Below are 53,337 nucleotides of genomic sequence, written 5' to 3'. Positions count from 1 at the left end.
TTGGAGAATTCTGCAGCCACATCTTTATTTATGGCTTATTTTGTTGCCTTCCAGTGTAGTTACTTTAAAGGACCCCATTAGAAAATGTACAACAACAGTGAGGATATTGTTACTCATTGTCCTAATATCTCAGTTTACGCTGTCTTTTCCTGTTGTTACCGCTGTTATCAGGTCTTTTCTGAATGAAATACATTCTAATCAGGAAAAAATCTAGCTGTTTATGATGTGATTGCAGTGTGACGTTACAAACTTTAAGGTCGTTACCATCTTTTTCAGCCATTCCTCATGAATTTCCCTCCTTATCTGCTATTTCCTCCTGCCCATGGCAATGTGCTCACAGAGATTTGTCCATAGCTCTGTTTTCCTTTGCTGTCCTGCAAAGGCTTCCCCTGATCTGATAGCAGCTCTCTCGATATATACTGCAGCATACTAATGAATAGCGCTGGTGATATTGCCTTCTGCCTGCAATGCTACTACACAAATCACTTGCTCATGTGGCCCAGCTATGACACAAACAAACACAAATACTGACAAGCTGACAGCTCCGTGGCAAGAGATCCATCACAATATTGAACCTCTGGGGAACGCACCTAAATGAATCACCAGCAGGGCTGACTGCACTGGTAATAAGGAGGTTTTTGCTTAGCCAACTAGATTGGTGTTGTTAAGCTACACTCCTGCTGAGCTAATGGAGGAGCAGTTTTACATTGGACTTTAACACAGACAGCGGAAACACTTACAGTTATGGGACCATTTGGGGCTGACAAACGTTATGGAGAACAGAGTGTCCCACACCCATCACATACTGACAACCTCAGTGTGTATCTGGAGGTACAAGCATAATCAGAGTGACACTTTATGAAAACACTATGGTTCAAAAAGCTTTGGACGGAGTGCTTTTTGACAGTTGACCCTAAAACCGGACTTGAGTTTCAAGTTTTCAGTATTCACTATTACCACTAATGATGGAAGTTACACTCAGTGGGATGCTTGTTACTGTTCCATATGAAACTTAACATCCATCCATCCATTATCTATACACCGCTTAATCCTCACTAGGGTTGTGGGGGGGGGCTGGAGTCTATCCCAGCTGGCTTTGGGCGAAGGCCAGGGACACCCTGGACAGGTCACCAGTCTATCACAGGGCTACACTTAGAGACAGACAACCAAGCACACTCGCATTCACACCTACGGACAATTTAGAATCACCAATTAACCTCAACATGTTTCTGAACTGTGTGGGAGAAAGCTGGAGAACCTGGAGAGAACCCACGCTGCACGGGCAGAACATGCAAACTCCGAAACTTAACATAAACCAAGTAAATCTAATGAAAACATATGGCCTACTTTGTAAAGTAATGTAAAGTCTGCCTAGAGACTAAGTTTAAACATCCTGGAACTTTCAGTAAATGTCTAAATTCGCTACAGCAACACACCACTTCCAACAGGCTGATGAACCATCCGTCCAGTTTATTTCACTTTGCAGAAGTGAATTAGATTCAATTCATTCAATTCAAGAAGTGAGTCATCATGAGAAAAGAAACACTGATCTGAAGTTGCAACCAGATGCAACAGCTGGGAAAATGCAAAATATTATTTACAGCACAGGACTAATTTTCCTCCTGATCTTCTTTAAACACTTTGCATGCAACCACTTGCCAGAACTTTGCAGGTCTCACAAATTCAATCATTAGTGAAAAGTGTCATCACCACCATTAGAGAATAGTACGTAAACAATGTGTAGAAACTGTTTAGAGAAACAGGCCTCTGGAGTTTTCCAATCATGTTACATGATCTTTACTAATACATGAAGTTTGTCCAGTTGTCATGAAATTGTAGACGTTAAAAACGTCATTTTTTCTGAGGATGTGGCATAAAAGTACGGTTGATACAACAAACAAAGATTACGTGATACGACTGGCAGCTCTAATTGTTTCACAAACGAAATCAGGATTAAAGTTCGTGGTCAGACTTTAAATAGGAGCACTGTGGTGAGACTCTGTTATTAACATGCGGTAATCTATGATGAAGTAATTACAATACACATTATCTGTTAGAAGAGCAGCTCAAATATGCAAAACCACTGGAATGAATCCTAAAACCCACATACAGTACAAGCTGGTTTTGTGTGTTCCTGAGTGCACCCAGTGTAGAAAGACTAGTCCCCGGGGTGGTCCTGCCTGGGACACAAAGGGACAGGTTGTGTGGACCTTGGGGGGAGAGAGAAACACACAGCTACTGCCCAAGCTTTCTTCAGTGTGACGGCCAGCACCCGCCAGCACATTAACTGCTCCACTGCTCCTCTAAAAACAGTGGACGGGACACGACAGAGCCACACACAGACGCACACTCACCATCACACAAACTCACCACAGCGAAAAGAAGCAGGAGAGGCAGCCTTATTCAACTCATGGAGGCATACTGTACGCAACCTCGCCACGCAACGCAGACAGCCAGTCATGTAACCGATGAAGTGTGGTCAGATTCAGTGACACGGCTCCACTTGATACTCAAACAGAAAACGGTTTGCTGGAAGCAGGTGGACAGTAAAGAGCAGGTCAAGACTGTGTCAACAAGTGAGAAACCACAGTATTTGAGCTGGACTTTCTCGCCAGTCATTCTTAAAAGTCAATGTCAGTGTTAGACTAATTTACACCCACTGCACAGGTGAAACTCTCGGGACAACACTCTCATTTCCTGCTCTAATTTAGTCCTCATCGGGAACAGGTCGCGGGGACATAAAGGTCTGGAGAATATTTCTCAAACAAACACTTCATTAGATCAGAGTTAGTCATAATGACAGGAAAGATAATAACGCTGTTTATTGCTTTGCATTAGTCATATTCTCACATCATCATCATCCGCAGCTGCAGCTCATGCACAGAGACGAAGCCAACTGTGCTGCTGGGTTGTTGGTTTTTTTTTTTTTTTTTTAACCGTGCTGCTTATGTCGAATCCACCTCAACGTTTCTAATACAGAGAGTCTCCAGTGTGTTTGCTGGCAGAGATCCACAGCCTACAGTGAGTTACAGTATCCTGCAAGCCTGTGCCATCCTCTGCACCATCAACTGTGGCTTATGGGAGAGTTATTTTAGAAGCAGCGTTAGTCACTATCAGCCAAAATGAGATGAGGGGATGAACAAAAAGCCTTGCTGTATTTGGGCGACTACAATATGGATGAACACGATTTTGTGATTTCCAGTGGATCAAAGCATCATAATTCTGCCCCTTTAACCACGTGAAAGAGATTATGGCTGGTCGTCAAAGAAGATCAATTGAAAAGGAAAGAAACATCCAGCAGCTAAGAACAGAAATCAGACAGCACCCTCTATTGATCAACAGGAGGAACTGCAACAAAGAGGCATTCGCTTCATGGGTCTATAGCAAAAAAAAAAAATGAAGGAGCTTGGTAATTACCCTGGTGCTGAAATTGCAAACAACCTAGTGTGCCATGATTAACACTCACAAGAATCAGCTTTGGTTAATCTTACAGGACACAAATGGAACCACTGCTGAGGCAGAGACAACAAGTGAGGCAGAATCCAGAGTAATCCATAAAACTGATTACACCAGAGCGCCCCCTGTAGGCGACTCTGATAATATTGTGAGGAAGCGTACACACACACACACACACACACACACACACACAGAGGAGAGCCCAACACTGCACTGCAGCACACAGCCAACTCAGAGCAACAGCACCGGACTGTACAGCTCGCTGCTGCTCAGAGAGAGAACACATCATTCAGATACAGTCACACACAGACACATGAACAACATGGACTCAGTCCATCTCAACATGAGCAGGAATGTTGTATTTAATTAGTGTAAAACTGCAACTGACCTTAATTGATCATTTTGAAAAGCAACTCATCACATGAGCGATTAATGAAAGAAAACATCTATTGATTATTTTACAATTTCATTTTCATTTAGCGGACGCTTTTATCCAAAGCGACGTACATCTGAGAGTAGATCACATTCATAGACCAGTGGTGGTGACAAGGTGCCTGCCTGCCACCAGGAGCAACTTCAGGTTCAGTCTTGCCCAAGGACACTTCGACTGTGGAGGGGCGGGGGATCAAACCACCAACCTTGTGATCAGAGGACAAACCGCTCTACCACCTGAGCCACAGCCGCCATATTTGTTTGTTGCCTTTATCTGGTTTGCATCATTATAAATGGAACAATATGAACAATAAGGGCTGTAGGAAACAGTTGTTTTTACTATCTAACATATTGGATTTTTGTAGATGTCTAATATGCTGATATTTTCCAACAGTTTTTGCCTGATTGTTTATGCCGTTACTAATGTATCCACAGATTTTCTTTCCGCTTAGCTGCAGAGAACATCAGGTCTCTTCTGTAGCGGAATGAACATATAATTATTAAATCAACTCTTATTATATTGGAGACATTAAGTGCTTACAATGCTTTTCAAACATCCACATTCACAAATTCGACAAAATAAGAAAACCACTTGCAACAGTTTCAGATAGAATTGTAAACTTCATCCTACTTTAACAGGCTTGAATGATGCTCCCTCTCAGGAAATCCTTACAAATTTGACTTCTTTCACAAGTTGCAACGCAAGTAAATAAACATAATCTCTCTCCAAATGCATCCTCTTGCCTCGTAGTCAGGGTCATCTTATCTGCCTGCGAATGCTTATTTCATTTTAAAGTGGGGATCGTGCTGATACTGCTCACAAACATCCTGACTAAAAATGACTGAACCAAAACATGACTCAATAATGAAAATGAATCATATGTGCTGTATAGGTAAAACATAGTATTAATGTTTATACTGTCAAGTGAGGTGACCAGTGTAGCAACAAACATCTATAAAGACAGTAATGTGTAAGCACCACCACAAACTAGGACATGAAGTTGAATCAACACATCTACCTAAATGCTAATGTGCTCATGTTCACTCAGCTATAATGTGTGGCTGGTCTACTTGATCATACTGTACGTCCAGGTTATTATGTTCCCCCCCAGTAAATGTAATGGCTGGTGGACATTTTGCTGTCCTCCTGACATTTGGCTAGTGGAGCATGAAGGGAAGATAGAGTCGGTTAATTCAGAGACCTGAAATGCTCCTTTAGTGAAAACACACACTACCGCACACACTAACGCACACACTCACACAGTGTATCTCTCCCCTTCTCTATTGGACCGGCACCAGCAGAGAGAGCACTGATTGGGAAAGCCATATGGCAGGTAACAAACCAAGGGCAGGCTTCATGTCCACACTGTGCCGTGGCTCGGGCATCCTGCCACCTCATCTAAAGGCCTCATCTGATTTGGCTCCGCATTCGAGGGAAGTATGTCGACCGGAGATCAGTGTAAATATGCCCTGAGTGTTGAGGCTGCGGCACCACTAGCTCGGCGGTGTGAACAGCAGTTCAGAGCAGTCTCAGAGCCGCACAGGCACAAGTGAATATCACCATCACACCAACTGGGAATGACAATGGCCTTAGGCAGATTGACAGTCACTACTGTTGTGTGCTGCGGCTCTATCAAAGCGCCGCGCAGCAGCGTGTAGGCAAACCAACGCTTTGTTCTGAATTGGTTGTTAGAAGGGGGCTTGTCTGGTGATTGTAACAATTACATAATGGACACTATCTTTTTACTGTGAGTGGAGAATTTCTTGATTGGAGAGTAAAAAAAAATAGCTTAAAGTGAAATCCTTTGTTTTTCTCAACCATTTAGGTGAGTTCCTGTCAAACAGCACAAATAGCAGAAGCTGTGTGAAGCGTAGTACAACTGCAGGATCAGCAAACCGTCACTGAAAGAACAGGCAAAACTCCCAAAGCAGTCAAACGGGACAGCAGAGGCCCTGTTTTATCTCTCATGATGTCTTATCAACCAAACTTCAGTCAGTGATTAAAATCTGTAAAGCACAGTTCTACAAAGGGGGAAAAAAATAAGAAGTGGCTCTGTGTGTAATACCCAAAACACTGACTCAAGCATTTTCCCACATATTTCTGGCAGGTGAATAAACACTAATAAGATAAAGACCCGGGGGAGGCTGTGTGAGGTACTTAGAAACATACAGCTACAACAGCAGAGGGACTTTATCCAGTTTACTTCTGCCATCTAGTGGTGTCATCGTGCACATGATCCAATATCAGTGAGGTTTTCTGAACATGAAGGTCAACCAGTGTTGCAGCACCGTAGCGTTTTCCTGTCAGTGGCTGTCAACCTCCTGTAGCTCTGAAGAAACACCTTCAGAGGCTTAATAATGGAATGTAAAGCTTTAAGTAGAATCGTACTATTTTTTAGAATCTTAATCAAACTCATCCAGTAATGAAATGTTCCAAATTTGTGCAGCACTGAACCTAAACATTTCCTGACTGAACCACCAAAGCTATGGGATGTGAGGATGGAGGAATGTTACGAGGAAGGTGGGAAGAAGACACAGGGGGAAAAGATTTACCACCTCAGCGCTTAGTTGGCAGACACAGGGAGAGACAACGTGAACTCTAAAGGTGTCTGATCGGAGAAGATGAATGCACATATGAGGAGGACGGTTTTATGTGTGCTGGAGGCGCTAAATCACTGTCAATCTCATCATTTTAGTAGGCTTTCTAAAAAATGCAAACAATAAGGCAGCTTTTTCTTTCCTGAATGAAGCAGTGGATGTTTTAATCCGGTTTCTGAAAATTATCTGTAATTGATTTCAAGCAGTCACTGTTTTAGTTCATGTCAGCATGGACTGTTAGTAGACGCTTGAGACGGGTAACTTGTGTTTAATGAACATAAAAAGATCCTAATTTGACACCGGATGTTAGACTTTCACAACCACTTCGATGCAGCAGGAGCAATGATGGAAATAAGTTCAGGATTTTATCATTCTATCACTGACTAAGTCTGATATGTTGTGCCTTTTTTTCAAAAACCTAACGCGTGTTGTCGATAAAACTAAACAAACTGCACTGCTACATGACTCAAATTCAAACTTCAACAATATAACAATCAGAACTCATTTTCCAAGACATTTTCTGTAACGTATGACTTGCACAATCGCGACGCATACTAACAAGTCCCGGTATGTGGAAGTTGCCTTTAAAACATTCATAAGGAACTGACTTCAGCCACAACAAGAACAAGGAGTCCTGCAGCATGAAGAGACAGAAGATACTGAGGCAGCCGGAATCCACAGAAGAATTCAACAACCTGCCTGTGAAGCACCTTGAAAAAGTGTGTTCTGTTTTAAAGGGACACAGAGATCAAACCAAATCCTGATTTGATTTAGGTTGTTTTTCTGTTTACTGCTCTTTGCATGAAGGTCCTGATAAATAACCACTTTTCATGACTACATTGTAAAAGCATTCTTACATTACTTTTAGTCCCTAAAACATTTGTATAGTACCGTAGCTGTAAATCTGTTTCCAGTAAGTGGACTTTGTTTTGAATCACTTTTACCTCTTTTATTATTGGAAAAACTAAACTATATGTAGCCCAATAAGTATAAATGTGAAGAGGATAGACACTTAAAAGACACTCCTAACAATAAGATACTGCAATTATGGTTCTGTTTTGTAGCCACCTTATTATATAAAAGTGCTTTAGGAAATTCCAGTGAGCCTGTTGAAAACTCACCTTCATATTTGTGACGTTATTTTGTTTATGCAAAATGTTTTTTTGAAGAGATGGCAGCAGGATGCACTTTGAGAAGATGCTCCTAATAATGTTCTGCTGGAAAACCTGGCATCCATGTAAATGTTAGTTAGACTTGTACCACCTATACTGCTGCAGACGACATACACCCCTTCATGTAAACAGTATTCGCTGATGACACTGGCATTTTAAAGCAGTATAATGCACTCTGTGACACTGCAAACACTGTGAGGGAAAGGTTTGAGGAGCATGTTAAAGAGTTCAAGGGGGGAACTTGGCCTCTAAATTCTCAGATTTCAATCTGATCAAGTATTTTTTCATTATGTTAACCTTTTGATGGTGTGCTGATTTTTATGCCACATTATATTTACTATGTTGTGTTTTCTATCTGTCCTTTAGATTCTGATGATTGTATAACATTTCTGTTTTTTGCTGCCTTGTGAGACACTTTGGAACTTAGGTTTTGAAAAGTGTTCAATAAATAAACATTATTATTATTATTATCATAAAGCATTTATCATGTTTGTAGCTAATAAACAAAATCTCCAATAACATCTGATCATATCCTGTCAGATACGACAGGACATAGTCAGAGGTCAGAGGTGAAAAACCAGGCCCTGACTACTTAGAGCTGTTTTGGCGACATGAGAGGGGACCGACATTGTACTTGACAGAGACTGACCAACTTATGACCACGTCTTTGATGTGACACTGATCTGTTATTGTGTGGATAGATCTTAGTTTTTTGCTTTCAAGAATAAAGTAACATCACCAAGACAAAAATGGGTCTAAACTAGAATAAGGCATCCTTTCACAATAATCAGTGAAAAAAATGGAAAATTTGTCACTTGTCATTTGAGTTTCCGTCAACCTTCTGTTAAAGAGCTTACACAGTAATAAATATTGTGACCGTTTTCTGCCAGTTACTCCTCTCAGACCTCCACTCACACCTCAAAACCAAAGGCAACAGGCTTTTGACACTTATTGTTTCCAGGCTCTTGAACAGTCCCCTGTTCCACAGTAAACCCTGTCCCACCACGGGACGTTTCAAATCAAACTTAAAGGCTTGCTTTTTTCCCCTCTCGCTTTTAGTTCGTCCTGAAGCTGCTCTTATCATGTCCACACTCAGATTGTTTTAGTCACTCCACTATTTTGTATTGATCAGTTGCCTGATTTCACTCAGGTTACTTTTTAACTATCTACTATTATAGTTACATCAGGTTTTGTTGTTGTTTTTTAATATAGCAATGCACTCTATCTTTGCTCCCCTATTTATGACTGTCTTCACATGTGACCATCCTTGTTACTTCCTCCATACATTTATGTACATCACTGTGTGTCATTGAATCTGTGTCTCTCTCCTTGTATCTCTCTGAAGGTTTCAGGTTCAGGAGCTGAACGGATCTGACCTGCAGCTACAAGGTCCCACCAATCTGTCCAGGGTTTATTTCCTCTACTGTTGTGTGTTTGTCTCTGATATCCTTTTCCTCTGTTTTTTGTGGAGGCAGATGGACGCCCTCCCTGAGCCTGGTTCTGCTTGAGGTCTAATTCTGTTAAAATGCAGTTCCTCACCTCCGCTGTCACTGATGTGCTGCTCATAGAGAATCTTTGGTTTGGTTTTTCCATGTGTAAGTTTGTAGTGTTTTAACTTCAGTCTTTTTTTTGTTAATTAATCAGGTAAATCTCCATGTGATTAATATCACTGTAGGGTCTTAACATTGGGCGACTGTTTAATTTAGTCAGGGAAAATTGTATTTTACATCATTTTGTACTATTTAAATTGTAATATTTAAATGACTCTGGTAACTGGTAACTGAAAACATGCTGATGCTCATATTCATTCACCTCCAACAGTAAAGCTCATCAGATTGTGTTGCCATAACTAAACTGACACATTTGCAGGAAAAACAGCCAGAAAAAAAATAATTCTAAGCAAACACAGAACTTAGTATTGTCGATGTTTTGCGTTTGTTTTCGCATTAGCACCGTGAAAGCGATAATCCTCAAAGTGGCGCAGCGTGAAATCAGCAACGTGTTTGAAAATGAAACTCGCTAAATGTCAGCATTTGAAGTTTTAGTTCACTTACATGTGTTGGTTGTCTGGTTTCTTTGCAGCATTGACTTTATCCCACTTTGTTTGGTTTGTTTTTTGTCCAGGAAGCGCGTCTTGTCTTCAACCTGATGGTTCATGGTGCGTTCAAAAGCCCACAACTTTGTGGTGCGTTCAAAGTCTTACTCTACAAACGGTGCTCTGCCCTTCTAACCTCACCTGCTCCATGAATGTATAGTTGTCCTGAAAGTTATTCATACTCTTCCATTTAAGAAAAGGCAAAATAGTCACTTAAATAACTACAAACTGGAAAAGTAATAATAAATTTTTTTTTTAAAAATCTAAATTATAATTTAGTGAAATAAGACATTGCTTGTGAATTGCGGTTAAAAATAAAAAAAATAAATAATAAAAATAAAAACTGTCCCGGACAAATCAGAGCACTTTGCTAATGAGCAGTGGGCCAAAAATAATAATATGTGTCAACAGGTCCAGAAGTCTGACTGAGAGTTACAGAAAACACTGGATTGTTGTGATTGACTCAAAGGGTTGTTCAACAAAATATTAGTTTATGGGTCCCATCATGCTTGTTTGCTTGTTTTTGTTTTTGTTGTTGTTTTTAAATATATATTTCTGTTGAACACAATTCAAAAGCAATGCCATGATTTTTATTATTATTTTTGTTTATTATTACTTTGGTCAATTTCAACTTATTTCAGTGACGGCTGTTTTTTTTCTTCTTTAATGGGAGGGTATGAACAGATTTGAGGACGACTGTAGTTTTAGCATCCAGCTGTTGTAGACATCTCATAATCATTTATTCTCTCAGCAAAAGAGGAAAATTCAGTAGTTTTCAGGACATTTTACTATGGGAATTTTAGGAGGACTGGACAACAGATCTTGGAAGGTCTCTAGAGAACCTGAACATGTTACTGCATTTTATTTATAACCTATAACCCGCTGGAAGATGAGAAATACCAACAAAACTTTAGTTAGGTTATGCTTTACAAAATGATCAGATGTTGTAGGAGGTTTTGTTTATTAGCTACAAACAGGATGAATGCTTTATGATAATAATAATAATAATAATAATAATAATAATAATAATAATAATAATAATAATGTTTATTTCTTGAACACTTTTCACAACCTAAGTTCCAAAGTGTTTCACAAGGCAGCAAAAAACAGAAATGTTATAAAATCATCAGAATCTAAAGGACAGATAAAAACATAGTAAATATAATGTGGCATAAAAATCAACACACCATGAAAAGGTGAACATAATAAAAAAAAAAAAAAAACAGTTCAGGATTTAAAACACACATAAAATCAGAAAAAGGCTGTTTGGTAAAAGTATGTTTTGAGAAGTAACTTTAAATGGTCACTGACTCAGTCGACCTTATTTCCTTGGGCAGGTCATTCCAAAACCTCGAGGCCCCGAATGAGAAGACTCAGTCCTGTTTAGTTTTCAGCCTCTGGAACAAAATAAAGACCTCTGCCCAAGTGAGTACTGGTGCATAAAAGAATAAGGTCAAAATCTCATTTGATCATCATCATCTTCAGTAAATTTAGATTATATTTCTCCAACTGTTTTTTTGTTTTTTTTCTTTTTTCCTCCATAGATAATCATCATCATTTAGCCATAATATTAAAATTACATAAGTCTGAAATAACACTGGAGGGTCTTGACCTCAATTTGTTGGATAAATTCACAACAGTCTCATTTCTCTACTAGAAAGCAACATGGGGTCTCCAGCTTTTGTTCTAAAAGTGCTGCAACAATAACTGTGGCTTGACTTGACTTTTGCTGTTTAATTCACTGAACCTGCCTGCCCAGGATTAAACACTGGTCTGGGAAATGTGCTGCCTCAGTGAGGGAAAAAAGCTCAGAAGAGTGAAAGGGGCAAAGAGGGAGACTCAAGAGAAGAAAGGAAATGGAACGGGAAGTACAGAGGAGGAGGAGGCCGGAGGCTGGTGTCACCCCAGCTGTAGAGATCTGTCCCCCTGAGTCCAATTCCCTTCCTCTCATTTCTCCCTCCTGTCATTCCTCATCTCCTCTCCTCGCCTATATCTTTACCTGTGTGTGTATTTTTCTTCCATAGATTCCTGACACATGGCTTCCTCCGAGCCCCTTCATTAAAAGCAATATTCCGCCCTCCTCTCAGCTCCACCCATCCATCTTCTGCTCATAGGTGACTTAGCCACAACACAAAACGCTCCCCCGCTTACATGCGCCTTCTGTGATCTCGTTTCTGGAACTTGTTGATATTAATCTGTCACTGTGACAAATATCAGACATATAAATGCTTTTAGTTTGATTTAGTGTAGCTACATTAAAGCCAGAACATCCGGTGAGATTGTTTTGAAGCCAGAAAATACAGGAACACCCTCTGAGGACCGTTGGAGTAATTACTGGTTATCTTTTACAAGGTGTAACCGGAGCCAAACTAGACAGCGACACCCCTCGTGACACCCAGCTAGTCCTCACTTTGTCCCAATCTGTTCCTTTAGATGTACAGCCCGCCTCCCTCCACCTGTCTGCTATTCTTCCTTTCTAATCAGGCGTCCCTGCCAATCAATTTGATCGCCATGACAACATTTCGAATGACAACCCCGCCACCACCCACCCCAATAAACAAAAACAAAACAAAACAAACAAAAAAAATAGAAGCTGGATTCCGACAGCTCAGGATTGATGAGGGGGAGTCCTGTCAAAGGCCAGAGATTAGATTAGGACTGAAGCAAACACACACACATCACACATCACAGCTCAGAGGCAGCAGGTGCTTTTGGTTAAACCTTAATTACATGATCTCTGATTTCTCTAATTGATATGGTAATGACTATGTAATTAATGCAAAAGCAGAAATACCAGCAGCTCCCTTAATGAATGGATTTATTTGATTAGATATCCTTCTGCATATTTATGCAAGCTGGTATACAGAGGACAGGAACACATATAAAATCCTTGTTTGTGGTTGTTGTCACAGTGTTGCTGCTGCTGCTGCTGGCACGCAGCGACTGCAACCGTGGAAGAATTTACAGATACAAATGTAAACACAAATGAAACTGCTTGCAACAAATCATACAGAGAGCAATTCTGTAACCAACAAGACGCTCTGCATTTGTTGCTTCATCCAGTGAAGAACATTTAAGATTAAAAGATAAGAAAAACCAGCCTGCTCTTTCACAGGTAGGTGGCGCTATGGGGCTGCTTCTTGCACACAGGAGCCACAGTTTGCATGCATGAGGACGGTGCTGAACGCTGCTTTGAAATCTCAAATTTAACCAAAAATAAGTTGCTTTCGTGTGTGTGATGGTGCATTGTGGTTTAAAGCAAAGTCACTGCTCTGTTCATAGCAGCACTCTCACTTACACACTCTGAACTATAACTTCATCACTGGCAAAGGGTCAACTGTGACAACTAGATGTGACCCAGCTGCAATTACTCTCTGCCTCTCCAGCACACCGGCAGGGAGGGAGGAGAGCGGATATTTGGGGAAAGACTCTCGCATGAAAAGTCACCTTCTGGGGATGAGAAATCATTTCTCCTGCGTACATCCAAACGCTGCTCGCTGACTTTAATGTATGTCTCCGTGCGTCTTCTCCTCTTCTCTGGTGAGATATCTGCAGGGCCGTTGCATTCGGGAAGTGAAAGCACATGTGGGCCCCGACCAGGTGTGAAGGGCAGAGACCTCACGGCTCTGCATCCAAACCACCCAGACGCTGATCTGACAGCTGATCTCGTGCCTGCCTCTGTTATGTACACTTTAAAAAGTTAGGTTTGGTTAATGCAACAGTCTGCATCTTTTCAAGTTACGATGACTTCTATTGAAATTATGTCTGACCTACAAACTACACTGAGAACTACTTTATCCTCTCCAATGGCATTTTTAATTATGAATCGTAACTGTCTGAAATTGTCCGGGCATGTTAAGGAGGTAGAGGAGGGGACTTTATTAAGCAAATTTTATTAATTTACATCAACCTGAATTTAGTTTTAAATCAACGACTGCTGAAATTTTTGTTCAAGCAACAGACTATATTAAATTGATGCAATTAAATACATTATTGTGTCAACCCAACTCAAAAATATATTATTTGCATCTTAAAATGTATTACTATGTCAGGTTTTCTTTTAGCACATATTTAATGAAGTGGAGAGAATTGGGTCCTTAAATTACTTTTTCAAGTGCAGTCTGTATTTTCATATCATTGTATTTAGTCATGCTTGTATTATTAGAATAGAATAAAAAATTAGAATAAAACTTTATTGATCCCTTCGGTACAAGACCTCAGGGAAATTGTTCATTTCTATTTTCTAGAAGCAGTTAAAGTATTTCCTTCAGAAGGTATGTTTTGTATTTTAAATACCTGCCTGAAGACTTTATGGTAAATAAAAAAGAAATAAATATTGCATTGACATCAAGACAAACCGATCTCCCTTGTTTGAAAAGGTGAAAATGATTTTCACTTTAAGTTATGTGGTGTCAACATGAGCTGCTCATTCTGGGCCTATCTGTCTTAGCTGTAGTGCTTTAAGGCCAAAGGGGTGCAAATTAAGAAAATATCAGTCAAAACAACAATGACACTCAAAAACAAGCTTGATTTGGGTTATACTGCCTTAAAACTCCATTTTTACAAAAACTGTACATTTCAGGGACGCAGCGGTTTGCAGAGAAAGACAGGAGAGGAGCTAATACCATTAATGAATGGTGGAGCACTAGTTGGTTAACTAACTTACCTCTGAATAATGTGTTTCTTACGGGGCCACTCGGGCCACGCTTGATGGATGGCCTTACAGAAGCCGGGTCAATTAGCCAGGCTGGGTTTCCCTCCATGTCGGCTGCAGACAGCACTGGGAGAGCTCCCACCTCTGTCACGCGGCCTGGCTGTAATTAATCACCAGCGTGGGGCCTTCTCACCTCACACAGCCGCGTGCACAAACAGCCAATACGTGCATTTGGCCCAAATTGCATCCCCAGTCCTCTAATCTGGCTAATTGTCAATATTATACCCAGAGGAGGAGAAAGATTGTGACATAAAAGGCCTTCCAACCAACAAACAGATCACAGTAGGCCGAAAGTCTGCTTGCTTCACATTTTACCAAGCTGATGCTAATCAACTAACTAACTAGGTCGACTTTAGAAAGATAGAAAAGGAGATCCAATAACAGACAGGTGAGCAAAAATTCTAAATGATAAATTAACAAGTGGGTGACACCAAATAGCTTCAGTTTGTGTATATTTGCACAACAGGGCACCGTAATCTAGATAAAGCCACAATCTGATGCAAATGTCAATGAAAGAATAGAGTGGGGGTTTAAAAAAACACACACACACAGATTTGGACACAGGTTTGGTGTGTTTAGTGTAAACATTTGCACAAACTAAGTTATGATTAGAACCACATGTCAGGCCTACAGAATTCCCATCTTTAACTGTCTGTATTAATAAATCTAATATCAATACGATGAAATGCCTCATGATTTATCAAAAATATAGAAGAATTCATGCAAACCTACTCGATTTGATACACATATACAGGATGTGAACACCTTAGGAGCTACACAAACACAGCACAGTGACATTTTAATATGTCATTTCTCTTGTCGGTGTCATTCCAGTTTAAACGTTTCGTGCCAGGAAGCTGTTTCTGTGCACTTCTGTCTGACACACAAAAACACAAACCCAGGTACACAGAGCACAGATTGAGAGGCAGGGACAGAGACGTCACTCTGTGTTCACAGAAAACACACTCCTGTGGTCTGGACAAAAGCAGCAGGCTGACAGATGAGGTTTGTGTCTGGGGGCAGGGGAGCTATGTGTTGCTGCTGTGCTCTGTGTGTGCGTGTTGTGCATATGCATTTGTGCATGTATGCATGTCTGAGCGCGTGTGTGTGCACCTATATGTGAATGCACGTGTGTGTGTGTGTGTGTGTTTTGTTGGAGGTGGGGGGGGGTGTCTCATGGGGCAGCTCTGTGTCTGTCCCATCTGCCACCCCACTCTACTGACACCCAAGGGAATGGCAGAAGGGGTGAGGGCGGGGAGGGGGGGATTCATTTTGGGAAAAAAGGAATCGGGGTCCAGTGGTCTAATGGGCAACAATGCAGGTTTTACTGATGGGCCAAAGGCAAAGGACACTGGCTGGGTGCGTGGAAGCCAATCTACCAATCTATCTGACAAATCAGCGGGCCTCCCCTGTCAAGCTTTGCCTCAGTCTGCCTAATAAGGCACGCACACCCCTGAAATTATGCCTCCAATGAGAAAGGGGTGCACTGTATTTTACACACATGCACACAGACGCTGCATACACCCGGGGCTAATGTCAGCCTAATGCATGGCCATGCTGTGGCCGGAGGGCTAATTGGGTATATAAACACAAACACATCCCCAGAGAGGGAAGCAGGGAAGGGTGTATTTTGTGCTCCCTCAGTTGTAAGGAAGACAATACTGTAACTTAAACATGAGGCTCATCAGCACTTCAGCAGTATGGATAATGAAAGATGACATGGTTGTGCTGCCACATACCCAGCAGCTAGATGCTCTTTTGAAGCTGTTGGTGCAGTGTGATGTGGAATGACTTGGTGGCAGGTGGCATCTCATCCTGTCTTTATCCAAAGTGTGATCAGAAAAACAGTGAATGGCGCCGCTACACTCGCGAAACAACAGCAGCAACAAAACAGTCATGTGGAAGAGGAGCATATGGCTCCTGCACCACTGGGCAGAAGGAGCACTCAGCAAGATGAATGCTGAGGTGCTGGCAACAAAGCTGACTTTAACTTGTCAAATTAACAGCATATCAAAGGAGGGAGAAAGAGAGAGGGAGAGATGATGAGGAAGAGCAGGTGCAAGTGCTGCTTGATGGCGACAAAGACTGCGCGGGGAGAAAGAGAGCCTCGCCGCCGAGGTCAGATCGCAGACAGTGTCGGATGTTTGAAGTCCACGTGTCTTTCACTGTCACCGGGACACAGTCGGTCCATATGTGGAGCACACAAACACACACACACAGCACCATGCAGACGTGCATCCACTGGGTGCTACCCTACCCCCTCACTGCTTTGAGGGCTATGTTAATGAAACAGTTGCTGTTTCCTGGCATAACATTAATTACCCGATCAAAATAGAGTGGGTAATTAACTGCCCTTCTTTACCAGTGCTAATTACATTAACAGAGAAGGGCCATTTCAAGGGAGCAAAAAAAAAAAAACAGAGGAGAGAAAGAAAGAAGGGATGAAGCAGTACCAAACAAAGACTGAAAAACAAGGCGGCAGTGAGGCACATGCCTATGCCTGTGTGTGTGTGTGTGTGTGTTTTAAGAGAGAGAACGAGACGAAGAGGAGGAGGAGGAGGAGGAGGCCGCGATGGAGGGAGACTCATGTGGTTCTCAGTTGGGCCCCCAGAGGCTTGGTCCTCGGAGAGAAGCAGGCTTATTGGAGAGGAGAGAGACGGGAGGGGGGTGTTGTTTATCTTGACATGCTCTACTCAGTCTTTAACGCTCGCATCACAATTAAGATGCTGCGGCTCATCAGCTATGTATACAAAACAGTGTAACAAGCTGCACGAGCACACAGGTGATGGGCACAGTCAAAAATAGATCCAGCACAACCCTGAGATGTGGAGAACTGTGGGGAAGTCTTAATGTCCAGGAAGCTGTCAGATGATACAGTGAGTGTGGAAATACTTGCTGTGCAATTCTGTTTGTGCTAACACATGGAAAAAAAAAAAAAAAGGAAACCACCAAGGCAGGTTACAATTTAATACAAGGTAAAGACTGAAACAACTGGATTGTGCATCTTTTTTTTTCTCATTTGTTTTATTTGGAGCACAAAATATAATTACACCTTGAAATATACAAATCACATTTGCACTTTTTTTTTTTTTCGTATTGTTTCAAAGGGAAAAAAAATGGCTTCAAAAAACATAATAATAAATTGCTAATAATTTTTAAATAAATAAAGTTAACCGAACTCTAAAAACAATCTTGCAAATGTCATCTACTCTTTGTGTTCTTTGTTTTCACGTCCTGAGAATGCAGTTTGTGTTGTGATGACAAAAAGTTAACAATAAGCAGTAAAAACAAGATGATGAGGGTAAATGAACACCTAATACGCCCGCTTCTTTTCTTTTGAGCAGTTGTGCTTTTATTTACTGTACTGCATAGTGACTAGAGACCTGTACTGGGCTGAGAAAATGAAACTGTAAAATCTATAAGTCATAGTTATATGAATTTAAATTTGCAATGTTGAATGAAAACAAAAAGTATGAGGGCATTGGTGTAACAAAGCATGCATTTTAAGTGAAATGAAAAAGGATAAGGCTAACTAATGTTTTCCTTTACACAAGGACAATATCCTTCTTCAACTGCAGGCATAACAGTAATATTTAGTTATGCAAGAACCTGCAAACTGGGGGTGTTTAATTCCAAAAAAAGTGAATTTATCCTCTCCAAAATTGAAAAATCCTTTTCCTGCGATCATTTACCAAATTATTTAGCAATTGCTGAGATAACTTCATTTCAGTAACAGCTGGAAAAAGGACCACTTTATAAAAACACGTTTATATTATTCCCTAAGCTAACTATAATAAGTTAAATTGCTTGTTCTTAAATAAATCAATATATGAATTCCTTTAGTAATAACCCTTGAGACAAAGAGTTCTCCCTTGAAAAACCGTAGACATCAGAACAAAAAATAAAGGGTCTATTTTTCTGGAATGTAAATTGTGTTCAAAAAGTCTACTACAAAAAAAAAACAAGAAAAAAAAAAACAACCTCTTGCTAACTCACAGACAGTGTACACACATGCCATTTAAGGTGTCCATACATCGACGAAATAGCACCCTGCTTTTTTAGAGCTGCAACGTTACGAGTCGTCTGTCATCCGTCAGTGCTCTCACAGTGCATCCTGGAAGTCTCTGGCCAAAGTTTTGGGCAGGTGTTGAAAAGAATTGAATACTGCATGTGATAGTAGGCCAGAGGTCAACACAGACGCTTTTGAAGCTTGAGGTGAAATTAGTTTTCCTCTGTTTCCTTTCAGATGCTTCATTACACGCGCACACACACACACACAGCGGCGTTCGGTCCAGTCTGGTGCCGTTAGCTAAGGAGCACGATCTGTCTTTAGTTGTGGGTGAAGTGCTCTCCTCTGCATCTGGAGTAGATGGCTGGTCTTTGGACATTTTCATACCCCATCCTGTTCATCCAACTGGATGAAAAAGGGACTAAGAAATGGCTGAGGTTAGGAGGGGGGGGCGGGGGGACGGGGGGGCGGTCAGGGAGGAAAGTTTTACACGGTCGCTAGTGATCAATTTTCCATTCTCCCTGCCCTCTCAGTGCCAAAAGAGGGGCTAAGTGAAGCAGTGGTCTGGGGTAGATTGGGGCGGGTGCTTTGCTACATCGGGGGAACAACCAGGCCCGTCATCGCTGGAGAGAAAAAAATATACAAAATCTATGATTCTAATCAATCAGGTCTTGCATTATTGTACATCCAGCAACTGTTCTCTGTCTTGTTCAGTCAAAGCTTTCGAGTTAGTTAGTATGAGGGGTTAGACTGCATTCGTAAGTTCAGACAGGGGGGTCAGATAGTGAGTTGGGTGACTACCTCTGAAGCTGTTCCCCCCTGAGGCGGGGCAGGCAGGGGAGGGGGAGCCCTGGGGCCTGAGGACGGGAGCAAAAGCACTCTTCTGTTTAGCAGCAGACGGGAAGGAGGAGAAAGGCAAGAGAGACGATGAGGAGCTGGAGCTTCCTGGTATAGTGGGGCTGGAGGGCATTACTGTGGAACGGAGAGCAACAGTCAACCTTGAGTCTGAAAATCACAGCAGAATCAGCATAGTGAACTTTATCAACAAGACACGGTGACATTTAGAGAGCAGGGGAGGTCTTACTGTATGGGGAGCCTGTGGGGGAGGCACTGCTGAAACCAGGAGATCCAGGGACTCCTAGACTAGTCATGGGAACTGTCCCATAGCCTCCGGTCATCCCCGCGCTGCTCCCGTAGCTGGACTGCTGGGGAGTGGAGGCTGACGGGTAGCCCCTTGGAGACAAACTGCTGGAGTTGCGGATGTAACCTGGAGGAAAAAATGAAAATGTTGGGTCAGACTTGAGCTTCATTAGTGGTAAAAACAGGAGAGGAGAGTAGCTTATAGGTCATTCTGCTCACCCTGGCTGCTCTGTCCCGGCTCTCCGATGCTAACGCCCAACTGAGAGGGGTAGGAGCCCAGGCCCATGACGCTGCCGTGGGCGGGCGAGCTGGGCAGTGCTTGGAGCTGACTGTGAGGACGAGGAACACTGTAGAGCGCCTCAGCAATGTCGGCTGCACGTTTCAGCAGCATGTCCTACAGGAGATCAAACAAAACGGCCAACAACGGGTCAGTCTCACAGTCACAGGAAGATAAAACGGTTTTGTTCGGCTGCCAACATGCTGTTAATTCATATATCTGTGGCCTGCCAGTAAACAGCGATGCACTAATTAGTGTCTAAAGCTGAGAATGTGTAAGCTACACCCAATTAGCACATTAACTACAAGTTACATAGACTAACGGTACCGCTGACAAGTTTTGGACTCATGCTGGTGCATTCGAGTGTTCTCATTTAATCTGCGAACACAAAATCACCTGCCACAAACTAAAAGTGCAGTGTGGCAGTTGCATATTGTTTTATCTTATGGGCTCAGCTCTGACAACGTAGCTTCTGTGCTCTGCACTTTTTGGTAGCCAAGTCAAACATTTTAAAATTCCTTGAAAGAGTCATTGCAAATCTTTTCAAAATGTTCCTTTCTCAGAATTGTATTATTATTCCATATAGTTGAGTAATGACTGGAAAACCGATGACCTTTTGAAAGAAGGAAATCAATCTTTCAACCAATGCTCTGGAAAATGGTCAGCAGTAATGTATAGTGTTCACTAATAATAGTTTATGGGCAAAACATACAAAGTAGCCGCTGTAATCGTTAAAATATGTTCATATTCAGTTTATATAGTATCTATTATTTTAGGTATTTGGGACATTGTATCACACAAAGCTCTGTTTACCTGATTACTATGTGGATTTCCATACAAGGCCTCCACAAGATCTGCAGCTCTTTTCAGGAGGATCTCCTGCAAAGAGCAGAATTTATGACATTAACATCCTAATAACATACATGTAATATGTACATAGCTTCTTGAAAAATAATCATGAGCATGCAAGCATAATTTATTTAGGAGCCTTGGCTAACCTTGGCTAGTTTCTCTGGATCACCAGGATGTCGAGGAATTACTTTCTGCAGACGCTGAAAACCGTAGTCTATAGTTGGCTCATTAAGGGCTGAAGAAAAAGAAACAGATAGTGAGCCACCATTCATCACAACCGAATGTTTAAAATTTCTCGGTATGTGGATAACACAGACAAAAAGAGCACAGTCATGTGTGTAAATACCTGTGTAGATGAAGCGTCCAGGTGCTCCCTTACAGAACTGCTTAGATTTATAAGACAGTGTGACCTCCACGACCCCGGGGATGTGTCGAGGAGGCGTCTGAACACGGATGGCGTGTGGTGTGATCAGCTGAGGATGAAGCACAGAAACTGTGTCACAAAACAGCAAGAAATGACTCCCACCCCGTGCCTTGTAAATATTTAGGCTAACACAACACGAAGGAAAGATTAATTTCCGTAGACGCCCATACATCATCCAAATACAAGCCATGTGCTTTTTATTTTATTTCAGAATCTGTTTTAGTCCATGGCCTCATTAGTGAGATGTTCTGAAGACAACTCTTACCTCACTCCACACCAGCATACTTCCAAACACCACCTGCAGCCCGTCAAAGAAGTTCTCCCCAATGACTATGACCATGGCCCCACCGGTGGTCCAGCCCTCGCTGGGACTGATGGCTTTAATACATGGGGTAGCTACACGGGAGAAAAAAGCATGACTTACTCCAAAGGTTTCGATGCAGGAAGTGAAATAGTTAAAAGAGATGATAGTTTAAAAAGATGCTTGCAGTAAATATCTGAAGAGGAACGTAAAGATGATGTTTCTTTGGGGGTATATAAAACAAAATGCAAGGGAAGCTAAAGTTAAGTAAAAATAAAATCTGCATAGTTTCATAGCTACGGTAGCCTAATTTAATTTGTGACGTGACTTTTCTCCATGAATAATTCTGACAAAAACGAAGAGTACATTATTGGAAAGAAAGAGGCCCATTCCAAATGTAGGTCAAGAAATCATCTGACCTTAATGTATTGCTGTCGTGTACAAAAAAAATTAAAATCTCAAAGACACTGGACCAGTGGTGGAAAAAAACAATCAGATCTTTAACTTGGGTAAAAGTAGCTACAGAACGGTGTAGAAACGCTCGATTACAAGTAACATCCCTGCATTTACTTCCTAAGTAAAAATCCAGGTGTATTACAAGTAAAATGTAAAAAGCACCAACATGCTGGAAAATGGTCCATGTCATTGGTCTGAAATGGAGTCAAGCACAGAACCTGGCTAAATGTTCCTGGTTCTGTTCCACGACCGCACAAGCAAACGTGATGTCTGTTTCTTGGTTTAGAGATCAATGTGATTTCAGGACCTAGAACTGGAACCTGACCTTAACTTGTGCTTGATTTTGTTCTTCATGCTTAAGTATGTTGATTTAAGATAAGATCATCCAGAGATGCTAGTGACATTTTATGATATAATACTCAATGACAAGTATTTAATTAATGCAATAATTAGCTCAGTTAATGACCTCAGTAGCATCACTGGTTCTGTTTGATCTATCATGGTGATTATGAATGGACATTAGGCAACTCAAGAACCTGCTGTTACAGTTTGCTCGACAACGTCTTGTGTCTCTGAGTGAGTGAGTACACATGAAATGCTTTTTTATTTTAAAGGTAAATGAGGTGTGACATTGTAGTGTCATTTTTTATTTCTTTTTTTTTATTTACCATATTCCATGGAATTCTCGACAGACTCGCCCGGCTCCAGCCTGCGAGCTCTCCGACCGTGCTTTGAGTTGTTGTGGACAAACATGTTGTCGGACACGGCCAGGACGTGGCCGTCTACGCTCACGGTGCTGGACAAGACCACCTGAAAGAGGGAAGAAGGGCCAAGAGGAAGATACATGAGTGTATGTGCACCGCTTGGACAGCACGCTGCGAGTCACAATCTCCGGTTACAGCACTAAAATCCCTGAGCAACAATTTGTTTCGGGATACAGGTGATAGCAATATTTCTCAATAGGTAATGTGACATCCCTGGGATCGCCATAATACGTCTGCATTCTGGGGATGACACAGCTCGCGCACCCCTCCACTCCTCCATCAGGTCTCCATATGGCCTCTCCGCTGCCTCTTGCCTAACTTTTTGATTCATACAGCATGCAGCAGGCCCATCGTTGTCTCCTCCTGATCCTTCAATGACACCAAACATATGGACCAAATCTCCCATTTTAGCCGGCCGTTAAAGCAGAGGATGATATATAGTGGCCTTAATTGGATTTTCTGGCCACAGCATGTGTGTGTCCCTTCTCACATCTGCCTCACATGGATGACGCACGTATAATTAATGAGAGGACACATGTAGGCTTTTCTCTTTGGATATTTATGAGGGTTGATGTGATGCTATTTCTAAAAGTGATAATGAGTTTGTACGTGCCCGTGTTTATGAGCGTGTTTGGATAGTCAAAGGGACGGGGTCAGTGGGAAAGAGGACGTTTTAAATTAAATGCTTAGCCGCAGATATTTTTATCAGATAGATAAAGAAAATCAGGCAGCAAAGATAAAACCTCCCTTCGATATAAACACATGGTAGTAACTTTGCAGGTGAGAGAACATAAGAAGAAGAAAAAAAAAGGAGAAAAAGCATATGTTCTATAGGTGGCGGAAAGGGAGGGAAAGCTAAAGGAAAATAACTGTAAATTATCGATCAAGCAGCAGACTCCTGTCCAGCTCTGAACACCTTTTAACCCAGAGATGAGAGTGTTGGAGCGCCTGCGTGCTCATAACTTCTCAGCATGTGTCACATCACAGGAGTTAAAGCAAACATGGTGGAAGACAGGGGGAGCACGAAAGAAGGAGAAGGGACCCAAGGTTTGCCGGGAGAAGGAGAATGCCAGACAGAGGCCGCTGGTGCTGAAAGACGGCGGAGGAAGTGAGGCGGGAGCGTCCCCTGTGACCACTTCCTGGGTCACGGAGCATGACCTCTTCCATCTGGAGCCAATCACTCAATTCTTGACAACTTCCTGAAACACCTCAACCTATTTCCTGCACCCCAGCACCCCCACGACCAAGTCTCCCACATATCTAACTTCTTTCGTTTGTCTTTCCGTCTCCCTGACTCCTTATTGATTTTTAACTTTCACCTTTAACTCCCTCCTCTCGGCCTTCCATTGGAAAACTTCTCCAGAGTTTAGAGAGTTTGTGGTGTGAATTCGGCGAGGAAGCAGACTGGATAAGAAATTGAATACTGTCATCCAGATTAAGGGGCATGAAGGGGACTTTTTTTTTTTTTTCCAGTCCCATATTATCACCGTCCCTCTCTCTGTTCTCACACAAGCTCACACTCACACACATGCTTTTTTCCCCCCATTTATTTGTACCTGAAATCTCCTCATATCCCTCGGGTTTCCTGCTGTCTTCAGACAATTCTGGTTGCATTTCAGGAAAAACTTCAAGAAAAACCTGCAAAGGTAAATAAAAGGACACGTGTTTGTACATCAGCAACTAAGAAAATCACATGAAAGAATCATGTACATGATTTTTTTTTTTTTTTTGCTGCCCTGTAGTCGGGTTGCAATAACGCATTGGCAGTCAAAGGAGACATTAATTATTTGTCAGACAGGCTTTGTGTGTGTGTGTGTGTACATCTGATTACAATTCTGACATCAATCCCAGCTGTTTAGTTTAATATTAAAGTCAATGTTATTACACTTTAAATCAAGTAATGAGATTCTGAAGCACAGTCCAGTGAAAAGCGCTACTCTGTTTCAAAGTAAACTAGAGACAGTGATGTATGCCAGCGGACTCTGGGGACTGTGGTATCCCGCAATGCCGTATTTGAACCCCCACATGGGAATGGAGAGGGAAACGAAGTAGAGACAACTAGACAACTACAGAGAAAGTGAAATGAGGAGGTGGAAAGAGGAAGGTAGTGATAGAGGCACAGGCGCTGGTATGGACATGAATTTTGTTTTCAAGTATATGTGTCTCATTACGTATGTGAGTTTACTTTAGAGTGTGATATGCTGTGAAGACACAGAGAGGGAGAGAGAGGTGCTGATAGCCTCTGCTGCACCAAAGAAAAACCTGAGAGAAAGGTGGAATAAATAGGAGAGAGGGAGACTACGGAGAGAGACTCCAAATCCCAGGTGAGCACAGTTCGGCAACACGGCCTGCTGCCATGGCAACGCAGCTCTGCCGCAATCCCAAAGTCCCCATGCTGAGAGGCAAAGACAGCGATGGGAAAGAGACGGCAACAACAAGAACACATTCCATCACTGAAATACAGCGAGGAGGGAGGAGGGAGACTTGGCAAGGTGAGATGCAGGAAAGTATGTAAAGAGGACAGGTGCAGATGAGATCCTTTCAAATCTCACGGTGATGAGAAATTAAGCAGAAGATGCGTGTTAAAAACAAAATAAAAACGAGCTGGGAAATGATGCGGGGTTGTGATAATTAGCAAACATGTAGCCCTCAAAGTAGATGTCCACTTCCCTTCACGGTGAACACATCACTGTCCTGTTAATGTTCCAATTAAACACAGAATAACAGCACAGAGGAAAATGCTGCACAAGGAGGCAGTGTTTTTTAGGACTACAAGGGCAGCTCCAATCCCACCCACAGTGTGCTCTCTACAAACATAAGTCATCTTAATGGAGAGCGGTTGTTTGGAAAGGAACTTCATATTGGCCCCATAGCCCTGAATCCTCCTGTCGAATACTAATCTCTCGCTCATTCTGTCAGATTTTTACTCGCCATTCTTCCATCACTCGCTCCAGCTTCCTCCCTGGTGAACAGGACCTGGCTTGCAACTAGTCCTCGGTTCCAACCAGCGTGTCCAATATTTCTTGATTTGAGCTATTTCGTCGGAGGACAATCAATATTGTTGTTGGCAGCGGCTGATTACAATTTATCAAGGAGAGCTCGGACCTCCAACCTCAGAGCTTTGCTAGACTTCAGTCTGGGGTGGGAACATGTAAAAGGGCACATCTGCACCTCTCCCACGTCGTTCCTCCATTCGTTTCCTCTCTGATGTCCCACTTTGTCAAATATTCTTACAACTGCTTGGACACTTTGACGGAAGATTAACAGGATTTAAAATCACCACGTATACAGTGCATTGAACAAGGAAAGATATAAAGTTTGCTTCTTGACTGAAAGTGGACCACAATCAAAAGTGTTCTGTTTCATTTTACTGCCTCCTTTGAGGGTCATACAGCATATACATTATATCCTTGGCAATAATTCTTACATCATGGCTCATTTTTAAGGCTATAGCCGCCATATACAGTATGAAAACATAATTCATAACAGCACAGGAACTCCATTTTTGACTTAATAACCACGTCCGTGCTCTGGCTGTGGTTTGGCAACACTAGTTTCCTCGCTGCACAGTCAAACCCGAAGCCGTCACTCATTTGACTGACTGACACGACACATTTCTGCTGTGGTGATGCCGCAGATTGCAAAATCACAACCCTCATTCGGGGACTGCCTGCATCTATCTCAGGCTTTGTGCACTTTCTGAGGGTTCTTGACCTTGTTTGTTGACTTCTTCTCATCATTCCTTGTTTGTATGACACCAGATGCCTCACGCACACACACACACACACACACATAGAAGCACACATTCACATGCATGCATGCATGCACACTCTAATACACTGACACACCCACCTTTGCCCCCCTCCCAAAAACCCATTGAGTCAACTTTTCACCCCCCTCAGTTCGGACGCACACAGCTGCAAATGCTGAAATTAAAGCGAGACATTGACGCATATATTAGCATGCATTAGCCGCTTCCCCCTGCCCACTTAACATGCAAATCTCCCAGCCCCGTCGCCTCGCACCTTCTGCCACACATTCATTTGCTGAATTATAATTAGACTAATCTTGCATAATTAATAAGAAGTCGAGGACCCTCTGTTTTTTATCCCCTCCTCTATTGTGGTTGCAAAAGTTTAATATTGCTGTTGTTTGTTTTTGTTTTGGTAATGTAATACACCCACACACCTCCCCGTCCACAGGGAAGAGATGAGGAGAACATGCAAAGAATAGGAGGTGATCTTCATGTCATGGGGAAATTGCAGAAAAAAGGGGTATTTTCAAAGAACTCCAGCATGTTTATAGTTAATATGTGCCTTGTTATACGTTTACAAATGATTCTACTCCTTAACGCATGTGCAAAATGGTGATTCTATTTTGTTAAAACACTCTGTTTGTAAAATATAAGTGATGGGAAGTATAAATCAACTTTTAAACTCTCATTAATAATAATCATTTTGTAAATAAAACCTATTATTGTAGTGATTTTTTTGTTCTATAATGGTGACAAATTTTAAAAGAAATTGAATTTCACCGTGTGCTGCGGTCAGCAATGGAAACCGAGTTTTAACTTCTGCAACATCTTCCCTCCACAGACGCACTTAAAACAGGAAACACAAACAAAACATAGACTCAAGTCTTAAACCTTGGGATCGTTTTACGCTGTGGAACCGCGGGGAGTGTGTGTTTTTTTTTCTTTTCTGTCTTCACTTCTGCATCTCTGTCAAGGCCTCCAATCCCTTTTGTCTGCATCTGCGTCAGTTCCCAAGAATAAACACAGGCCTTGCAGCATGAGGCGGCCATATCCCAGTACAGCGACAAAAACCTCATTCAGTGACCAAACACACAAGTAATGACACTAAAAACAAATAAAAAAAAGTTTTCAGAAATTTTCTTAGTTGGATGCTCCGTTTTACATTTTTCAGTCCTGTGGGGCATCTGTTATGCATAAGTGTTACTGACTCTGCTTTACATATGGCCTTAATCATGCAGCGAGCACCTAAGCAGCACAGGACTTAACAAAAATGTTCATAGGCATTCATCAGCACTAATCACTGTTGACATAAACTGCCTTTTCACATAGTCATAAAACACATCACCCTCTGTGGTCATTGTAAATGAAGGTTTATTGGTAGCACCGGCTCTTGAAGCATGTCATGCAAAAAGGTTTAAATGCAGAGTTCAAGTTAGTTAGAAAACTCCTCTCTCATTCCTCTCTTTTTCTGAAGTTGGCTTTGGTTGTCCAATTTTAGGTTAGCGCACCAAACATGACAAATTTATGGCCTAATACAAAAATTATGGGAGGAGAAAACTTTGGGGAAAGAATGAGGGGGAGGAGATTGTCGTCATTTTTGTTCAGCAAATGTCCTGCTGCTCAGACGGAGGTAAAAAATAAAATAAAGAAGAAAAAAAAAGAACTTGTAAATATATGTAACTCCTGATCCTCTGTATTATGCCTAATAGATGTAGGAAATAGAAAGAGACTGCACAAAAGAAAAAGATGAAGAAGAGACGAGGCAGAGGAAGAGAATGTTGACGTCCTGTATGCAGGGCCATCACTCATCAGACATCCCCTCCATCACCCCCCCCCACCACCGCCACCCTGAAAAAACAAAACAGTGTCCTGACATCGTAGTGGAGGGGAGCTGAAGGGAGGGCAGGGGGGAGGAGGAGGAGGAGGAGGAGGGGGGTGGAGGAAAATTAGGAAACCAGATGTGAAGCATTAAAACATACTGACATGCTGAGGGCCTTCCTCTGCCACACTCACACACTGAGAGCACTAACTCATACAGCAGGCCGAGATACACGCACGTATGCATGCACATGTCGCACGCAAACTGCACGACCTACACACACACGCGCATGCCCGAGTTCACAGAAAAATACACAAAGGCAAAACACTGACTTGCAAGCAACCATGTGTGAACGATCCATCATGCGGAATTATACACAGTCGCAAAAAATGATGCCACAAAAACAAAAAGTCACACGCATGTAAGCGCCAGTTGATTTCTAATAAAACACGCCAGTAGCAGGCACAAGCTTATGGCAGCGGGCGAAGATTTGGATAAACTGGTGTTGACCCAAGAATGCTTCACACCGAAGCACAAATCTACAGATGGGTCGTCATGCATCACTGTATGGATATGCATCCAATTAGTACATGTACCCTGGCTGAGGAATGGCTGGGGGAGCTTTGTTTTCCTCCATGAAGAGAGCTGTGTTTGGGGGGATGGAGCAGGGTAGGTGTGTGTGTGTGTGTGTGTGCTGGGAGGGTGGGGGTAAGTAATAAATACCCCTGGACCAGGGTCCCCTGGCAGACTGGAAGCTAGACTGGTCACCAGGGTTAACACCCGGGGCACATGACCTCTGACACTGCTAATGGGGCACAGAAAACCCTCCACGAACTGATACCCCCTCTGTCGCATACCACTACAGGACCTTTCACACCAGTTCCCCCGGTCCGACTCCCCTCCTCTTTCTAAAACATACAGAGATATCTGTGGCATCAGCTTCACTCGCCGCTCTCACATAGACAAACTCAATACTTAGAAGTCCTCGCTTTCCTTTTCTAATATGATTTAAACACATGTAGTCATCAGCTACAGCTTGAGGCATGTCATTTATCTGGATTTTTACAGTTGAAACCTTTATCTAATAACTACTCGCTCACTGTCCTATTGTGATCTCACTTGACATCCGTATTTATCCAGCAGCAGCGCCTGAGAGCACCTCAAACCAGCCAAGTGAAATTCAATTATGGAGGAGGTCTCTTAGTCACTTAAAATACAACAATGTGAATATACTCCACACTAAAGTACTAAAAAAGGTACGACCAACCACCAGATCAGATTCTCTAGTTTGTCTTCTTTGCCCATTCTTATCCTGTCACTGACAATTACTTATTAAACGGATCCTTTCTGTCTATTTTAAACTGTGTTTTATTGATGCAGAAGTCTTGTCTAGTTGCTTGTTTGTAGACAAACGTACAGTCGGCTTCTTTAGCTCAACAAAAAATGAAGAAAAGCGTGCTTACATTGCACTAATTAGTAAACTCAGCGAGAGTAAACACACTATATTATGAAAAATATCAAATTGCCTGTCTTGTTGGTCAGTGCTGAGAGAACGAGGGAGTAAACTGTCTCCAGGTATAGCTTCGAGCAGACAGTGAGAACATGGCGAAGCTGGGCTCTTTATAAATTTGTTGATTGGCTGTGTCCCTTTTGGCCTCTTCTCCGTTGCCTCCCAGGCTGGTTTCACCCCTGCAACCTCAGCCCAGACCCACCCCGCCTCTAAACTTGAGAACTGTGACAAAGCCAAACATTTTAACCACCAGTGCTGATTTATAGAGCTTGGTAGTCTTGTAAAACCTTCAGGTTTGCCACTGCAGAAGTGGCTGTGGCACGGCGGAGCTGAGAGGAAAGGAGGGCTGAGAGAGGGAAAGTGGAACGTCGGGAAGAGTACACGAGAGGCACTCCAGCGTTTCGACGAGGTTCCTCCTGGGTGCAAAAAGTGTTTTACTGCATAACCTCTCACCAGCTGCTAAATGTGCATTTCAACAATTTAAAATGAATTAATGTTTCAGTCTCCCAAGCTTAACCAAAATATAGATTGCATACAGAGCTTGGCCACATGGGACCGCGGTCAGCCTGCCAAATAGACGGATATGGATAGATATTCAGAGTCTAGAGAACATGAATTCACAACCAGGACAGGGAATAGAAGTCCCATCAGTGGTCTGACCTCTCCCAGCATGCTTGGTGTGTCCTGAGGGACGAGGATTCAAAATATACTCTCATAACTGTCAGATGGAGACACGGAGCACCCTCCACAGCTGAATAGATACCAGAAGGTCATCTGCAATACACCAAAGCTAATCTTACCTTTTCAATACCCTTTCAATCAATCAGCCACTAATCAGATTTACCAATAACACGCATGCATCAAAGCTCGACCCAAACCTTTCACTAAGAAGAACAATGAATCTGGGATGGATGCCACCGAGAGGGAGAGGAGAGGAAAGAGAAGCAACAACAGAAGGAGAAGAGATGTCTTCTTAATTAGCCAGTAATGATAAGATCTGACAAACAACATCTGTTTCCAGAAAGAGAGAGAAGGAGGGGGGGAGGCAAAGAGGGAGAGGGCGAGAGAGAGGAATAGGAAGCAGGACGGGAGAGAGAGAGAGAGAGAGAAGCTGCTGAGAAACCTGTGAAGCCTAGACAACAGGGACCTGCTTGTAAGAAAGTAAAGGGGGAGCTGAGGGGATGTGTAAGGGAGGGAACGCTGTGTAGCGTGACACAATAGAAGAATGGAGGATGAGAAGTATAACAGAAGTGAGAGAAAGACAGACAGGGGAGAGAAATCTGACAGGGTTGAGGGAGTCGAAGAGCCAGGACGAATATGACAGACAGAGGGAGGAAAACAGATCAAAACGGGAGAGAACGAGGGAGATAGACAGACGCGGAGAAGGTGAGCTGGATAATGGTGCTGAAGGGAAAGAGAGAGGAGGAACGTGTGAAGAGATGGGAATGGAATCACTCAGAGGTCCAGGGTGCTGTAATTTACTGTCCGTGGCTAATACACAGCAAATGTGTGGGAGCCGAGGACTGTGAGAGGAGAAGGGGAGCCGGGTGGTTGTGGGGGGGCTGGAGGGAGGGCACACAGCCGGTTGGGGCTCTCAGCAGGCCTGCTGGGAGGCTGTCAGCAGTCACATCACCCCCTGCCCTCAGTCCTGACAGATTCATCAGGACTATTACACACAAACACACATCCAAAAGATTACAGTGACAGTAGAATTGCGAGATAGTTTTCCCCGTATTTTTCCCCACGGTAAGGAAAACACGGCATCTGTTGCATAAACACAACGGAGTCAGCAATGATTTCTGCTTCACTTTATATAGAAGTCTATCTGCAGTCCGTAATATTTATTTCTCCGTTGGCCGGGGATAGTAAAAGCATCCATAAAAGTTTTTAAAAGAGTAGATCATTCGTACTAAAAATGTTTCTTCACAACATCCCTGCCCGCCTGCTTTTTCCGTGACCCATAGGAAGAGAAGCTGTTGCCTTAAGCTCCAGCCAACAGGGATACTTCATCAAATTTTATTTAACAAATGCAGCAGATGTGTAAATATTAGTGTTTAGAAATGTTTTCACAAAGTTAAAAAAAAAAGTGGGGAATTCTAGAGAAATCTAACTCCTGAGAAAAACATACCGGTCCGTCTAGATCCCAGATAAACAGACAAACAAAAAAACAAGGTGGCTTGTGGGGCCGGCTCAGCACCAGGGGGCATTGTTAAGTCATTAGTGAAATTTAAGATCTTAACTGTGGAGTTTGACCAAACCCAGGCACACACACACACACACACACACACAACCGCATAGCTCCACCCCCCAGCAGCAGCATCCAGCCAAAGAAAACAGGCCTTGTTCCTAAATACCACTGCTAACTGGCCTCTGACTCCACACCCACACCCACACACACACACACACATACAAGATCCTGATTGCACTGATACAAGATCCTTTTACAAAATAAATGGCATAAATGCGGGAATTTCACGAGAAAAGTAAACCCACAGACAACTAAATCCAAAGTCACACACACACACATACCCACACTTGCTCCTGATCTGAAGTACCTCTAAATCACACTAATCTGCCCCCTTCTGATCCTCTGAGTGCCCCTACTTAATCTCTTCACTGCTCAACCAAAGGTGAACCCTATTAGTGGTCAGACAAATGGGAGGGCTGGCCCCCATCAACTGTGGGAGCGCGAGGCCTTTCAAAGTGCCATTGAGCAGCAACTCAAAACTTCTAATTCCCCCCCTTCCATCCTCTCTGCATCCCACCCACTCTAAAAGTCCCCCCCCCTGCTGTTCCTCCACATTAGCCCATTGGTAGTTCATTCCCATTTCCTGTCAAAACATTTCTCCACTGCTCTCTGTTTCCTACTGCCCCCTCTGTAGGCTCTGTAAGAAAACAAACCGGCCCTACTCCTCATGGTGGGGTTCAAGCCACAACAGGCGACGCTGGCCGAAGCGGAGCAAAGGTGACCAAACACAAACTCGGCCCATAACCTACCACTCATTATACACTTCCTGTGCACATTGGAGTCCGGGCTCTTCCCGGTTCACATGAGACCGCATCGGAGAAAGCTCGAGCCTTACCAAAGGTCCCTGAACTCATTTTCACCAGTCTGACTCCGAGTGAGGCTCTCGCTGTTTGAAGCAGTACCTGTCAGTGAATTTGATATTCCAGACATTGCATCGTCTCTCCCTGTCTGTCTTCGTGTCATTCTCCTGCTTGCATTGCCCCAAGGGAGGAGCCATCCCCATGGTCCTGTGCCAGCTGCTCAGTGGTCCAGCCTGTGTGCCGCTCGGCTGTGTGAGGCGGTGTGCACTAGAGCCTCAGGGCCCTGTCGCCACGCTGCCTGGTCCCCTGCCTGAGGGGCTCGCTGACAGGGGGTCTGGAGGGACCGGACAGTGCTAGCCCACCAGGGAGAGACCTGTGACAGTGGACTGAGGGAGGCAGAGTGTCTGATTTTGTCTCTGCACATGTATGCATGCGTGACAGACAGGTAATTTATGCATACATATTAATATCTGCATCAGCGACTGATGGTGAGTGCAGACCAGCTACCCTGCAACCTGAGGACGCTCTGCGGTGAATTCAAACGGCAGCTGTAAAGCGGACGTTGCTCGCACAACCTAAAATAGCAATGTAAAACTCTGATTTTCTGATTGGATACCTCAAACGTATTGAGCAGGGTATACCAGAAGCCTAGGTAACCATAGCAACATAGTTCATCCTGTTCTAATTCACACACTAAAACTGCACTTAGAAACTTACAATACCAAACAAACTGGCTGCACACACAGAGTAATGGTTTTAACTTCATCCATTACGTTCTTAAATAGGAACAGTTCATTAATTATGTTAGCTTACACATAAAAGCATAAATGCCTCGCCAGCTTGGCCTGAGTAAATAAAGATAGTCAGTCAAATGAAAGCGCCTGATATTGAGCCTTTCCTCCAACTTTTCTTACCTTCACTCGTCTAAAAACTTAACCGGCTTCTAGCAGCCATTACATTAGTGGAAGGTGGGTCCGTCTCAGTTTGTACACTTTGTAAAAACTTTACCAACATCCTCTGCAGCTGCACTCATCTCTTCCACGCCCTCTGAAAGTTGGACAGCGGAGGAGGAAAATCATCCTCATCAGTCATGAGACCATTTTGCAGCCAATAACTTAGGATCCTAACTCATAATTTGTTTCAAGATGAAATACAGTGAGTTCCAAGACTGCGCCTATAAAAAGCAAAAACTGTACCTGACTCAAATTGGGCTACGAAGTAGAATGGGACATCTAGGGAGGCTTCCCAATTGCAGCAGGAGCACTGGGAGCAGTGTATCGCTGCACAAATGGATGCAGTCTTGATCACACCTAGTTAGACTGGTTAAGCAATTTGACTGGATTTGTATTTTTTCTTTGCAAAACAAAAGAAAAGATGTGAGAGATCATATTAAAAATGTGAAACTGAGCTGCTTCTTCTGTAATTCAGAAATCACCCTCCCACTGCACCGGACGATTTTCAGCTCTTGACTAACCTTTAGAAAGGTCATCTTAAAATAATGTGACAGAAAAGGTAACAGCGGTACAAGTACAGTACAGCATACCAGTATCCACAGAGAGAGTTATGAGTTTCACTTTACAGCTACAGTAAAGGAGAAACTTATACTGGGAGTATGAGAAACAGTCTCCTAGAATGACATTGTTGTCTCACACATAAAACTCTCAAGTGCATATATGACGACCTAACAGGGTGACTTGGCTGCAGAACTTGAGTATGCATCTGGGAAAGGGGAGGAATTCGACCCTTGACACGGTCCAAAAAATGTTACTGCATTTATTCTTTGGCTGATAGTTTGAGGTTCTTTTCCCAAAGACTTGCAGCTTTTTTATTTTCTTTTTGGGTGAAGCCGAAGAATGAGGAGGCCGGCGTTCCCCACCATTAACAGGACAAAGGGAAACTCCACTGCCTGTTGTGAGAACAGGTAGACGGCGATGCCCTGCAGGAATCAGAGAGGGAAGTGGCCTGCATCATCGTGTTACTTTTTAAGATTAGTTTCTGAAAGGCAGGTGCGAGCAGGTGGAAAGACTAATATGAAAACAGATGGTCAGACTGCCGCTCTGATGCATCATAGTAGCAGAGAGCAGATATTCACATGCAGCAACAAATGGTATCTGAACAGTTTATTGTCAAACTCTCCAGACAGTGTTCATCCATAAAGAACCAGACAAATAATACACAGTTTACCTGCACTGCAGAACTGAGACCCTGTGTGCATATGTCTGTGCTTAAAGTTGTATTTTAGGAATTAACAACTAATAACCGCGATAATATACGTTAAAATGGGGAATTTTATAGTTGTGCTAAAACTAAGGTAATCTTCTGCACATTGATTAGCAAGGAAAAACAACAAAACGACGTTCTCGCTAGTTGAAAACGAACCTGCGGTACATTCACATAACTAGAACCAAGGCTACAAACGGATCAATACAACCCACAACCGAAGATTAAGAGTAATGGATTCTTCTTGGAGCCAAGCATCTGAAGTCATCTCTCAGGACAACTAATCATTGTTCAAATAGTAATATCATAAACTCAGAGAGCAAAAATGTAAATGTAAAGAAGTCACAAAAGCACTGAGGCTCGGTTGTTCAAGACGGAGGTGTTTTTCTGCATTCAAAACGATATGCACGAGTTTGTTGGAGTCTTTGTGAGCTCATTTTGATTCTGGGGGAGGGAAGAGCCATATCGACAACATTGGAAAATTCTTATTGATTATTCTTCTTTTCTCTGAGCACCGGCTTGTTAAAAAAAAAAAAAAAAAAAGAGCCCTCTTGGAAACACGATCAATTAGTGAGATAGTGCTTGCCATTGATCACCCCTCTGCCCTCACAGGGCTCTTGCCTGACGATGGATCCCTCCACACACTCTATATGACCAACTATTGATCTCAGCTTCTTAGCCAAATATAAAAGCACGCACTCACACTAAGCGCTGACCCCTCCCATCCAAACCACACAGTCTAATACTAATACTGACATCTGCTTGTCTCCATTGTAAACCCCATGGTTTGCTCATAAATACTGAGGCCAGCTTTGGCTCAAAACCAATATAGTTTCTCCGAGGTCAGGGGTCAGTATGGCAATAATGCCACCGTTAACAGAGCTGCCCGGGTTTATATCAAGAACTTGTCAGAGTAGATGAGTTTCACAGAGTGTAAGCAGTGAAGACTGGCGTTAAAACTTTGGTATCAGGCTGTACATGGGCCTGGTTGTTATGTTTTTAGGAAATAAAACCCAAACGTGAGAGTAAAATAGTAAATTCTCATCTGGATGCAGCTGGAGACAGTGTATTTTTGGATTATTATCACCAACCACTAACCCCTTCAGCACACATTTTATGCTTGAAACAGAGGATTCACTTAAATGCACTCATCAAAAAAAAGAGAAGTAGTAAAGACATCGACTGCTTGAGTTAGAAGAGGCACATTTATAGTGATGAGCCCGGAGACATCGATCTGTCTATCTTTCTATTGATCAATCATCTAACCAATCAGTGGACAAGTCAGTCCATCAGTCAAAGATAAGTGACATTCTGCAAACAGGGAAGCCACATTAGGCCTGTGAGTACAGCACTTCACCAACGTTATGATTAGACAATTGTAAAACTATTAGACACAGCAGGCGGCGGGGCATTAGATAATTCTCTCCCATAAGCAACTTGAGTCATCTCTTTGTCAGCGTGCTGCCCTTGCCCTCTTCATCCCTCGGTCCCTCCACCCTCTGTCCCTTAACCCCTCCCTATGGATCAGCTGTGATCTCCTCTCTCTCCTTTCACTCAAATCAGGATTAGGGAGAAGGGGAGATGGAGGGGGTGCAGCAGCAGCAGCAGCAGGAGAAGGGGGAGAGAAAACTGAAACAATATGGAAAGGAGATTAGAAAAGAGGGGGTTTGGGCCGTTTGGGGAATTGCAAACTCCCTTGTGCTTGGGTAGGTGTCCTAATGACACCGCCTAATTATGGCAAAATTAGACAGGCTAAAGGGAAGGAGGGGGGGCGGTGGTGTTGGTGGTGGTGGTGAAGGAGATGGCAACGTGAAGGAAAAAGAAGAGAAGCAGGGGAATTAGGCAATGGGGAGTGAAAATGGTAAGTGCACAGTAGGAGCATGGGAGAGCCGACGGAGAGAGCGAGAGGGGAGGTGTGCAGGAGTACAGATACAAGCTGGGAGGAAGGCAGCACGGGGCTGAGAGTGGGAGAATAAAGAGAAAAGAAAAAGGGTAGTGGCTGGGCGATAGGAGAGAGTGGGCCCCAGCACGCTGCATGTTAATTGGAGAACAGGTGTTGGGGCTGGGAGCAGGAGGCTGATTACTGGAGCCACAGAAACAGACCGTCTCCTCCACACACACACTCACATGCACACACACATGCGCGCGCACACACACACACACAAGCACGCACATGCACACACACACACACATGAATAATTTAAGAACCAAACAGTGTCTAGGGAAAAAGGTCAGTATAGGGGTCACAGAGACACATAGACAATCGCACATACATCCATATACATACATAAGCAAACGTGCCAGGATCCCCACACAGGCATAAAGATATACATCCGTTTGTAAGCACACAAACAATGTATGCATGCTGTGAACAAGCACACACAGCTTGCTCTGCCAATCTCTTCACTTTCTCTCTCTTTTTTTTTTCAGTGCGCACACAACGAAAAGTACCCAAGAAGTGGGATAAAAGGGCACGGGGCCACGCAGAATTCCATTGGCTTATCAGAAATTAACTGGCTGCTAATAGGCGGCTCCCTGAGGAGAGGATTTTGCAGGCCAGTCAAGAGGGAGAAGCCCCCATCAGGACGGGATATGCCCAGTGTGATTAGAGAGTACAGTAGGTCAATGATTCCATTTAAATCAATCCTCAGAGCTGCACAGCAGTCTGCACACACACACACACACGTATACACACACAAAGAGTCACAAACATGTATAGATTGTTTTTTCCCCCACCAGCACACCAAGCGACTCGCAAACAAATTTCCAAGAACTTTAGCCATGTTAGGAGGATGCGTAAAACGGCTGAGGAGGGGGTTAATGTGGGAGTAATGTGCTACAGTAAATGGGAAAAGCAGCTGCTCTAAGGTATTCTGGGAAAATTCAAAAGACAACAGCCCGATTTTTCCGTTATATGAAAACTATCTTCAGCTGAGATCCTTTGAGACACACTGTCAACAGCCAGCCAGCTTGAACTGAGGAGGGGAAAGAAAAGGGTCCTTGACGTATATGAAGTGAGTGTTTTCTAGACAGACAATTGTGTAGCGAAGGAGAGAAGGAAGACGAGGGAGAGAGAGGAGGGAGCGAGGGAGGGAAAGAGGTGATGAAGGTTGCATCCATGAGATCACAGAGAAAGTATTTCACATACGGTCCACTTATGAGCATTCATCACACTGGTTAATGCCAGGCAGACAGTGCGAGACCTCCAAACTCCCCCGGACGTGAAGGCTCTCACACACGCTGATTACAGGGGTGGTCATCTGCCTTTAAGCCCGATAACTGGCTGTCAGGGTGAACATTTACTACATATGTGAGCCTGTCTGCCGGTATGAATGCTCCACATGCTTCTGATAAAAAGGAAATCTATGCTTTTGTCAGGCTTCAGGTGCAATGTTGAAACGAGTGACCAAATTGAAACAGATCCCAGCAGGCTGAAGATGGATCAACAGATAAACAGAAAGCTGAGGAGAGAGAAACACATGGGAGACAGACATGGACACTGTGCTGTACAGTTCAGCCTGCTTGGATTGGTGCAGTGTTAACCAGCACGGTGAATAAACTGGCTCTCATGAACACTTTTCACCGTCTTTTAAATATTTATATGTGACTGCACAAATAAATATTATATGTGAACATATATGCAACACAACAGAAATACATCGAGGCCATACGTGCACTGAAGTAGGAGGTTCTGCTCTATATGTAACTCCTTTTGATTCTGTGGTTACTACTTTTAGCAGCTGTAAATGCAACACCTGATTGGTGAGATCCCACCTCAAGAACCTTCACATCAAAACCATCATCTCGCTGTGTCGCCGAGTGTGAACACGTGGGTGCGCAGACGCGAAGAAGGGTCAGCCTGAACATTATGTACGGAAGAGGTGCTTGTTTGAGGTGATGGACGCCGTGTGGGACGTGGTTTGATCTCATTACCTGTCAATGATGACTGGATCAGAGGGCGTCTCGTTTCGATTGCCACAACTTTTCTTCTCACAACAGCGGCTGAGTGGGCGGTAAAAGAAACAGAAAAGAGGAAAAGTCAGTGTTGGGGAAAGAAAAGGGGGGAGAGAGAAGAAAAAAAAAAAAAACAAATTAAACAGGAGGAGCCGTCGTTTGTCTGGCCCGTCCACATCCACAGGCCCGGGCTACTCTGCCTCGCAGTCGGCCAAGATCCAGGAACACACAAAGGAGGCATGAAAGGGGAGGGGAAGAATGGACAAAAGAATAAAAGAGGAAGAAAAGGTACAACAACACACCCTACAAACAGTGAGAGACCATTCAAAAGTGAAAAGCCAGCCAGGCAATCTGTCACATTGATTTTGAAATCAAACTCAACCCCCACGCAGCCTCACCGCGCACACACACACACACACACACACACACCGTCCCACAACATCCTACCATTCGTCAGCAGTCCTGTCCGAGGAGCCTGCTGGCCACCCCCCACCCCTTCCCCAAAGTCCCCTTCACTGCATAACAAAAGTGCCCCCACCCCTAACCATCTGCCACCCCTACACCTCGCCTCACCCCTCTCGTGTCCCAGCTTGGCCCTGCCCTGCCCCCCTCCGCCCCCCTGTCAGACGGCCTCACTCCCCAGCTGTGACGCTTGCCCTCTGCCTCTTCGGCTCTGTTATTAGCCAGCTGTGAGTCACATTCGGGCATCTGCTGGCTACACAATGGCAAAACCCACTCCGTCTTAGCCCCTCTCCCCGTGTCCCAGCCCCCTATCCTTCCCTCTGCTGCCCTCCAATCCCAGGTCACTGCCCCACTTCCACATCACTCTCTTCATGTTCTTCTCCATCCTCAGCTCTCTGATCACCTACTTTCTTTATTCACCAAAAAAAAAAGTAATTGGTCCCAAAACTATGACTAGACTTCCTTAACTTGCTGTGTTTTGAAACAGCTCTCCGACACTGGCTGCACTTCTTTTACACTTGTCATCGCATCTTGACAAAGTTCATACATGGTGTCCCGGCCAAACATAAGTGCCGGAGTTGTATTTCGATGAGCGAAAGGCGGCTTGTTCCCTGAAACTGTCTGGGGCTGTCAGTTGAGGTTTGGCTGTGAAACCCCAGGCCAGAGAGAAAGGAACTCCAAGAAGAAATCAGAGCTGGCCCAGGGACATGCTGCGTTACAGCAGACAGCGGCAGGGGGTTACCACTGTAACAAGGATGATGACAGACAGGCACGACTTACAGTTCAATAACAGACTAATTCTCAAAAAAGTAGTGCCCCAAGCGCCATCCCAAAACCACATTTCAAGCTGTCTGAGACAAAACAGAGTGAAGGAGAGTAATGGATATTTGGATTTTGTCCCTGTGGGTGAAGGTTTCACTGAGTGTGTGTTCATGTGTGTGTGTGTGTGTGTGTGTGTGTGTGTGTGTGTGTTAGCGCTCACCTGCACATAACCTCGTGTGTGAGCAGAACTCTGCACATTTCTGGATTCTTGTTTTGTCCCTCATACGATATGGGCTAAGAGGAGAAAATAAGGAGCAACGGGACAGATTCAGTTTCGTGCAGGATAAATAAACTCCTGTTTATACAGCTGAAAGTGGAATCCCCGACAAGAAGACTTAAGGAAAGTTTACCGACCTGTTTAGTGACGGAGTCGATGAGTCGTGCATAAAGATCTTGCTCGGTACGAACCCCTGTGGAAGGAAATTGGAGGTTTTCAATAGCTTTAGAAACTTATTTAAGGTAAGAGAGATTTTAATGAAGTGGAACAACTTTTCCAATCAAACTGCTGTCGCTTGTCCTCAGTTCTTCAGTTAAATGTAACGTTTTATTAAGCAGCTAACACCCTTTATCACCAAACAACATTAAAACAAGACTCACTTAGCTCACATTACTGTATAACCAGGCTGTCAAATAGAGTTCTTAAACTCTCTAACCTGCTTCTTTTCAGTCTATAAAAACTTACATTGCACAGTAGATTCTCAAAATAAAATGGAACAATTTGCGATATAAATCATCCTTTTTCTCAAACTCTGGACGCGCTCTCAGACAACACACTGAACTCTGTCCAGCCAACATGGAGGAACAAGATTGGCATGCGCTTCACATTTTCTCTCTGATGGTTTCTGTGGGGATTGGGAGTTATTTGATGTTTGATGATTATTAGTCATGTTCTGCTCTGAGGCCACAGTTTAAAACGAGATTCTCACGATTTGTCAAGCTGTTGTTTTTGTGGTCGTTTCAGTGTTAACTTGTTAAACAGTCCCAAGTTTAGTGTACTGACAGGAGGTTATGTTCTGCACCAGAACAGGAACTGATCAGTTCGTGGAAGGATTTTAATTGAAAGAGAAAAGGTCTTTTTTCAACATTTTTCCTCACTTTTCTGTGATCAAGTAAACACCTGAACCTCTGGATGCTTTAAACCCTCCTCTGTAAATCACATAAGAGAAGGAAACAACATGTAATGAATTGCTTCTTGAGAGAAGAGCGCATTACCCGTTTTTTTTTTTTTCTTATAGAGACTTTGGAGAGTATCGCTTTTAAAATGTGTTCCTCTCATCAAAGTCTCGATTGAGATGCCTTTGATATCGCTTGGGGGAAGGGGATGAGAGGAGGGGATGTAGAGGAAGTGCTTTTGGTGTGCTTGTATGTACGTATGTGTGTGTGTGTGTGTGTGTGTGTGTGTGTGAGGGGGTTGCTCTGGAACATGTCTTTTATCTTCTCTCCCATGGGTGCCAGTGCGATGGCAGAGTATAGGGGCAGCAGTGGCTCATGGGAACCAAATTTCTCTGTGTATCCCCTGATCTGATGTGGAAGCACCATGGGGGGTTGGAGGAGCTGGGAGGAAGAGGAGGGGTTGGGAAGGGGATGGCAACATGTACCCCAGTGTACCCAGAAGTGGCTGCTCGCAAAAAACCCAACGTTAAACTGTACAAACCCAGTGATTAGACAACGAGCTGAGGGTAATTTAAGAGAGGAGAGGAGAGGCAGGGAGGGAGGAAGGTTAGTTAAGTGGAAAGTTGAGTGACTTTTGCAGCTCCTGTGATATGCAGGGCTTCGCATGGCGCCTAAATGAGGGCAAAGAACCAACCCACAAGCTGCTCACCGTTGCTGTAGAGGAGCTGCAGCTTGTAGTGTGTGCCGTTGTTCGTCTTTTCTCCCGTCTGCTCCTTGGAAAAGAGAGGACAGACACAGAGGCAGAGCATGCAGTTAAACACACCGAGAGAACTACAGAACACAGCGTTAAGCACAGTGAGTCTCTCCTAATCCTACTGCTCGCCCTTCCCATGGAGCGGCGTGGAGATCAGAGAGTTGTCGGCTCAAAGCTCATGTGGGACCCCGAGTTGTGCTCATAAGCTGAACGCTTAACCTTGACTTGGATGTTCTTTGTGGAGGGTTGAACCATCATCTCTGATACAAACTCTTAAAAAGCTGATATCAAATGCAGCGGTCCTTTCTGCAACGAGGTAGCAGGAATGGTTATATGTGCACGTGTGTGTGTGTGCAAAGTGTGTTCCAGCGAGCGGAAAGTACTGTGTGTGAGACTGAGCAGCAGTCGACCTTGACAGAAAAACTTCCTTTCCGCTATCCCTCCTTCCCCCAGGCTCTCCACTAGCCTCGCACTTCTTCCTTCGTTCCCCCTCTCTGTCTCTTGTTCCCCCTCTTTCTTTCTCCTCCTCTACCTCTACTGGTCTTTCTAAGTGGTCTCAAAGGAATGCTCTCTGGTCCAATAACCCAGGAGGCTGGCATCACAGAGATGAGCGCAAGAGAGGAGAGGAGAGAGAGAACAGGGAGGTCGGTGGGGGAGTCGAGAAAGTGGAGAAAAGGGAGACAGCTACGAGGAAGGGAAGAAGAAGAAGCGGGGAAATTAAGATGCATGTGGATAAAGTTGGAAGGTAACAGGCTCAAAACTTGGTGCGAGAAGTGAGACTGAGACACCCGAGGAGATGGATGGGTGCCTGGCTCCATAAGTTTTGCAAATATACACAGAGGAGCATTTATTTCACCGTGCCACCGCCGCTACCTTCTGCATAATTACAAAGCAAAAACAGATGCCAGGGTAACCATGCAGAAAATGAACTTCTCCACTGCCATCATATTAGTCTGCACTGGCCTGTGTGGCACAAAGGGGAAGCACACTGACAGCTTTCACGCCTGGCATTAGCACGGCAACCTTGCTCACTCCCTACCAGTGCTAAAAGTGTAGTCTGAACTTCAGCTGACAGGACAGTGTCCCCTTGTCTTTCTCTTGGGGTAAAGCTGTTGCCACTTAAGGAGATTCTCGCTCCCCTCACCACAAGGCGAAAGCATCCATCAACGCCGAGGCACGAGGCTCACTCCAGGCGGTCTCTTTCTAACTCTGTCTCCACACTGCACCCTTCCTTATTTTGGTCTTGTCCAACCTGAGGAATCCAGCTTCCCCCCACAGCAGTATTTTTCGAGGATGTGAGAGGGGCACGAAGGAAAAGAGACTTTGATGATTAGTTCACTGTATAACTTAACAGGAGCAAGCATAATTTGCATTTTAAAAAGTAGTGATGTCCTCCTAATGAGGCAAGCTGCTAATTAGTCATTAGATATTCTTTTTCAATCCCACATCATCAGCTCATTGAGGGTAAAGCTTGTGTAAACATGTAGCCGTCAGCTGTTCGATATGCTTGGCTTTACTGGGGATGGGGAAGATTAAGTTGAGCACCTGGTTACAGCTGAAATGCTGTACGTTACTGATACGTTCTGATGCTGTTGGTCGTGTTTTTGAGACAATATTGATTTAGAGTTTAAAGTGTTCAAAGTTTCCTTGAAGCAGCTGCAAAGATTAAACCTGTACGATGAACTCATGACATCTTCAAACACTCACAAAGACAGACACCACACACCTTTTCGTGCTCAACAAAGTCCACAAAGGCAGTCCTCTCCACCTCCACAGGTTGGCCATGTCTGTCGTAGAGCGCCAGGACAAAGTGGAAGAAGTTGGACTTGCGGAGGTTTGAGGGCGGCTGCTTCTCAAAATGAGCTCTAGACAGAGCTACTCCACTGAAGACACAACAAGAGGAGACAGTCAGCTCACACTGAACATCATTATAACAACCATGTCTGTGTGCAGTGGACCAGTTTATCCCACTGAATGCAATGACTTCTTTAAAAATTAAATTACCATCTAACAATGAACATAAGCCACTGGTGGTTGGAAATATGTCCCAAAGAAATATAAATAAAACAAACTCCAGACCAGACACTTCCCTTCTGTACTCACAGTAGATTATGAAGCTAACATTAAATATGCATTTGAAATATGTGTTTGCTTTAAAGGAGGCAGCTGTTTAATTTTTAAATGGACTTTTCTTGATTTCTCATCTGTTGCAAAATAAATAAAATAAAAATGAATCTTGAAGGCCTTCAGTTTATCCACACAGTAACAAAACTGTGAGATCATTTACCTTCTGTTTAACTGTCAAAAAGAACCAAGTTAGAACTAAAACAAAAATATTCAAAAATGAACCCAAATAGGAAAAAACATTTTTTGTTTTTTTAAAAAAAACAAACTTGTTAAAAGTCTGTTTTAACAACAACAGAACCAGGACTTTTCCTGGAACTCATGGTGGAGCATATTGTATTTAAAAACACAAAAGACTGCTGATTGGTTAATTAAAACGCATAAAAGATTCAGTCATGTGGGATTTTTATCTCAAATTAGCAGAAAAGATGAAGCAGTCTGCAGGTCTGAACAGCACAGAGCCTGCGCAGGGTTTGGTTTTTTTTTTTGTCAGTTTAACTTCGGCTGTAAAATGGCCTGTTTTATATCTTCTCAATCAAACTTTAGGATTCTACGGTGCAGATATTGTCTTATCAGCTGTAAACGTTTCTTGTGTGAACAAATAAAAAAGAGAGAAAAAGAAAGAGCCTGAGGGTTTTTTTTTCCTATAATGATTTTTAAAAAAATAAAAGGGTGTTTTAAATTAAATTTCAACGCTCCATGAAATATCTGTTTAACTAATAATTGCTATTGATGACTAACTGGTATTTTATGTTGTGTCTATTATTATATGGATTGTATAATTTAACTTGTTGCCTCCATTTTTTTGTTTGCGTTTTAATAAGTCTGTTTCTACTGTTTCTTAACGTCAGTTTGGACCATGAAGTGTGTGTGTGGTGAAGAAATTAAAAAAAAAATGTAAGGAGGTTAATTGAAAATTTAGGAGATTGTGGCGAACAGTCTGATAGTAGAGACTGAACACTAGAGAGAGACATTATTTCTGTTTATAAAAAATCCTAAATGCAAAGTGTCTGTTAGGATTAAAGTGTTCTTATCAGCTGAAGCAAAAATATTTAACTTTACGCACACACAGGTTTGAGGAATTATCTTAGTTGGTCTAAACTATAAATCTAAGTCAACCATGTGGCAAAAATTCTACAATCAGCTGCTTCTTGTTTCTGACTTTATGTAAAAGTCTAACAAATACAATCAGTAGTTTTACTTTTGGGTGACAGGCTCCTCTTTTGTGCACAACCCTGTTTTATTACCGTAAACATCATAAAAAATAATGTCAAATGTTGCTCCCTCATCATAATTAAAGAAGTTTTATGAGTTTGGGGGCAATGAGTTTTATGGGGGACTCGTGTCATTTCTTTTTTTTTTTTTTTTTTTTTGCAACAAGTAGTTTGCAGCTCTTGTCTCAAAGGACGCCTGTTCTGCTGTTAAACATTCACGCTTTATAAACTATATTGATGTCATCATCCTGATCGTTAAAATAAATTCTGTCAAGCTGCTTACAAGCCTGAGCGCAGCCGATGAAAAGCTGCGGGAGAAAGTCAAGTCAGCACATCAGCTGGCTTCGTTACTGTACCTTTGCGCCGCGACGTTCGCATCCACAACCCCGACATTACGCACCCACGACCGGACTGGATCCATCTCCTCTGCGAGACTTCTTTCTTTTAATCCGCTCACTTCTCGTATGAGGTGCTCCTGGATCCCGAACATTTAAGCCCTGTCCTGTTCGTCTGGTGCACTTTTTTTTTTAACTTGAGGAAGAAAAAAAGAAGAAACGGAGCTGGACAGTTAAAGCACTTTGGCAAACAACAGAAGGTCCACTTCAACGCGCTGCGCTCATGCCAGAGCGCCGCAGAGGGAAAAAAAACAACTGAGCGTTCGCAGTGCTTTGAGAAATAAATGAAGGCGTTTAATGCTGCAGCAGGAGCCTTAATAATCATAAAAAAAAATCCACACAGACTTTCTCTTAAGGTTTAAACGACGGTGGTAAATAAATCCCTCCACTGATCACCAGCATTGTCCAGGCGCATATCTCCAACGTCAGCTCGAGCGCAACGGATCACCTGCTCGGCTCCACGGAGCGAGAGTCTGTCTGAGGATGATGTTCTTTTAAATATGTGTGTGTGCAAGAAAGTCTTCCTTTGTCACAAGGCCAGATCGGATCAAAACAGTTGATCCGAGGGCCAGGAAGCTTGTAGTGAACTGCTGTCTTGAAGCATGAATGAGACCCTCAGCCGGGATGGAGCGTGGAGGAGGGGCCTTGGTGCCATATGGGGGACCGATTGTTGAAATGGATGCTCTCATTGGTGTAAAGTGCATCCGTTGTTTGGACTTCTGCCAGTTTCAGCATCCAACCGGTGACTGTCTCGGCAAACTTTTTCACACGTTAAGTTCGACCAGGTTGTCGGTATCGAACAATCACATTGCAGCTGTTTAAAAGCTGAAAGGACGCGCGTCTGATGTGAATTCTACGAGAAATAAATGTATTATTTTATATTTATGGAAATGAAAGGCTCCCTTTGTGTGTTTGCAGACGAGGAGTTGAGAAGGGGGGGTGCAATTAATATTATTCGTTTTATCCAACCTCACCATTACGCACAATTTTAATAAAACGTTTAGATTCTGTGGATGCTTGTTGGGATTTAATTAAACCACTTGTTAAAATTTGGGCTGTGATTTTTTTTTTCTTTTGCTCTACATGCTGCGCTGCTCCTGCCCCTGAATAGCCGGTACAGCAAATCCTGTTTGGTCTATTCATTCAAGTCAACATTTAACACAAGTGCGCTCTCGACAGGCGCGCATTCAGCAGCTCGACCGTCTGCTCCTTTGAACGCAGTGATTCCGCTGAGGACGCATCGCATCAGTGTCAGCCGCAACAATGGCCGTCTGGTTGGTCCATCAATCTCCGCCAGCAGCCGACGAGGCTGCGCTCTGATTGGCGTTTGGACCGCAGCCTGACAGTGCCCGAAATGAGTTCTTAATCAATACAACAGACTGTGTTACCCGATTCAAACTACTCCTGGAACCGGCCATGAATAGACCAACGCTGATAAGGAAATTGGTTATTCAAACGTTATTGTGATCTCTACAGAAACGTGTTCTGCGTGGATTTAAAAGTGATAATTTTCTGGAAAAGTTTCCTCTGCTGCTGAATCGGATAATTTGTTAACTTCAGGTTTATATAAAAACAATCTGAGCTCACTGGAAGATCATTTCTACTAATTTAGAAAACTATGTAAATTCATAAACTCTCCATTTTATCTGCTACAGATTCTAGTTTTTCCTTTAATATTTTAACATTATTCATCACAGTCGGTTTTGAACTAAATTTAGTGTTTAGGTTCAATCAAACCAACATTTATCATATTTTGGGGCTTTTTTTTTCCAGACTAAAAATTAATTTCCGCTCCCATTCGTCTGGCTTTGAAAAGGAAAGTTTTTTTTTTCCTTCTTCTCCCAATCCTGGTTTTCTTGCCCCCTTACCGAGACTATTGTCTCTGTGTGGAGTTTGTGCGCCTGGACAATGAATGTAAATCTCCCCCCTTTGGATCCCGCCTCAACCCACCATCTGCCAGCGCGGGACAAAGTCAGATGTTCCCCCAATTATGAGAGCAGTCTTGGGGAATCCTGCTGCCGAGTCTCCGCCCTGTCGCCGTGTCCCTCACACACTTCTCCTAACGTGACTGACAGCTCTACTTAACCCCCAAACCATGAAAAATCCATACATGATGACACATACTTCCATAGAATTCCTTCACTCAGAGTAATAAGAAAAGAAAAAAAAGCAGAGAGAGGCATTTTTTTTCTAATAAGTTGCTTGTATGGATTTATTCTGATGTTTTGGACTGTCCTCTAAAAATCACAGCTCACTGTTTTCAGTGCAAGGAATTCAAAAGGAGTTTTACAATATGGGTTGGAAATGGAAGCTTGTGGTGGTTTCCCTTGAAAAGCTTAAAGGAAACAGAAAAGATCAGTTTTTAAACTTTAAAAAATAAACTTATTTAGCACAGCAGTTGCTCAGGAGCGCTGGCACCATCAACACCAAGCATTACAAATAGTCGAGTCATCATCATGTAGAAATCTTTCACTTTGATTGAGAAGCAAATTGAACACTTTTACGCAGTTTAACCCCAAGTTCTTTTTAAAATTTATTTATTTGCTATAATAATTCATCTATTTTACTAACCAAAAACACGCTAAGTATTATTTTTTTAACAGCCTGATTCCAGTTAATACCTCACTTTTACGCATTTTATCCAAATGGCAATATTTTCATTTCATATAACGAGGATTGTCACCGCAGCCTTTTGTGTGGCTGAAGCTTGCTGTATTTTAATAAAAGTAGAAATTATTGTGCAAATGAATAAAAAATCTTCCTCTGATTTTTGCGCACAGACTCGTCTCTCTTGTTCTTCAGCCCCACAGGTGCGACAGGCTCCGGCGTGATTATCACAACCCGCAAGACTTGCTGTCTAAATGTGTGGCTTTTTTTTTTTTTTTTTTAATTTGGTGAAGCGGAGAGCCGGGGCGAAAATGGGGGATTAGTCCAACCACAAACGTCTTTCTAATCAATTTAACCCGCTGAGACGGTCAGCCCGTGCGTTTCAGGGAGGAGGGAGGGGAGGGGGGGTGGATCAGTGACTGCTAAACCAAACAATGGGGTATCGTGTGCCGCTCGTCCTCTCCAGCATTCCCCTGCTCCCGTGGGACACCCGGAGCCACTCTGTGTGGATGGGACGGTGTCCACGGAGGTCAGGAGGGGGCGTGGCGTGTGTGTGTGTGTGTGTGTGTGTGTGTGTGTGTGTGTGTAGGAGAGGAGGGGAGGGGAGGAGGGGGGTGAGCTGGAGACGCAGCAGCTGGTTCCCGTCCCTCCTCTCTCCACTGTGAAGGAAACAACAGAGCTAATGCGACCCACCACGTCTCCAATCGATCGCCATATATTGCGCACGTTTTTGTTTACTTATTTAGGCACCGATGCAGGTCCCTCAGGGAGCGTCGGCATCTGCAATTAAAGCGGGGTGATCGCCCCTAGACTCATTTCTTAATATCACAAGCCATCATCTGCTAAACCTTTGGAGAACAGTCTCCAAAGGCCCACAATCCCCTCTGTTGCAAATTTGGGGTTAAAATGTTCCCTTAAAGAAAGAAAACGAAAAACAAATACTTTTTTTTTGGATCAACTTAAATTAATTGCTTAAAGAAGTAACATGCAACTAAAGTAAGCTGATCCAGATTAGGTTAATAAGTACAATTAATCTGACTGAAATCAGTTCAGTTTGGATTTCTGCAACTTGAGTTGAAGGAAAGTCAAGTTGAAGTTTCTGATATTTCCAACTTGAGCTTTTGTTCAACCCAAAAGTAAAACAGAAAACAGGATTTTGTCATCAGATTTCTTTCCTTTTCTTTGCTCTTTAATCCTGCTCGAAGTGAAAAAGCAGTTGAGTTGCAGCAGAAGTTATCTCAGCACAATGCTAAAGGAGTAATAAAGTTCAGTTTCACCCTTTGAAAAGGACAAAGTGTAATTTCAAGTTGATAGAACCCAAACTGCCACAAAAATCAATGAGATTAATTTGAAACATGACTTTACCTCAGCTACAGCTCAGCACCACCTTTTACTGTGTGTTTGGTATGAACACATTTTGGCCAAGTGAGGAAAAAATTGGTCTACAGTAAATTAAAAACATATAGAAAAACGTATAGGGGGTCATTAATGTACAAAACCTGAGACAGAAGTTTAAAAGATCTGAACAGCACAAGAAGGCTCCATATTAGTGAAGGCTGCAGCCTGCTTCATGAAATGAGACATTTGAGTTTTCTGCTAAATTGCTTCTATAATATCAGTGCAGTTTAACATCTGCTCGGCACATTATTTCGAACTTTTCACCTTCACTGCAGACACTATAACTTGCGATACCATAAAAAGCACAGGTGTTGCATTTATGATGCTCCACTTTGAGTGATTTCAGTGTCCCACTTATTTACTTTGGTATCACAGTGTTTAGTGTGTCATGCACATACAGCCCACACGGATATAAACGACACCGAAAACGGTGTTACAGTGGTCAGATTTGTCAGGCGTGAACTGAACGTCTAACACATTGAATTGAGAAGCTAAAAACAGAACGCACAAAGCAAGGCCCTGAAACTGGACGAAGTAAATGAAACCCAGCTATCTATGATTATTACTATTAATAGTAACTTGGCAACTGTTAGGAGCTCCTTTTAACAATTAAAACTTATTATTAAAACAAGAATTATTGAAGTGAAGCCTGTCTAAATAAGAGAAAAAGTGCACCTTCCTTTTCCAGATTACCCATCAATTGTTATAAACTGCATTATGGGACTTAGGATTATTATAACGAGTGATGCTGTACATGAGGAACAAGCTAATCATGGATTCATGACTGTACAACAACTCATGGTGCACGCCAGCCTGTCGGAACAGAAATGTACTGCAGGTAAAGCTCGTCCTAATTCAGGTCTTTATTTCATCTCTTTACCTGTTTTCAGGCTGGCATCGCTACGCCATATTGTAAATATGTTGTTCCTTAATAATATCATAGTTTTGTGGTCTCCATGATTTGTTATCATTGTGGCAGAAACTTTGCATTAGAGATCATGTTCCTGCTGAGGAAAAAAGAACTCACCAAGCACTGACCAGGAGTGTTCCCAGCAAGGTCTTTCCAGTAAATGTAAAGTTTTAAAGGTGTAAATAGCGTGCTTATAAAATAATATGGTAATCTAAATACATGCTCTCCTAACATATTCTCCCTTAATTTAACCACAAGTGATAAACCTACTTTGATCAATAGTTTTGGTTGAACTAAATCTATCTCAAAGTGTAAAACTGAAAGCAAAGATTTTATTTCATAGGTTTGTTGTTTGTTTGCTTTTGCATGACATGGACTAATAATCATCTTTACTTAACAAGCAGCATTATGGCCTACATGCAGTGCAGTGACTGAAATTAATCCAAAGGTGGTTGTTCATGTGCCTGCCTTCCTTCCCATGAAAACTGGTATATCAGTGCCATCTACTGGTCAGGATACCAGTGGAGTTCTGTATCATTCACAGGCAGAGATTCATGTGCAACATTCATTTATTATTGTCAAACTTAAAAGGACTTAAAGTCTTACACTTAAACTCTGGACAAACAAAGGTTTGACCAAAAAGGAAAAAAAAAAAAGTTAAAAGTTATTATACTTATTCAATTTCAGCTTATTTAAGGTTAACCTGATAGTTTACATTCATTAGTCAAACAAAGGCTGCAAAGCAATCACTTTTTGACATTACAAAAGACAATAAAATGATTATTTTAAAAGAAAATATAACAAATCAGTTTGTTTTTTTACATTTTCACATTGTCACATTTTAGTACTTCATTAAAGTCATCCTTCCCTATTCTCCTACATTAGCAGTGCAATTATGCGTCTTCCTTCATTCAATATAAAGCTTTAAAACAGTAAAACAAAGTAATATGGTATCAAAAGATTGTGCTTTCTTTCAGTGCAGTTCACAGCAACAACAAAAAAAGTCAATTTTAAGACGTCATGTTGTTCTGGAGTGAGGTAACTCTTAATGTATGGGCTAGTAGCATATAAGAAGTGCAAAATATAGAACTAAGAGAGCAAAACTACTGATTTCTTGCAGTGTTTTGAGGGTGTTGTGGGTCAGCAGTTGTAGCAGCTCTAGTCAAACAAAAAATGCCCTGAGAAGTAGCTGTCTTTGAGAATGCTATTCCCGTCATGTTGAGCCACCAGCCACACCCTGTCTCCCTTCTCCAGCTTAAGGATGGTGGCGCCACTGGCTGTGAGGAAATTGCTTTGCCGGGTGGTAAATGAATGCAGAACCCGCTTGTTGTTACGCATCAGATCCACTTTGGCATCAAATATGTGGATCGCACAGAAAAACGAGAACTCGTAAACACCTGGCTGCTCACAAGTAAAATACCCAGTTTTGGTGTTGTAGCTCTTCTGGTCATTGTAGATTTCCACGGGGAAGACAATGGGTTTACCAGCTTGAGCGAGGTTGTTATCCAGTTGCACAGAGAAGGCAACTTTGTACGTGTTGGAAGGAGGTCCAGGGCGGCCTCTGAAACCACGTGGTCCTCTGCGTCCTGTTTGAAAAGACAAGAGCAAACATTTTAAAAGAACTTTCCCATTACAGTATTTCAAAGTAATGTTGCCAGTAAATCAATTTCAATATTTATGGATAATACTGTGAGAAATATGCTGGATGTACCTCGTGGTCCTCGTGGTCCTCGTAGTCCTCGTAGTCCTTGTGGTCCTTGTGGTCCTTGTGGTCCTTGTGGTCCTTGTGGTCCTCGTGGTCCTTGTAGTCCTCGTGGTCCAGGTGGGCCTGTTTAGAAAAAAATATTAAAGGGAAAAATCAGTAATTTCAAAATATACTTACATATATATATATATATTGTTGTGTATAAATATATTATACCATGTGTGAAGTATAGTCCTTAAGGTTTAAAATATAAGAGCAGTTACATATATGCACATAAGCATGAAACGTCTCCTTTTGGAGAAGATGCTTGGGTCTTTTCTTTACATGACAAGCAACAGATGGAGAAAAAGACGGAGGAAAAGAAGTCCATACAAGGATGCAACTACTCAGTGTGATGAAGATGGGCCCTAATTAATATATATGATTTTGTAAGTTACAGAACAATGAGTAAGTTATACAAAAGGAACCTTCTCATCACAGTATTTTTAAGCGATATTGCTCGTGTATCAGTTTTATATGTACATCTAGTACATCTAGTGCAGTGCTAGAGTTACCTTGTTTTGGTGAGGGTCCTCCTTCTGAAGAATAAAGGGAAAAATCAGTATTTTCAAAATACTCCAATGCTGGCACTGATTCAGACAATTCAGAGCATTACTCACTTTTCTCCATCCATGGACTGAGGTCAAAGGCAGGAATGTCCTTACACTTGGTGTAACCAGTACCCCGAGGTCGGAACAGGAAAGGTCTCTCAGGTACTTCAGTGATGCCGGTGTTGTCACAGATGATTCGGGCAAGTGATGTTTCTCTCAGGGAGTCCCTCTGAGCCTCAGTGAAGACG

General features: G+C 42.8%; 2 protein-coding genes across 3 annotated transcripts; both read right to left on the bottom strand.

Annotated features, from left to right (window-relative positions):
• Positions 1–19,080: 19,080 nt before the first annotated feature.
• On the bottom strand, positions 19,081–46,343 carry ebf2 (EBF transcription factor 2). Of its 2 annotated transcripts, none has more exons than XM_008305049.1 (15): positions 45,841–46,343; positions 43,873–44,029; positions 42,102–42,165; positions 40,634–40,689; positions 40,440–40,513; positions 38,975–39,043; positions 24,247–24,328; positions 22,595–22,736; positions 21,435–21,565; positions 21,092–21,218; positions 20,892–20,980; positions 20,707–20,772; positions 19,836–20,010; positions 19,561–19,743; positions 19,081–19,448 (listed from the first exon to the last, which is right to left on the bottom strand). In XM_008305049.1, the coding sequence occupies exons 1-15, from the start codon at positions 45,972–45,974 to the stop codon at positions 19,222–19,224; spliced, it is 1,776 nt and encodes a 591-aa protein (XP_008303271.1). In that variant the 5' UTR covers positions 45,975–46,343; the 3' UTR covers positions 19,081–19,221. The 2 variants fall into 2 exon arrangements, with proteins under 2 accessions (XP_008303271.1, XP_008303272.1); XM_008305050.1 differs by having other exon boundaries at positions 42,102–42,159.
• Positions 46,344–51,345: 5,002 nt separating this feature from the next.
• Positions 51,346–53,333, bottom strand: LOC103374898 (hibernation-associated plasma protein HP-20-like; the record flags this gene model as incomplete). The annotated part of the gene is made up of 4 exons (XM_008305052.1): positions 51,346–52,380; positions 52,506–52,622; positions 53,054–53,077; positions 53,159–53,333. Coding segments are annotated over 4 exons (744 nt in total), but the record flags the coding sequence as incomplete, so codon positions are not given.
• Between the last annotated feature and the right edge of the window lie 4 nt (positions 53,334–53,337).

This window comes from Stegastes partitus, unplaced genomic scaffold (assembly GCF_000690725.1).
Source record: "Stegastes partitus isolate 25-593 unplaced genomic scaffold, Stegastes_partitus-1.0.2 Scaffold2391, whole genome shotgun sequence".
In the NCBI taxonomy this organism is placed as follows: domain Eukaryota; kingdom Metazoa; phylum Chordata; class Actinopteri; family Pomacentridae; genus Stegastes; species Stegastes partitus.
The sequence above is the reverse complement of the archived record's forward strand: the minus strand, read 5'-3'. Positions and strand labels throughout refer to the sequence as shown.

Coding starts and splice junctions, on each gene's coding strand:
- ebf2 (XM_008305049.1), bottom strand. CDS start 45,974: ATGTTCGGGATCCAGGAGCACCTCATACGAGAAGTGAGCGGATTAAAA. Junction 40,690..42,101: donor GCAGCTCCTCTACAGCAACG/GTGAGCAGCTTG, acceptor TTCCTTCCACAG/GGGTTCGTACCGAGCAAGAT. Junction 20,773..20,891: donor ATCCAGAGAAACTAGCCAAG/GTTAGCCAAGGC, acceptor TGCTCTTTGCAG/GAGATCCTCCTGAAAAGAGC.